This window comes from Vicugna pacos, chromosome 6 (genome assembly GCF_048564905.1).
Source record: "Vicugna pacos chromosome 6, VicPac4, whole genome shotgun sequence".
Taxonomy (NCBI): domain Eukaryota; kingdom Metazoa; phylum Chordata; class Mammalia; order Artiodactyla; family Camelidae; genus Vicugna; species Vicugna pacos.
The window spans coordinates 79,604,250-79,676,338 of record NC_132992.1 but is presented as its reverse complement, the minus strand read 5'-3'; the positions used below and the strand labels follow the sequence as shown (position 1 = coordinate 79,676,338).

At 39.2% G+C, this 72,089-nt stretch overlaps 1 long non-coding RNA gene across 1 annotated transcript; it reads left to right on the top strand.

The window, feature by feature from the left end:
* The first annotated feature begins 30,224 nt into the window (after positions 1-30,224).
* Positions 30,225-59,139, top strand: LOC140697168 (uncharacterized). The gene is made up of 3 exons (XR_012074009.1): positions 30,225-30,508; positions 55,976-56,049; positions 59,026-59,139. It is a non-coding gene; the product is annotated as an uncharacterized lncRNA (long non-coding RNA).
* Positions 59,140-72,089: the final 12,950 nt, after the last annotated feature.

Genomic DNA, 72,089 nt, shown 5'->3' with positions numbered 1-72,089 from the left:
TAGGACTGCCGTTTAGTATATGTTGCCCCTCAGTATTATTTTCTATAATTTAATTAGTATTGCTTATTGTTTTGCCTCAAAAAGATGCTATGGCTCTCATTGTTTGGGTCTACGAATATCTAATCACCTAGATGTAATATTTAATTTAAAGATGGATCATATATCTCTCAGAGGTTAAGAAAAAAAATCACATTTCTATACCATTAGTGTTGGAGGGGAAAGTTACAGCTTCCTTTCTACGCGAATTCGTTACTACTACTGTGTACACATCTGTCTGTAAAATATATGTGTCAGTCATAAAACTTTAGGTGTTCAGAACTGATCTATAGTTCAATTTACAAATGCAGCTTAAACAGCATCTTTCTATGATTTTATTTTCAATTCCCATCCTGCACCTTTTAGAGTTTCATCTTATATTTTGGTGGATGTAAGTATGTGTCAAAAAAATTGGTAAGCATGGAGCAAAGATGATCCAACCTATACCTTAACCCATATCAGTTTCAACTCAAATTCTGTTTTATTTCAGCCAAAAACTTTTAAACCTAGGATTCCTTCATAGACCCCTGGTTCTTAATTAAAATCTTTATCACATTGCTTAGAGGAAAAGTTAACTTTTTTCCATGTTTTTCTCCTTTTGTACAGAGTTCCAGAGCATTGCGATTACAGCTCTTGGCCTAAGAGTTTAGTCTTCTATAAGCAGAGGGTAATTTTCACCATATCATATCTGGCATTTATCATTTTTGGCAGTCTCCAGTTGCAAAAGAAATTTCCCAGAATATTATGAAAGGAAGACATTGGTGTATAGAACGCTCCTGATTCATCATACGAGACCTTGGTTTTAAAAATAATCTTGTGGGATAATTTGGCTTAATTCTTATTTTTCTCTTGATTTTATACTTTAACACAGTTAAAATAAATACTTTAATTTGAGCAATACATTAAGAATTAGGAGCATGTCTGTTCTGTATGAGGGCATAGTTAAGGATATAGCTAGCTCCTAAGTCCTTTTCCTTATTTTGGCTTCTTTGATTTCAGTCTAAATCAGAACACTGTGCAAAGACTAACAGAAGCCTTTTTATCATGACAATATGATATGATTATGAAATGTGAAGCTTATTCCCCAAAAATTGTAATAAAATTCAGAATTGCAACTCACCCTCAAGTGAGCTGAGATACAGACCCCTACCCCTGTCTCAGAAACCACATTCTTCTGACCTCAATGTTGTGACAGTAGAGCTGGGATTCACCTGGCAGGAGCTGGTTTATTATTTCACCCTGGGCCCCATTTTTCTTTTTCTTTTTCTCCTAGGTGAACCATTTCCTAAATTAATTTTGGATTGAGGGTTATTCTCCCTTGAATACCGTATTTATCATGTGACTAGCTTCCTGCTCAGTCCTGCTAAATCTACTCTGAACTCAGCACTCTCTGTGATCTGATCCTCAGCCATCCACCCAGTCTCTGCTTTCCACTCACACTATTTTTTCCATTCCAGCCAGGCTTGGCTATTCACAAAGTCCTAACTACACTTCACGCATTCATATCCTGTGCCTTTACATGCATCCTCTCTTTGTTTGGAAGGACCTTCCTCCACTCTCTACTCTCCACCTAAGTAGTGTGGTCAGAGCACCAGCTCTTCTGTGCGGACTTTTCTGATCATGAGCTGTTGTAACTTTTCTCATCCTTTGAATTCATCTTTCCTGTTTAGTCTGCGCTGTCATACTTTTTCTCTTCAGTCAGATTGAAAACTACTTGAGAGCAGATCAGGTGATATTTTTTCTCCTAAATTCACAAAAACACGAAACCTTATTTGTCAAGCACTTACTATGTGTCAGGTGCTCTTCAAGATATTCAGGATGCATCAAAGAGCAAAGTGTGCCCATTTGCAAGAAAAATGTAAGAACTGCTGATTTCTTTTCATAATTTGCTGAATCTTAGAAGAATTATAGGTTTTATGAAGTCTGAATGGACAACTAATTGTGATAATACCCAATGAAGTACTCAATTAGTTATTGATAAGACTTACAGGTCTGGCTTCTTACTAGAAATCCCCAGAGGGGAGGGGAGAAATAAAACTAATAGTTACTGAACAACAGCACCATATTTATATAGTCATTTTCATTTAATCTTTACAATAAATCTTGAAAGGTACTTAGCCTCCCAGAAGGTTGCCTTTTAGTAAAGTAAAAGATAAATGTATCAGAAGTTAGGTGGCCTAACAGAAAAGTCTTGGTCTTTCTGGTCCAAGATGGCAACATAGAAAGATCTTGAATGCAGCTCCTCTCACGAACATACTGAGTCTACAGCTACACATGGAACATTTCCTCTTAAAAAAACTAAAGTCTGGCTGAGTGATGACTACACATTTGATCAAATGATAAGACAACCACATCGAAGCAGGTAGGAGAATCTAGGACACAAGCTTGCCATAAACCCCATCCCTGGTACCCCACCACTGGGAGAAAACCCAAAACCCAGAGCTTCTCAAGGAGTGAAGGTTTCCAACCCCACAGTAGGCACCTCAGGTTTTAGGTCCTGCAACTGAGAGAAGAACCCCTCCAAACGTATAACTTTGGAAACCAATGAGGCTTGTGTCCCAAGACTCACCAGTTTATAACAATCTGGGAGATATCTCTTAAAACATCTACCTGCCTGGACTCACTTGCCTTAACATCTAGGTTACCACTTGGCAGCTATTTGTTTCCAGGCTTAAAGTAAAGGAGGCTCACTTGCTTATATCAAAACATTGGCCTGAGAATCAGGCATGTGATTTAACACAGACATCTAGTAGTTTACTGGAACACTCTCTGGTGATGGGAGACTGGCAGATGCCATCTTACACTCTTCTCTTGTCATGCTCCAGAGTACCAGTGTCTTCTGGACAGGAGCTTTATATGCAGCTGATGGTCCTTGATTTCAAACTATATTACAAAAGTTATAGTAATTAAAACAATGTGCTGTTAACATAAAAACAAATGCATGGATCAATGGAACTTAATGAAGAGCCCAGAAATAAACTCAGATTTACATGGTCAACTAATTTATGACAAAGGAGCCAAGAATATACAATGAGGACAGGACAGTCTCTTCAAAAGATGGTGAGGGGGAAATGGGACAGTTACATGCAGAAGAATAAAGCCGTACTACCATCTTACACTATACACAAAAATTAACTCAAGATGGAGGAAAGACTAAATGGAAGACCTGACACCATAAAACTTCTAGAAGAAAATGTAGGCAGTGAGCTCTTTGACAATAGGTCTTGGCAATGTTTTTTTGGAGGTTTGACTCCAAACACCAAAGTAACAAAAGAGAAGATAAAAAAGTGGAGCTACATCCTCCTTAAAAGCTTCCGCACAGCAGAGGAAACCATCAACACAATGAAAAGTCAATCTACTGAATGGGAAAAAATATTCATAAATTATGTATCTGATAAGGGGCTAATGTCCAAAATACATATAGACCTCAGATAACTCTATAGTAAAAAAACAAGTCTATGAACCTCAGTCATTTGCTTGGTAGTAAAATGTGACTTCTTACGGTGGGAGTGTGCCACCGAGGGGTTCCGGCACTCAGCTATGAAGTCAGAAAATATTCGATCTTCAATTCCAAGTTTTCCAATTCACAAAGACCTTCTGAGTCTATTATCATATCTATAGAATCAAACTCATTATATTTCAACTGTGAAAAAAAACCCATTTAATTTAAAAATGAGCAGAATATCTGAATAGACATTTTTTTTCAAAAGAAGACATACAGATGACCAACAGGTACATGAAAATGTACTTTACATCACTAATCATCAAAGGAATGTAAGTAAAAATCATAGTGAGATACCATCTTGTGTCTGTTAGAAGGGTTATTATTAGAAAGACAAGAAATAATAAGTTTTGGTGAAGATGTGAAGAAAAGAGAATCCTTATGCACTATTGGTGGGAATGGAAATTAGTGCAGCCTCTACTGAAAACAGTGTGAAAGTTCCTCAAAAGATTCAAAATAGAACTACGATATGAACCAGCAGTTCTATTTCTAAGTATTTATCCAAAGAAAATGAAAACATTAACTTGAAAACATGTATGCATTTCAATGTTTAGTACAGCATCATTTACAGTAGCTAAGATATGAAAGCAACCTATGTGTTCATCAATGGATGAACGGGTAAGGAAATTTATATATATATATATACACAATAGGATGTTATTCAGTCATAAAAAGGACTGAAATATTGGCATTTGTGACAACACGGCTGAACCTTGTAAGCATTAAGCTAAGTGAAATAAATCAGACAGAGAAAGACAAATACCATATGATATCACTTATATGTGGGATCTAAAACAAACAGAACAAAATAGAAAAACAAGTTCATAGATCCAGAGAACAGATGGATAGTTGCCAGAGGTGGGGCGTAGGGGGATTGGAGAAATAGGTGAAGAAGTTCAAAAGGTAAACAAGAAAACATAAAATTAAAAACAACAACAACAAATTTTAAAACCCCAAGCAACCAAAACATATATCACCAAATTCATGTATAAAAATATTCATTTTATTTTATATAACCTTCTATAACATTGGTTAGCTGATTTCCTAACCCATAATAAATTGCTAGTTAAAGTAATGGCTAGCTCCACTGCATGCTGGGGGCTGGCAATATGTACCATCCTGGGCCCCAAGCAGTTAATAGGGAGTGATTCTTCCATATCACAATTTTTATTCATCCTCAAGGACAGTAGAATTGCATTTCAAATTGATACATAAGGTCAATGGTTAATTAGGAACCATTCTTAGAAAAGAAGCTTTAAACCAGCAACTAATATCAAAAGCAAAGCTATTGATCTGTCTCTAGCCATGTCAAACGACCCAGGGTACTCAGTAGTCCTCGGCCCTATTAACCTCAGTGCCACGTTGCTTAAAGCATTTTATTCTGTCTCCCATTGATTAATCCCAATCTCCCACATTGTTCTTGAATCTTAGTCCAAACCACCATCTAATTTCATTTGGACCACGGCATTAGCTTCCTAAATGCCCTCTTCACTGTTCCCTGGGTCCTCCTCTAATTTGTTCTCCATAGACTAGAGATCTTGCTAAAACATAGGTTTGATCTTGTCTCTCCCCTGCTTAAAAATCCCCCAGAAGTCTCCCATTGCCCTTAGAATTCAGTTCAAAATATTTGATGTGACTTGTAAGAAACTGCATAATCTAGTTCCTGCCTTCTTCAAATTTATTTCACTCCACACTCCACTCTTTCTCTCTGACCCCAGTCTTCAAGAAGGGGGAAAAAAAAGAAAAGAAAAGAAAGTGTTGGTCTGTCTATATTATTTAAAGTGCTTTCTTTTTCACAGATCAATGACATCTGCATCTTCTGAAGCCAATTCTAGCCATCTGATATGAGGAAGGGGCTTTGACACAAGTGACACTCCTAGATTATCCTTCTGTCAGTTGACCAAATGCTTGGTTGAACATAGGTATGTTGTTTTCCAACAATTCTCCAATGCCAAGGGAGAGTCCTACAATTCAGTTCAATTCTGACACTGACTGCCCGGATTTAGACCAGACCCTACAGTCAAGGGTTCAGTCCCAACACGACTACCTGTACTTCAGATGCCAGCCACAAGCGGGGTTCCCAGCCTGGATGACTAGAAATTCAAGAGTTCTTATACCCACCCCTTGCACTTTGGTTTGATAATTTACTAGAATGACTCACAGAAGTCAGGGAAGCTCTGTTCTTACAACTTTATTTATAATGAATGAAACTCAGAAACTGCCAAGTGGAAGAAATGTGTAGTGTTAGGTGTGTGCACGTAGAGGAGTAGGGTTTCACAGAGCTTCCATGTCTGTCCTGGAACTCCTCCCTCCCAGAACATTAATGTTCCCTAAATTTCTTTGTTCAAGAGTTTTAATCAAAATTGTATTGTGTCGGCATGTTTGATTAAATCATTGGTCTTTGGTGAATGAACTCAGTCTCAAGCATCTGTCCTCCCCAAGGTCAGGGGGTCAGACTGAAAGTTCCAACACTCTAATCAGGTGGTTGGTTTCTCTGGCAACCAAACCCCATCCTTGAGACTCACTAAGGTCATCTCATTAGCATAAGCCCAGTATGGTCAAAAGGGACTCATTATGAATAAAAAAGGGTAATCCCATCACTCAGGGAATTCCAAGGGTATTAGGAGCTCCAGGCTAGGATCTCAGGACAAAGAACAAATATATATATATTTTATTCAGTACAATTGGAAATACTCAGGGAGCTTTTTTAACCAATGCCCAGGCCTCTTTGCTAAAGGTTCTGCTCTAACTGGTCTGAGTGCCCAACATGGGCACTTTTTAAAAGACCTCCAGACAATTCTGTTGTGCAGCTAGGGTTGAAAAAGTAGTCTTCAAATAAGGGAGAGGGTGGAAGCAGAAGTATTAAATATTTAATAGACAGTCAGTCTTCAAATGATTGTTGAACTATGGTCCATGCGCTATGTGGATGCTGCGGTGACAGAGTGCATAAGCCTGACATGTTCCTTTTCATGTCCTGTAGAAAGACACATACGTATGTTACATATATATGGCAAGTCTGATGAAACAGAGAAGGTGAGCTACGAAGTGCTAAGAGCAGAGAGAGGCCTTGACATAATGAGGAGGTGAGGGGTGGAGCCAGAGATGGCTTCCTTGAAGAGACGACACTGATGGGAAATCTGAAAGAGTGAGTAAGAATTAGTCAATGAAAGGCAAGAAGATTATTTCTCTTTGCCTTCTCTTCTCAAGTTGAGGTCCATAGAACAGTAGCATGAACACCAACTAGGTGTTGTTGAAAATACAGAATCCCAAGCCCTGCCCGGACCCACTGAATCAGAATCTGCATCTTACTGACGTCCCTAGGTGACACCTCTACACAATCAAGTCTGAGACTTACAGCTCTTGGCAACTGTCCAAAAAGAACTACAAGTTCCTTGGTGAGATCCCTAAGGCAGATTTGCTTCCTGTCCTTCAGAGAACTAATCATACAAATACTCCTATAATTCTATAAACTATCCTAGGAACATTCAATAAAATTGTTTTGGCTTAAACTAGAAAGACTCCCATTCTCTTGTTTCCAAGGAAAGAGTCCTAAGAAATACACGGAGTTTTTGTTTACAAAATGCTAGGAAAAACAGGACCAAAATTCAAATTATGCCTCACATTTTCAATTCTCAATTTAATAATATGTATTTGCATTTCATATATGAGCTGAAATATTGTTTCTTTCCTTTATAATGTAACACATATATAATTAAAAGATTATTAGTTTTTTTGTTTTTTTCTAATTTATTGCACAGTTTTATTGAAGTATAATTGATTTACAATGTTATGTTAGTATCTGGTGTACAGCATAGTGATTCAGTTATACATATATATTCTTTTTCATTATAGGTTATTACAAGCTATTGAATTTAGTTCCCTTTGCTATACAGTAAGATCTTGTTTATCTATTTTATATATAATAGTTTGTATCTGTTAATCGCAAACTCCTGATTTATCCTTCCTCACCCCTTTTCTCCTTTGGCAACCATAAGTTTGTCTTCTATGTCTGTGAGTTTGTTTCTATTTTGTAAATAAGTTCATCTGTGCCATTTTCTTTAATTCCACATATAAGTGATATACTATGATATAATATGATATTTGTGTTTCTCTTTCTGACTTACTTTGCTTAGTATGATAATCTCTAGGTCTAGGTCTTAGTATGATAATCTCTAGTTTGCTGCAAATGACATTATTTCATTCTTTTTTATGGCTGAATAGTATTCCATTTTATCTATATCTCTCTGTCTATCTATACACACACACACACACACACACATACACACACATATATACATACACACACACCCAACTTCTTTATCTAATCATCTGTCGATGGACATTTAAGTTGCTTCCATGTCTTGGCTATTGTGAATAGTGCTGCTAAGAATTGAAGTGCATATATCTTTTCAAATTAAAGTTTCCCAGGAGTGGGATTGCTGGATCACAGGGTGAGTCTATTTTCAGTTTTTTAAGGAATCTCCATACACTACGCATACACAATGGCTGCACCAAACTGCATTCCCACCAGCAGTGTAGGAGGGTTCCCTTCTCTCTACACCCTGTCTAGCATTTACTGTTTATGGATTTTTAATGATGGCTATTCTGACAGCTGTGAGGTGATACCTCACTGTAGTTTTGATTTGTATTTCTCTGATTATTAGCGATATTGAGCATTTTTTCATGTGCCTATTGGCCATTTGTATGTCTTCATTGGAGACAGTTTTTTGGTCTTCTGCCTGCTTTTGGATTGGGTTTTTTTTTTTTTCTGAGCTTTATGAGCTGTTTGTATATTCTGGAAATTAAGCTGTCAGTCACATCGTCTGTAAATATTGTAATACGTGGGAAAGTAGGCACAGACCATGTGACTTTGAGGGTCGTTGGGATCACTCTGGCTGTTTAGCTGAGAACATGCTAATGGAAAACAAAGGCAGAAGCGGTAAGCCTCGTTTACTCGTGTAGCAATCCAAGTAAGAGGAGACTATACGTGGTCCAGGGTATAGCAGTGGGATGGTAAGAAGTAGCAGAGTATATCACAAGATGAATTGAATACCTATTTCAAGATAGCTAACGTTACAAAAAAAAAATCATGATTGTGATGTTTGAGGGAGTAAATTAAAGGGATTAAGGGCAACAGCTGTCATGGAGTAAAGTGATGGCATCTCTATAGGAGAGTCAATGTTCATCCAAGATTTCTGTTTGATGGTTTTGGAAAGTACCCAAGCCCCATTACTTACAAAAAGAAGCTGAATTTTTATGTCCTACTGAATTACTGGCAAGAGGTTCAGAAACATAAAGATTTAAAAAAGAAAAGGGTACTGTGAAGATTCAGAAGAATGTCCTTTAAGAAACAGGGTAACTGACTGATGATCAAAGAAAGGCTTGGCAAATTCTCCTGGCAGTCAAATAAAAAGAAAAACAAAAGATCAAAGAATAGATTTGTTAAATAAGGTAAACTTATTCCTAGAATTTCTAACTAGTTATTTAGAGAGACGTATTCAAATAGTAAGCCAAAATTAAGATGGATATCAATGCTTTCTCTCTTGAACACAAACACACACAATTTATGGGTCAAAAGAATGTGTATCAATGGCACACAACCCTAGGGTAGTGAGAGGGTCAGTGCCTTACTCTGACATCTTTATCACGGTCAAAACAAAACACCTTATTAATAGAGGAAATCAGGTTCTCCCCAAATGATCATTCATTCTACAAACATTTGAGTTCCAACTGTGAACCAAATGCTAATAAATGATTTCAAAAATGCTTTAAGAGCTTTTCCTCTTCAACATATGCAATCAATAAGTCTAAAATGGAATAACATTCTAAAACTTAGGATTCTAGACCTGGAAAGACTCACAGAGATAATTTAATCTAACTTCCACCACTGCCACCCAATTGATGGAGGATATAAATGGGATGCATAGAAATGAGGCAATTTGCTTAATGTTAAATGGCTACTTAGTTTCAGTGTTGCTATTGAAAAGCAGAGAACCTCCTTCACTATTTATGTCTTTATTTCATTTGATTATAAGCACAGTCACTTTCAAAAATTAATTCATAGTATTCTTTTTTTTCACTAAACCATTGAAAATGCATGTGTTTCCTATTTGAATTCCCATTGGAGTCTATCCATAGTTCTGTGAGGACCAGCGAAAGGAAAATGTGTGAAGATAGCATTTCCCTCTCCTGCTAGGGAAGTGCAAAGCCAAGGCCTCCCCACCCTTGCAGTGCAAGAAAGAAGCTTGTCAAGTCATATACAGACACGTCTGTTTCACACACTCTCGCACCCTCCATGTCACACACTATCTGGGACATCCAAGTCACTTATGGCAATTTCACTAAATGAAGGCATAGATTTCTCTTCCCTTACTGTCAGTCGAGACCGGAAACCTAGCAGAGGGAAAAATCACATGGATTACAGAAGTTGTAGCTTTCATTGGCTCCCGGATGACACATCTATCTCTGCAGAGGTGAGAGTAGATGTTCTTCAAGACAGAAGACCTTGGAGATGGTACCTGACTCTTCCATAGCCTAGGCTAAGACACAGGTAGAGGAAGAGATAAAGAATGTGTGGTTCTTCTCCAGGTGTAAGAGGAGAGGACAGTAATGCAATGTGAGTGATGATGAGAAGAGATAAATGAAACAGTGCTGAAAGGAAATTAAACACAAGTGGCCATTTTTTTTAAACATTGCCTGCAATGTGCCTTCCTCCTAAAGGATGTAGGTTAAAAGCACCTTTTTCGTTCAAAGTCTTGAAATTCTGGTTCTTATGAAATTCTACCCACTAAACCATATTCCTAATCCTAAAAGTAGATATAAGACTCTAAACCATCAATTGTCAGAGGGGAAAAGGAAGTATGATAAATGTGGCTCCAATATGTGATCACAAAACATGGATGCACAGTTTTGTTTAGGTTTTTTTTTTTTTCCCACACAGTTAGGTACGTAACAGTGATTTCCGTTTTTGCTGAAACTTGTTTCTCAAAACGAAATTTGGCAAGCAGTCAGTTGTAGGACTTTGAAACCCCATCACTATGCAAGAACATTCGCTTTAAAATTGATACAAAGGGACTCCACTCCAGAGCTGCATGACTGCCTTTCAGTGCATCGCCAGAAAGCAGCTGACCACTACATGTTTAATGATCATGTGTGTCCTTTTGTCCCACGATGGACGGGTAATAATTTACAGCCAACCAAGTGACTATAATGGTGTCCTCCGTTAAAGATGACATTTTTAAAAGTCAAAGTCATATTTTATGCATCATGCAAGCTCAGCTCACTCTCAATCAAAAGGGAAATGGTTGCGATTGTGAAGAAAATATTACTAACCTGAATCTCTTGCACATACAGGAGGCTGTGTGCACAGATATATCCACACACATGCGTACCCGTGTTCCCAGACTGTTTCCTTAGGATTCTGATCTTCTCAACCCTGGCTGGTCATCAGAGATCTGTCTCCTGAGATCTGGGCTGGATCCCAGGCATGCTTGTTCTTTAAAAGCTCGCCTGGGAGATTTGAATGCTCAGGCAGGGTTGAAAACCATGGCAGTCTTACTTCTCAGATAAACAGGAGCATCCATTTAACCCTCAGTTTCCTCCAAGTCAGGCAAGAAAAACCACAGGTTTAAACACTTCATTTACTTCATAAAGTATGAAGTACTTTCTCTGTATTTAAGTTTCTCCTGGAAAAGCAATAATTGTTTTATTGTTGAAAAGACACTGTATAGTGATTGATTGACTATTTTTCCTGAATTGCTTGTGGGGTATCAAAATTAGGTAAATATGGTGGTCCCCTAAAGCAACCTGACAGGTGTTCTAGAGGCCAAAGAAATCTCAATGAATTTTCTGGAATTTTAACTCAGGGAAAACACTTAATTATCCTGTAAAACACTATAATTCAAAATAAAAATAATACTACTCTATATCAAAAATTTTGTGCCTACGATGTTATCTGTCTTGAGGACTCGTGAAAATTCCATGAGGGAAAAGAATTATATCAGTATATCTACTTACGTCAGTGACACAATTGGTCACAATTCTAGTGCCAAATAGAAAAAGCGGGCATTCTAAGGTTAACGTTACTTAATTTAGTAAAAGTTACCATAATCATAACATCAGGCTCTATGAAATATACTATAAAGTATTTTACTGGTTTAAGAAAAAAACTATTAATTCAAAATAGGAGAGTTTAAAAAATACTACAATTTAACCAGGTTTACATGATCTAATATTTCTGTTGGACTTTCAATTTGGCTAAAAGATAAGACTTTTTCTAATTATTATTTAAAAATAAACATCCATGGGTTTAATGAAATTTTTCCGCACCTGATTAACAGACACAAAAGCTGAGTCCTGCAATAAAGAAAGAAAAGCATGTGTGGTCTTGCTGGCTGTTTACTTGGGCAGAATCAGAAGCACTTTTAAGTCTGGCCGTATTCCCTATTTTTAAACTATTTTCCATTTATAAGTGCATAACAGCCACAAGGAAATATCTTCAGGTTTTGCATACTTCTCTGAATTGGCTCTTTCATGAGAGAATATACCTTAGAATCGAAATGCATCTCTTTAATTGAGAGTAACTTCAATTCTAGGATCCATCATACTTGTAGCAAGGGTCGAGTGCCAAACACTGCTAGGAAGGTAGGAACTCTAGACTCAGAGACAGATCAGATACAATACTTATTCTCCTGTCTCCCTTCTAAGTCTCAAAGAGATGAGAGCTGGGATTCTATTTTGAATCCAGGGTGACTCCTGAGTGCAGCTTGGATTCTCACACAATTCACTCACAGTTCCTCCAATCCTATAGAGTCACTGAAGTTAGAGAATTACAGTGTCCAAAAGAGAATCATAATTCTTGAGCTTGGACCACTTACAATATTTCAAGCCTATGTATATTAGCCTATCTCGTGGTGTTGGTTTGGTTTTGAGTTCATAAGAATGAATACAATGAATAGCCATTAAAGAGAAGTATCTAGATTTTAGACAAGGAGTACTGCCAGCATGCATCTTAAATATCAAATTGATCTAATGATGTGAAGCCATCATTTGTCAAATAGCTTCAAGAGCCTTATGCACAAGAGTTAATCAAAGTAAGACACATTTTTTATATTCAGAACTAATATTTTTTAAAAGTCTCTCACTAGATTAACTAGAAACTGGCTAGATTCTGTTAAGCAAGTTACTGATTTGAGCCCTTTGGGTCCTAGTGGAATTTCATCTTAAATGCAGGTTACCCTTAATCATTCCCCTTGGGTTAGAAAGAGGCACATTTTTGACTTAATCTACAAAATTATCTGCAAAGAGAGCAAACAAGAGATAAAATGTGAGCAATTTTCACAGAAACCCACCGTGCATAGTTGTCCAGCACATCACGTTGGATTCATCTCGACGGAAACGGCTTTCACAGAATGCCCACCAGACGGGTTCCTACAGGCTGTTTTGCCATCTGTAGTATTAAAAGCGTGTCCACTGTAGGTGCCTTGGGCTAGTCTTTTAGAATTGATTACAAAGTGCTCATGATGCATTACTCAAAGTGGAATTATTCACTTCAATTTTCTAAAAAAAATCTAACCACTAGCCTTATTAAATCAGAAACAAAGACTAAGTTATGCTTTGGACTTTATATCTAGATTGAAAGGACACACACATATTTATTTATGATAGATCTCTATTAATACAATCTCTCTGAGTAGCTAATGGTCATAGAAAGTGTATGCATAATGTAATCTTCTCTAGACACCATTTTCTCCTTGCTTTATTTATACCAAATGGCACATCTCAAAATCCACAAGCATCCAGCTCATAAAAAGGAACGATGAGGTCTCGTCTTCCTTAAGTTTGTCTTTCAGATGCAGTTGAAAATACATGGAAAGCAGTAAACATGGTCTGAAAACCTGTACTGTGAATATATTGATTTCTTCCAATGTAGGAAAGAGAAAGTGAAGATCATATGGCTGTTTTAAGTCACTTCCCTGAAGTTGTAACATGTTTCCCTTAGATAGTCTGACCAGTAGTTATTTAAGCAAATTTTTATTTTTATAAATTGAGAATTTTTTTAATAACCCCTAGAGAGTTGGAGATACCAATGTGGTTGTACAGCCAGTGTTTGCATTGTAGTTTTGATACTCACAAGCACAAAGAAATCCTTTAAGTGGCTTCCAAGGTAATTAGTCTGGTTCCTTACTTTCTCTTTCATGCAGTGTCTTTGAACTCCTCAAAAAACATGATTCTGAAAACATACCCTCAAATGACAAATTATGTTCCAATACGTTATCAAGAGAAAATGGAATAACCATTATGCAAATTGGATGCTTAATTGCTGTCCTCTATTACTCATAAAAGCTTGATTTAGAACTAGTCCCAGAGGTCATTCATTCATTGGGTTGTCTTCCACTCCAAGAGGCCATAATGTATATCCTATAAGTTAAGGCTTATCAAGAGTATGCATACACACACACACACACACACACACACACACACACACACTTCGTGTTCAGTTGAACTAAATACCTTTGACAAAAGCCTGAATGACCATTGACTACATTCTCGGCAGGTCCTTCTACTTTGGGACATTCCTAACCGTAGGGCATTTCTTCACTTGGAGGTGGGCATCTGTTGTTTCTCTGACCACCTGATATTTATTATCTTTTTCTAACAGAGAATAATAACATAGAATAATTTTTCTCTCCCACTGTCTGCAGTCTTGGTGCCAACTTAGGCTAATTTCTCTTCACTCCCGTTTCAGGGTCTGCAGAAGGTTCCTTTCCCAGCCCAGGGGACAAGCATGTGATGTCACCATAGGATTCTCGGTCTCAGTACTTTTAATCTTGAGAAGGGTGAAACAAGGATGAGATAATAAGGCAAATAATTGAGAGTTTTAGCGTCAGTCTAGTGCTGGTATGCTAATCAGATGGTTCCTACAGTTTATGGCTGCTGGCCCCCGGATTTCCTTTCATGCAGCTTTTTGCTAAGACCAAGTCTGTAACCTCCAGTTCAGTTTTTGTGACGCCTGATAGCTTTCCAATCTGTCCTGTTTTCTTAAGTCAACCAGAGACCGTCTATATTGTCTGCAAGCAAAGAACTCTCTCATCAAAGTTCCCCTTAGTTTCCCTCTCTGTTCCTAAATTTACTTTCCAGGATTTGTCCATTTTCACAAATCCCTTTTTTAAATATAAAATCTCACCTTCTATTTAATTCCCTTATTCTAGCAAAACAAATAAGTCTCCTACAACTGCTACTTAGATTATTTGAATTCTAGACCTTAGACAACTCTGATCACATTTCTTCTCTGGAGATTAGATCTGGAGATTAAACTCATATGGAAATATGGAACTCTTAGTTAATAAAACCCATGATTTTGTTTTGAGAGGAATGAATGGGTTTCAGTCCCATTACTTTCATAGCCATGTGCCTATGTTTAGTTAATTTCCAAATAAAATTTAAGACTCTAATTTTGCATAGTTATATTTTTTACACTGTATTACATTTATTAATTTGGCTCCTTCCTGTTAAGATTTAGATGATATATGATATCATCCTGTTTAAATCTTCATGAAACTCACTAATAGAAATGTTGAGAAGACCAGATATCTATGGTAGGTTACCAGCAACTTGCTTGTGGTTGACAGCAATTTAATAACTAATGGCTTTTTTAAGACAGTTGTTTTTAAACTTTGATTTCTTTAACATACCTGATCAGTTAATCATATCTAAATATCTGTCTATAAACCCATTGAATTTTAATTCAGTCCTTATTTCTCTGTAATTCCTCAATATGATACAATGTGTTTCTATTGAGCTAATAAGTAGCATCATTATTAAGGGGGAAATGCAGTGTAGGAACTTAATCACAGATAAAACATGCACAAGTTTCAGAAGCAAGATGTATCTTTGCTGTGTGCAATGAATTGTGTTACTTTTTATTCTGTTCTATAGTATTCTTTTTTTTTTTTTTCCTAGTTAGCCAAATGAGGTTGGTGGTCTAGATCAGTATCAATGTTGATTTCTTGGTGGTGATATTGTGCTGCTGTATACAAGATATTACCATTGAGAGAAATGTGGTGGAAGGTATCAGACATCTTTTTGTATTATTTTTTACAACTTAATTTGAATCTACAATTATCTCAAAAACTTAGCAAGAGTTATTTATGAACTACTAAATTTAGATTGTGATCCACTTTCTAATTTCCACTAAATCTCTGATTCATCAACAGAAACTTATAAGATTCTAACCTAGAGTCATTAACAAAATAGTAAAGAGTAAAACAAGGGTGACTGTTATCAAGATTATTTTCAATATTGTTGTGAAAGTTCTAGTCACTAAAATCCAACTAGAAGTAAAAAATATTATTGGAAAGAAGACACAACTAGAGGCACTTCCAAATGACAGAAATATTTATGGGAAAAAGTGTTAAAAGTATAATTGGAAAACTGATGAGAGAAAAGATGACCCGGAAAGGAAAACATTTTAATAACTGAAAACGTAAAGTTACTTAATCTTGTCATAAATAAAGTAAGATATTGGTCTTCACTCTTCAATGCATTTTAAGAAAATTTGTAACATTTAATATATCTGTGATCATGGCGGGTATTATCGTAGGTGCTGCTGTGAGCAGAAATTGGTACGAGTCTTTCAGAAAGCAAAAGTAAAATTGTTCACCTGTATAATATTATTTCATATTCTTTTTCTCAGCAAATTTCTGCTTTGGACTCTATTCTAAGTATATAAAGGACTTGGGTAAGGATTTGTATGATAAATTGTGTTTTGGAGCTAAAGTTTTAATAGTAACATAATAAACATATAAATAAAATTTGACTTAAATATCCAATACTAGGATTTCCTTTAAATACATTTATGGATGGATTATTTATAGCCTTAATTATACTTTTTGCTAAGAATATTTAATAACAAAACATACTAAAATGTATTGTTAAATGACCAGAGGGAAATTTATTAAAGTATTAATAGCTGTTATTTCTGGGCAAAAGCTTATTGCTAATTTTCTTATTCCTTTTGCAGCAAAATAATTTACACTACCTGAAGTTGCTGGTGGTTCAAACTCTGTTCAACAAAGGTACTTACATTCATCCGCTAGGTTTACCACAGCAAAATATCACAGACTGACTAGATATCTTAAGCAACAGAGATTGATTTTCTCACAGTTCTGGACACTAGAAATCCAAGATCAAGGTGCCAGCAGGGTTGGTTTCAGTCTGAGGAGTCTCAGAGCCCTTGGCTTGCAGAAAAGTACTTCCCTTCTTTGTCTTCAAAAGGTCTTTCCTTTCTACGTGTCTGCATCCTCTCCTAATAAGGACACCAGTCACACGGGATTAGGACCTATCCCAATGACCTCTTTTAACCTTAATTACCTCTTTAAAGACCCTATGTCCAAATACAGTTACATTCTGAGGACTTCAATGTATGAATATTGGGAAAACATCATTCAGTCCGTAACAGCGCTCTAGACAGATCAAATGGTGTCATAAACACCCAAGCCGGTCTACTCCTCTGGAAATAAATTGCCATGGTTAATAATGAGAGGAGGGAGATTATTCAACTCTGCTTGATTTAAAAGGGCCAAAGCTGCTGTGGCCCATTAAGTTGGGATATACGCTCTCTAAAGTCTGTCATTGTACAGCTCTGGAATGGACCATCGATCATATTCCATATATCTGATTGGATGAGCTGATGGGGAAGATAGCTGATATATGTCCTCCTAGGAAAGACCCATCAACGCGTATCATTCACGTATGTTTCTCTTTGTGATCTCAAGGAGCCTGCTTAGCTGGACCAATTCAGCATTTACTAGATTTATCATGAGAAAAACAATAACCTCAACAAATAGTTATGACTGTTAGAGGCAAGTCACTCTCAGTAGAAAACTAGTACCATGCTTACAGGATAAAGACATAGCACTTAGGTGAAAGAAAATTCTGTCAACAAAACAATAAAATAAGAGTCTCCACACCTGAATGGTTAGCCTGACTGTATAAACCTCAGCTGTGCACAAGGACTCATCGTTGAGTGCTCTGGAAAACAGCTATTCTATAGACCACTTGAATATTTTGGCTCTGAAGAGAAAAGATGGAATTTAAGTGAAGATTTATTGGAGGAGTTGGTATCTTTCTTCTAAAACTATAGCAAGTATAGAAGAAAATAAAAACCATTCGTAGTTTGTAGAATATGACTGGTAAGCAAAATAGAGGGAACAGCCACGGAAAACTAAGGAATCTCATTTGAAAGATGACGTGACATCTGAGTGAAAAACACAGTGCTGTCTGAAGCCATGAATGGGAATGAGAGGACCCGCTGGCTCTCAACTGCTAGGGGACTGAGGACAAGGTCAACTTAGGCATTTGAACATTTGAAAACAAAACAAAACAAAACAAAAACACCCTCACTCTGCAAAAGCAGCATTCTCCTTAAAATGTTGACAAATTTCTCCTAAAGCAAATGGCGAGGTGGTTACATAGAAATAAAGGTTATTGAGTATGAACTAGAAAAGGGTAAAACAATTTCAGTAGTTGTTAATATTTCTAACTACCCTCCTCTTCAGGAATACATCTTTAATACACAGATGTATATTTATTGTAAAAGCTATACAAATATTCGTGTTTGAATAGGTGATACATATTATAATGTATATGAAAATAGGAATTAAGAATGCTAAAAGATTGTGGTCAAATAAATACAAATAAAACCTGAATACTTAATTACTCAAATTCTGTGATTAACTAACATGTCCCTTGGGGTGTATACAATCCGCTTTAGGGATTTCTGTTTCATATTATGAATGTTTAGTGTTTAAAATCATCTTTTCCCACCTATGACAACCTACACAGAAATATCAAGAAAGGACTTAATCATAAATGGTACATGTGGTTTCTTTTATCTTTGTTTATTTCTTCACCAATCAAAGTAATATTCAGCTGTGTCATCAAAATATAAGGCAGTATATAACATTGCTGTCATATTGGTCTTCTTTTTTAATAACGTTTATTGTTAGCTTAAATAGAAAAATTGTACAAGAATTATGGGATATTTTCTTGACTCTTCTAATTAGTGAAACAATTTCCACAGTTCTCATTACAAAAGGCATTGACTAGCCCTTTTTAAAAGTGCATTTCGCAATAATCCCATTTCCAAATCATACAAGTATGCTCATCTGTCCTAATCAATTCATTTATTTTCAGAAGAGGCAAACATAGGCAGTTTGCAATCTTTAAGCCTAGGAAAGCATTGGGCTTCCCCTTGGATTTTGTATTTAATTTTATTTGGGTTTTGGCATGTGAAGTTTTATGATTGATTTTCATTGCAGAATTTTGGTTGTTTTTCAAATACAAAACACTAGTGATAATCTGACCACATCCATTTTTCTGAAGGACTATCTGCCTCATCCCAGAGGGTGAGTCACATCTCTGGATGCTGAACAACAATTCTGACAAATCTGCGGTTGCTGCACATTTTGCCTGAGAAGAGAAAACAGAACCCACGTGGGATGCGCAAAGATTCTCCTGAAACCCAGCCTATTCCAGGCAATTAGAGAACATTTCCAATTTGCATCTCCACCAGAAGAATACACTAGCACTCCCGTGCCCGTGGAAGGGGACGTTTTTAGCTTCCAGACGGTGAAACATGTTCAGGGAAACCAGAATGCAAGAAACTTCAGGATATTTGGCATAACAAACAATGTGGTCACAGATGTCCCGCCAAGCCACTAGCTTTGGATATTGACAATCCTATGAAAGGCCGTTTCTACCTTCTATTTGCATGACTAATTTAATTGGTTAAGTCAGGCTGGAGGTCTATTTCACGTGAAATAAACGCAATTCTTTGCAATAACGTTTCACTGCAGTGTACTCACGTAACTTAGCATTTATTTCTAACTCAATTTACCAAGGCAGCACACATACAAAAATTAATGCCATGCATATACTTTATAGCCACCACCGAATAAGTGCCTTTGACAGATATATGCCACACTCATCTTTTTAACATCAACGCTGACAGTTTATAAAATAATGAAGGTAATATAACAGTGAGTAACACCTTCATGCTCATACTGACATCAGTGAAAGTAAATATATAAAAAGTTTAACTTTGGTTCCAAATATTCTACCCAGATTTTTCCATCAGGTTGGTAAAACGCTAGTCTTTAAAATAGGCATATCTATCTGCAAAATCAGGGACATACTCAACTTACCACAAGCCACAAAGGTTATTATTAGACCACAGGCAGGTGCCTCCTAGGAGAGGCTAGACAACTGGGCTTGAGAAAGCTGGGGAAGGCCGGATCTGTGGATCCCACCATAGAATTTTCGCTTTGGAACTTGGCCTTTCATTTGACTCAGCAACCTGTCGGCTCCACACTGTCAGTTTCTAGTCATCAAAATCAGTTTTTCCTTCCGGTCTGCACTCCACACAGAGGCAATCTGACTGACTTAGTTCATATTTTCGCAGCCTCCTGGCAAGTGCCCATTGCACCTCGGGTCGTTAAGTAAATGGAGCTGCACAAAGCAGAGGGCATCAGGTGAAGTGCAGGTGAAGCTTAGTTAGAGGGGAAGTGAGGGGTTGCCCACCCAGAGATCGGTGTCTCTTGTGTACCTTGTTTTCTGAATCAACCACCAAATTGGTTGGATCCAACCAAAACTTCAATTCCACCAGCATCCAAAGAATTTAGATTCTAACTTCCTTGGGGAGAAACATACCAACACTGCTCACCCCCATGACTTTCCTGGTGCATCCAATTGCCTGCTCCCAATTCTAAACTCTCTCTCCACACACACATCCTTCATATTGACACACTTGATGTCCACAATGCCATTGTCTGCTTCTCCTCTACATCTTCTCCTAAAGCAACTGATTTCGGCTCAGCCCCTGTCACCAGGTCATTGACATATGGATGTTTACAGCTCATCAACTTAGAGATGTGGTTCTCAGAGGGAGGGGGTGGGTGGTTTCCCAGGCGGCAGGTCGTGATGTCTATAAAGGCATTTTTGTTGTCACAACTGAGTGGGTCCTACTGACATCCAGTGAGTAGAGCCTGGAATGCTGCGCATCATCCCGCCATGCACGGGACCGCCTCCGCAAGAGAATTTTCTGGCCCAAACCATCAAGAGTGCAGAGGTTGAGAAACCCTAGTGTAGAAACATCCTGAGACTCACATTCCGGGAAAACACACATGCAGGCTACTTTTGAACAGCCAAGTCTCTGACTTAGATCTTTCTGTGCAAATCCACTTGCACAGGGCGGACCACCCAACGTGACTGTCACCTTATGTTGCATTCCCTGCCAGTCTGTGAAGGTTCTGGCACATTATACATGCAGAGGTGCTGGTGGAGCTAAGGAAACACGTCTCTTGCCTTTTATTTTTGCAAAGATCGGTGTGCAAAGACCGGTACCCAGTTCTACGTCTCCCCAAACACTGTCCCTGTTGCATTCACAAAAGGAGAAATGCCTAAATGCCAGTCGGACTCCTGGTGCTCAATTAAGAGCTTGTAGATCAAGCCCTCCTTAATCCTCTGCGGCCTTAGGGAATTTGGGGCGACCTACTCAACTTGATCTTTATATGTGCTTGGAATTCAAACGAAGGGACTGAGCAATCCAGGGAGGAACTAATTTTTTTTTTTCTTGGTGTTTTTATATGCCAGACCCTGTGCTGGCTTGGAGTAAATTGTAAAATTGAAACACGTCCCCTTTCACTGATTAGATAATTGTGTTCGGAAAATGAAATTTGTCTTCTTTTATGAATGTAATCCTCCCTTTATGCCAACGGTGGTGCACAATGCCAGGCCCATCCCTGGTGCTCACCAAGTATTTTCTGAAAATGTGAATTTTTCTCAAATGTTTACTCTTTCCTGATGTTTATGAGGAACACATTAATACTCTTCTCCCATCAGTAACAGCAGAGTGGCTATTCTCAAGCAGATGTGCAGTGGGTTACATCTAAGTAAGCAGGGGGTGAGAGGGAGGAAAAAGAGACAGGTGTGAGAATTTGACAAATTCTGTCTAAAGTGTACCCGATTCCCCCAACTTCCGGTTGAAAGTGACTGCTTTATATTTTCTTGCCAACCTTTCAACCCCAGTGAAGCATTTACTGATTTCCAGAATATCTTGAACTTTGTTCCTGCCACAGTACCTAGTGCATCTTTTGCTCATAAGTTTTCATAAAACCAGAATTACAATGACAAAAGAAAGGCCAATGTTTCTGAGTCCAGGTAGCAAGGTATTGTATCAGGCGTTAGGTAGCAAGCACTGCTGAACTTTTTATGTGTCTATTAACTCATTAAGTTCTAAGAAGTAGCCACTAGTGTACTCCCCAGAAGGCAGAGGAAAGAACAGAGACAAGGAAAGGTCTTGTAAGGCTGGGCGCTCACAGACCGCCTCTAGACCCTGAGCTGCCCCCACACTTCTAATTACCTACCCCAAACTTCTCTTTTTCATTTGATCCTCCTTTGTGAACCCAGGCAGCTTTACATCTCAAGGCTCTTCTCAGTTCATAGCACTATTTCATACACTTCTTTGGAAATTCATTGAGCACTTTATTACAATTTCCCTGGTGTGATTGTATTGCATATAGGAATTTATTATGTGTGCATATTGGATGTTTGTGATCTTGAAGGGTAAACCCTCCTGTGCCCATATGACTTATTTTTTTTTAATCTTCCTAGTCATTCTGCTGTTCTCCTGACAGACAGCACATGCTTGATATCTAGTTGCTTGTATTTAATATTTTCAAATCATCAAATGGAGTTCAGAAGGGCAAGAAATCATTTCAACCCAATTACAGATGAAATAATTTTTTGAAAAATGCTCAGTTGTGTTAACACTAAAGACCTGAAACACTGTCCTCTATCATCACCAGAGTCCACCGTCAGGAGTGGGGAGCTTGGCCAGCTGAGCTGACGTGGGGAGGGGGCACTGGTCATGCGAGCACCCAAGAAGCCACTCCTATGGTGGCTCCAACTCAGACCCCTGACCCTTCACCTGTCGCTCTGCTAACCCTGATCTGTCTTCCCTTATCATAGTCACAACCACCATTGGAAGGGAAGGATTTTGGAGAATTTCTCAAGGAAAGTAGGACCAATCCCCATTTATCACCCGCTCCACATCGCTCCTCTGCTCCTGTAACATTGGATGGTAATCGTTTTTCATGATCATATTTATGTTCCAAAATTATCTGTTGCAATTTCTTCCCAGGGTTCCTTGTATCTGAAAATTGTGTACATACGTCATTGACTTCCTTCAAAGAAAATGAATATATTTGTTAAAGCTTAAATGCTTTTCTAAGACATCTTTAAGAGGAGTATGTTGGCTTGGTGTGTGTTCACCTGTGTTTGTGGATATATCGTTAAACAGGTGTTTAGTTACAAATAACTATAAACGTGCCTCATGAATGCTAGTGACAGTCAGGAACCAAAGTTGGAACCCCGTGAATTGCACATGTGGTCTGCTACACACGCACTCAATGTGGCCTTATTCAATTGGCATTTTATATAGTTTCTTCTGGAAGCTGAGTTTGCATTTCTAAGCAAGGCAAGTTAAAACCTTCCATAATGTACCTAAGAAGCCATCTACGCATCATAATGACAAGATCAACTTGGACAAGGTGGGACGCCGAAGTAACATATGATTTACTTAGTCAATAACAGAGTGTAAAGGTAACCCAACCAATGCAATGCTTGGTAACAATAACAAAATTGCAAAGATAATCAAATGTCTAGAGGATGGAACAGTGGTATAACCAAGGTGGAGGAAAGCCAAACACAGGACTTTGGGTTTCAATGTTGGACACCACATGCAAATTTTATAACACACTCTTCCTGAGTAAGAAATCTTGCGCATGATTTAAATGTCATAAACATTTTACAAGTCTTTCCTGGCAGCAGATTTCCTGTCCTGGGAGTTAAAGGGCAAGTGTAAACCTGAGAACATGCACTACATATGTATGACAGATATAAAAACACACAGACTGACCTTTACAAACAGAGCAGGCTGGCTGCTTTTATGCTGAAGAGAAACTGCCAGATTGAATCCACATTTTGATGGAGCCAGTCGGCAATATTTAAAAATCCATTGCTCTGAAAATATAGCGGTCTCCTTTACCATTATAAGGACAATCATCTCATGCTCTGGGAGTTACATCAACCTCTTCTCATTCAAAATCTGTTCTCTTTTTTTAATACTTAACCCAGAAATACGGTAAGACACATCCCTTAGCCAGATAGGACAAACTATTCTCTAATGAGTCCCTAATGCGGTCCATTAATATGGTTGGTTTTAAAAGTTGATTACAGCTTGCACGGCATCATTGCAGAACATGAGGCTTAAAAGAAGCTCCCTTTCTTCAAATGACTTGACTAAATTTATGTTACATGACAACAGGTTTGGGAAAAAGGGAAGAGAGAGGGTACAAGTAGGAAGAGGTGTTTCACCTTGAAGGGTGTGGCAATAAGAGGAGACTGAATGATGGATGGACAGCAGACGCTGTTTGCCTCTTCGTTTCGTCCAGGGGCAGTTGAGGCATAAATACCAAATAAATGCATTCTCATTTTCACCTTCCCTTTTGTCTGCCACCCTGAAAGAAACTTCCCCAATGTTTTATTTATCTACAGAGTAAAAGACAGCCTCTACAAGCCCTAAACATAGAAACCAAAGTTGAAACCCTGAGAAAGGAAGGAGAATTTTTTTAAAAATTCGGATTGTCACCTAGATTGGTTTATTAGCAACATTAGTTTGATCCACTTGGGAAAATTAAAAGTTGCGTGTGAACAAATCTTGATACGTTAGGACAAGATCCAACCTTGAAGCGGCATTCTTGTCTTTTCTGGGGCTTTTTCTGATGCCATGGGAGCACTGCTCTTGAACTGGAACTGGAGGAAGCAGCAGAAAACCTATAACCGGAAAATAGGAACCATGGCTTCCAATCGGCACCATTTCAAATATCTGGACATCATGTTTACAGATGTCCTTCACTTTATTGTGCTTCCCTATTGCGTTTCACAGAAAATGTTTTATTTTTATTTTTATTTTTTTACAAGTGGAAGTTTGTGGCAACCCTGTGTCATGCCGGTGTGTCAGCACCGCTTTTCCAACAGCATCTGCTCACTTCGTGTCTCTTGTGTCACATTGGTAACTCTTGTGTTGTTTCAGACTTTTTCATTATTATTGTATTTGTTATATGTTGATCTGTGATCAGTGATCTTTGATGTCACCGTTGTAATTTTGGGGGGTGCCACAAACCACACCCGTACAAGATGGTCAACTTCATCAATAATCGTGGTGTGTGTTCTGACTGCTCCACCAGCCACCCCCTCTCCCCCATCACTCTTCCTCTCCTCAGGCTTCCCTGTACCCTGAGATGGACAGTATTGAAAACAGGTCAATTAACAACTCAAAGATGATCTCTAATTGTTCAAGCAAAAAGAAGAGTCTCGTGTCTCTCACTTTAAAATCAAAAGCTAGAAATGGTTCCGCTGAGTGGGGAAGGGCTATCAAAAGTCAAAATAGGCTTTCATTAGGCTTCTTGCACCAAACCATTAGCTCAGTTGTGAGTGTGAAGGAGAACTTCTTGAAAGGAATTAAAAGCACTACTCCAGTGAACACAGAAAAGATAAGGTAAAACAGCCTTATTGCTCACGTGGAAAAAGTCTTCATGGTCAGGACAGAAGACCAAACCAGCCACAACACTCTCTTAAGCCAAAGCCTAATCCAGAGCAAGGCTCTAACTCTCTTCAGTTCTGTGAAGGCTGAGAGAGGGGAGGGAGCTGCAGAAGAGAAGTCTGAGGCTCGTGCAGTTTGGTTCATGAGGTTTAAGGAAAGAAGTGGTCTCTATAACATGAAAGTACAAGAGGAATGCAGTAAGCAGTGGAGCAACTTATCCAGTAGGTCTAGCCAAGACAGCTAATGAAGGTGGCTGCACTAAACAACAGGTTGTCAAAGTAGACGAAACAGCCTTGGAGGAAGATGCCATCTAGGACTTTCATAGCTAGAGAGGAGAAGTCAATGCTAGGCTTCAGGGCTTCAAAGTAAAGGCCAACTCTCTTGTTAAGGGCTTAATTAATGCAGCTGGTGACTTTAAGTGGAAGCCAGTGCTCATTTACCATTCTGAAAATCCTAGGGCTCTTAAGAATAACACTCAATCTACTGTGCCTCTGCTCTATAAACGGAAAGCCTGGATCACAGCACATCTGTTTACATCATGGCTGACTGAATATTTTAAACCCACTGTTGACACCCACTGCTCAGAAGAAAAGGTCTCTTTTTACTGCTCATTGACAATGCGCTTGGTCACTCAAGAGCTCTGATGGAGATGGACAATGAAACTAATGTTTTTCATGCTTTCAAACACAATATCCATTCTGTAGCCCATGGATCAAGGAGTTATGTCGACCTTCAAGTCTTACTTTAAAAAAATTTTGTTTTGTAAGCCTATAGCTGCCATAATAGTGATTCCTCTGATGAATCTGGACAAAATAAATAGAAAATCTTCTGGAAATGATTCATCATTTAGATGTCATTAAGAGCATTCATGATTCATGGGAAGAGGTCAAAAGTATCAAGATTAAATGGAATTTGGAAAAAGTTGATTCCAACCTTCATGGGTGACTTTGAGGGGATCAGGACTTCATTGTCGGAAGTAACTGCAGATGTGGTGAAAGAACAAGAGAACTAGAATTAGAAGTGGAGCCTGAAGACGTGACTGAACTGCTGCAGTCTCATAAAACTTTAATGGACGAGGGGTTAATTCCTATGGATGAGCAAAGAAAATGGATTCTTGAGATTAAATCTGCTCCTGCTCAAGATGCTGTAAAGATTGTTGAAAGGACAACAAAGAATTTAGAATTGTTACTTGGACTTAGCTGAAGCAGCAGTTTGAGATGACTGAGTCCAATTTTGAAAGTTCTTCTCGGGGTAAAATGCTACCCAACAGCATCGCCTGCTGTAGAGAAACCATTTGTGAAAGGACAAGTCAATCAGTGCTGCAAACTACACTGTTGTCTTATTTTAAGAAATTGCCCACAGTCATCCCAACCTTCCGCAACCACCACCTTCATCAGTCAGCAGCCATCCACATCAAGGCAAGACCCTCCACCAGCAAAAAGATTACAACTCACTGAGGGCTCAAATGATAGCCTTCTTTTAGCAACAAAGCTAAGCTATGTACATTTTTTTTAAGACATAATGCTATTTATGCTTAATAGACCACAGTATAGTGTACACATAACTTTTATATGCTCTGGGAATCCAAAACTTTTGCATGACTCATTTTCTCGCGATATTCACCTTATTGTGGCGATCCGGAACTAACCCCGTAATATTTCCGAACGGGTACTTATAATTGGACTCGCTGTTGTTTCGAGCGATCTTGTTGCCTTGCACTAATTCTAAACGACGTGGTCAGCAGGCAAAGGAAAGCTGTTAGGCACTACTCATTGGTTATATATTCAGAAATCTCTTCCTGCTTCAGACTGAAAGTCCAAGGAATGTGAATCTTAAACATGCCGGATCTTGAGAATTAAGCTTCTACATATATCGATACTCAAGTTATTTATTTTTGTAAGAAACATTTTACAAGGCTACTTTTTAATGTCTGAGCCAGTAGCACAGCCTTGTGCACACTGAGATGTTAAGCCTACGAGAAGGGTAATTCCAGCACACTAAATGAATTAAGATCATTAGACATGCCCCGAGACCACTGTGCAATCTAATACATAACATCAGGAGAGTTTATTTTTCCACGTATCCTTCTTCCAATTACTGTATACTCCAGCGCTGCCACTTCATGTAACATTATGTAAAGAATTCTCTATTAAAGTCATAGCAGTAAATTCCAGTGCTTCTGGTCCACTTTGTACGGGATAAACACACTACACGTGTTATTCATTTCAAGTGCATTTCGTCTGGGATTGCTGTCACTGGAACTAGATAACAAATAGAACAGCACGGAAAGAAATGCAATGCAGAAGATATTATTAGTGCTATTATTTTATCTGGATTTTTAGTCCAGCTTGCAAGAATGTTTTTCATGTCTGGTGGAAAAGGATACTGCAGTCCTATCACTGGACAATCTGTTAACGGCAAACATCAAGGAAATGTAATTCATCTGCTTTGATGACTTTGTTGAGGGGGTTTTAGAAACTACTCTGAAAATTAGCTGTAATCCAGTTGGATTACATGAGAGAAAGGAATTTTCCCCCTGGATATGGCTCCTTGCTGAAGTGCAGTCATATAACATTTTGAAATTACATTCCCCCCAAAGTTTACGTGAAATATTAGATATGTGGCTTTATCAGAATCCTGAAACTTACTGTTTATGTCCTGGGCCAAATTTTTATTCCATTCTCTGCACCTAATCAGATACTTTTTGAGATCTTATTAGTATGCCACTCAGTTGGAATATACTTTTTACCTTGTTACCTAATTTTTTTAAACAATATGTCTTATTTTATCCACTAAATGAGAAGACTGCAAGAAAAGCTATCTTATTATAGATTTCTATAAAACTTAAAATATTATTAGGCATCCAGAAGACATGAGACCAAGTGTATATCAGCCTATTTTTCACCTTGATGACCCAGATTTCTTTCTCTTTCTTGATTGTGTTGTATCTATTGATTTCCTGTGTTGTCCCTGGACCTGGCATGTAGCCAGGTCAATAAATGCTTATTGGTCAATAAATGTTTACTGGATTCAATTATTGTCTAGTTTTTACTTATTTAGTGATACACCCATCAGTAGAAGAACCAGTAGTCCCATGAATTTTTAATTTCCATCTAGTTACTATATCTAGGTAAGTAACTTACTTTAGTTAGATCTGGTCCAGTCTTAACCATCTTCTGAACTCTTCACAGCATTTGTTTCTCAAGATAGCTGAAGGTTCATTACTTTATTTAAATGTTAATCTTCATCCCCTCTATTACTTTTGTTAAAAAAGAGAAGGAAGTAGAGTCAATGTTGAGCTACTGGAAAACAAATTTTGGACAAAGAAGGATTACTTCTCATATCGCACAAGGACTCTTCTGAAAAACACTTTACACTAAATTCAATCTTCATATCAAGAAATACAAGGATACACTAAGTTGCTTGTCAGTCACATGGTCCACTTTTCCTCAATTCTGCTTAATTATGTTTTTTATTACACTTTTTCTTTAGTTCTTGGAAATGACATATATATATTTTTATATATATATATATATATGTTGACACAACAGGCAATAAAACATTAAAAAAAAGAAATGGGCTTAATATGCCTTAGTTTATAAAGTGAGAAAAAAAAGTCTGTGTTGATAGTGTCTATTCAATTATCTATTCAACTGAATATTATAAATTATTATTTGATGAGACTTTTTATATCAGAAAGAAAAGAATCTCTTCCTCTGGACATGTAAATAAGAAATCAATAATTCATTGTGATTCATGATAATATTAGTAGAAGTAATTGTCTCCTAAGAAGGTAAAGAAGGTAAAATCTCTGGCTTTAAATGTGTATATGTATTTATACCATATGTATATATTTATCTATGTCTATAGATGTAAAATGTGATATATAAAACGCATGCCATTGAATTTTTATGTCTTTGCCTTCATATTTCATTGTGCTTTTCTTAGGTACCGGTGGTTCCCCTCACTCAGATTCTGGGAGCCGACGGTTGTAGTGATGCCATAAATGTGATACTTTATGAGTTCGACATGATGCATGCAGTAAGCCTTAGGTGTACTGGGATCAAGCTAAGTTCATTATTTTTTCACTACTGCACTGTAAAATGCATTTTAGTTCCTGTCCAAGTTATTTATGTCTTAAAATTAGCCGTAATCTTTTCAAAGAAGTCGGGTGAGGTACTGGGGGGGAAAAGGACCAGATGTAACATTCGCAGCTTTCCATTTGCGAGCTGTGCCCGTGGAGCCCAGGGACCCCAGCAACACGATTAAGGCTGCATCGATCTGCTCCCGTCATTTCACGGGAGATGGACGGACTGGTTTCGAAGCTTACACATTTGTGAGACTTCTGGTTTTCGGTTGTTTCTAAGTGAATCTAGAGTTTCAAAAAGGTATAAAATTGACACTCTCTGAGGTCCTTCAAGCTTTTGTGAAAAGAGCAGTAAAGGAGGAGAGACTGGAGCTTCGCACACAGCAGGTATGCCCTGTGATCTTCCCTCACAAAAGAGGAAACTGAGGCAAAGATAAATAACTACTTTCATGTCACAAAGCTACCCAGGGACAGAGCTGGCATTTAAATCTAGCTCTGAGCCTGAAGCTAGTCCTTTTACCTACTACCCCAAGTTCACTGTTCCCCGAAAACCCACCCGATTCATCTTGGATCTCCAGAATTTCAAGCTGTTTTATGCCTTTAATAAATAGACTGCTTAACCAACACAGCCTTAGTCTGAACATGTTTGATAGGCCTCCTCTCGAAAGTCAGTTTTCATATTTGTAATTTCACTTGGCTGTAGGCGAGTGGGGCCCAAGCCAAATATATGACTCAGTCTTTCCTCCACTGTGGCCCCTGGAGTTTGATTTTCACCCATCACAAGCCCCAAACATGAAGTTTGAACTCCTTGTCACCGCAAAAAAATTCTTTTTAAACATTTATAGGATTTCATAGAAGGCTATAGTATAATTAGAATACAAAGACAGGTCAGCAGAAGGCAGTGCTGTTCCAGCCATCCAGAGAGTTCTGCGGGGCGTCCTTCAAACACCTCTCCCCCAGCCATTGCTCTCAGCATCTAAGTCCAGTTTCTTCTCCAGTCAGTGCCACAGAGACGGAAATTACAGGGACTGGGCTATTGGACTTCACTCAGGAATCAGACCAGTTGGAGCCCGAGCCTTGACTTACCACTCGGAAGCTCTGGGTTTTCCGACGATGGGCTGAACGGCTGTGAGCCTCAGTTTCGTTGACTTTAAACAAGGATGATCCCTGCATTGGAGTGTTTATTTCAGATGGACCCTGTTCTCTCTACGTTTCCAATGTAAGTGTGTGAAGCAGTGGCTTCTCCAGCCACTGTTGGTGTGGACGAGGTGGGGAGGTCTGCAGGTGGCTAGACTGCAAGACGTGGGAAAGTTCTGGGGTTGTTTGACTTCATGGTTGTTGGCAAAAGTGGCTGTTGGGGGAACTGTGCGAGGAACTGCGCTCACGGGAACAGAGAGGACTTCTACCCTACCGTCTGTCCTCGGCCCTACAGACCATTTCCATCAGCAATGAGAGATGCTCAAAGCCAAGCAGAGGTCTGACGTTTGTCAGGTTTGTGCTGAATCAGATCATGAGGGCTCTTTAGTGATTCATTCTTCTTGTTTTTTGTTTGTTTAATTTTATTTTTTATTGAAGTGCAGTTGATTTACAATGCTAGTTTCAGGTGTACAGCAAAGTGATTCAGTTATACATAGACATACATATTTTTTTTTCTTTTCAGAGTCTTTTCCATCATAGCTTATTACAAGAAATTAAATATAATTCCATGTGCTATACATTAGGTCCTTGTTGTTTATCTAGTTTGTATATAGCAGTATATATCTGTTAATCCCAAACTCCTAACTTATCCCTCCTCCACCTTTTCCTCTTTGGTAACCATAGTTTGTTTTCTATGTTCATGAGTCTATTTCTAGTCTGTAAATAAAATTTGCATTTTTTTAGGGTTCACATGTAAGTGATATCATATATTTGTCTTTCTCTGTCTGACTTACGTCATTTAATATGATAATCACTAGATCCATCCATGTTCCTGCAAATGGCATTATTTCAATCTTTTTTTATGGAAATGGGATTTTTTTTAATGCAGGTACTAAGGATTGAAACTAGGGCCTCCTGTATGCTAAGCACATGTTCTACCACTGAGCTATACCCCCACCCCTTCGGTGACTCATTCTAAAGACACATCCAGGTGCAAGATTTGTCCTCACGGTGAAAAACCTTTCTTGAAGGATGCTTTCCAGGTAACATTTTCAATTTGGTTAGCTATCCTGCCAGCCAGTCACATACCAGATCTTGCTGGTAGAGGGTAGAACCCAGTTATCAAAAACCTGCAAATTGTATCTTGCTCAAAAGCAGACCTGCTACCAGCTGAGTGAAGTTTTTCTGTAAATTCCCTTCTGTCATTCACAGCAAATCTCCTTCCCTGAGGCTTCCCCTGTCAAGCCAATCTCTGAAGAATTGCCCCCCAATCCACACCCACAGTTATCCTAGCACCTTTGTTCTCCAAATGAACACTCTCTTTGAAGACTATAAAGACTCACATTCAAATATCATCATAAAATTTTAAGGAAGTAAGTCCACGTGAAAATAAACCAGCTATCAAGAAGGCAAGATACAACAACACATATTACTTTCCAGGCCAAAAAACAGTGAGTAAAGAAAAAAATGTGAGCGAGCAGCTCTCCTTGCAGGGAGCTGGGCCAGAAGATGCGTGAGAGGAAACTCCTACCCACAAAGAGCTGAGATGAGTGATCCTTCACTCATCTTCATGTGATGTCTGAAGTCTAGGGAGAGGGTAGAGCTCAGTGGCAGAGTGTGTGCTTCCTGGTTGAACCCCCAGTACCTCCATTAAGAAAATAAACAAACCTAGTTACTGCCTCCCCCCACCAAAAAATCCAATTGTACTAGTCTCCTATTGCTGCTGCAACAAATTACCATGAACTGCGTGGCTTAAAACAACACAAATTTATTCCTGTATAAGTCTGGAGGTCCGAAATTCTAAAATCAACATGTTGGCAGGACAGTATTCCTTCTGGAAGTTCTAGGGAAGAATCCTCCTTCTTGCCTTTTTCAGCATCTAGAGGTTGCCCGCATTCCTTGGTTCTTGGAGACCTGCCTTCGTCTCCAAAGCTCATTATTCCAGCCTCTGATTCTGTCATTGCATCTCTCCTCTTTGTCATCCTCCTGCCTCCCTCTTATAAAGGCCCTTGTAATTACACCAGGTCCACCTGAATAATCCAAGATGCTCCCACCTCAAGTTTCTTAACCTATTCGTATCTACAAAGTCCCTTTTGCCATGTAAGGTGACATATTCACAGGTTCCAGGAATTAGAATACAGACATCATTGGAAGGCTGTTATTCAGCCTAACACAATAATCAGCTGTTATCTAATGAGCACTTAGAAGTTATGCCTTCCTTCCATTTAAAAGCATTGAGCATCTCATAATGTAAGGAAATCGGGGAGGTTTTAGAGATACGAAAATGAATAAGACTTCGCCCCTGCCCATAACAATAAGAAAATTACCTGGTACTTATTAAGCTCTTGATATGTGCTAAACAATTTAGGTGTTTAATTCTTCTTTTAACCTCACATTAAGACTAGGATGTAGGCTCCATTCTTCCTTCCATTGTACGGCTGAGAAAACTGAGTCACTGAGAAGTTAAGTCATTCCCCAATTTTAACTGGAAGTAAGAGGTAAGACCAGGATCTAAGCAGGGTAGCATGTCCTTGAGCCTGTCTCTTACCTGGTTTGCTCTCAGATGGTCCTCTTTCCAGTTCAATATGTACTTCTTGTCAGTATAAATCATTCAAACATCAGCTAAAACAGGTCCTGGCACATGATAAGGACTTCGTAAATCACAGTGACGGTGATGATGATGATGGTAGTTATGATAATGACAACTTGAAAAATAACTGGCCACATTTTTTAGGGGAAGGTTTGGCTAAGAAAAAGCTGAACCTTAATGTTCACTTACTCATTAGCACCACTGGGATATTAGATCCAAATAAAGAAGGATCAAATAAAGGGGAATTCCAGAACACAAGTCCTGGTGAGGAAGAGGAGGAGCCATTTCTCGGTTGCCATTTTTATCTCCGCTATCTGCTCCTGGGATGAACAACGTGTTTATCCTATGGTTTCCCTAATTATCAACTCATTAAGGAAATGATGGATAACTACTGCCTTTTCCCAGCAGTACAACAAGGTAGGTGGGCCAGTGCCCCAAGCAAAGGGGTGTGATGAATACACAGCATGGCATCTGCCATTAACAGCATCATCTCAACTCCCAGAACAGTAAACCTAGCCAATCTTTTTAACTGTCCTGTGATTCAATTTACTCTAAATTATGCCTCCTCTCAGATGTCCGAATCCAGGAAATTCTACATCATCTCACACTTAAGCTAAATATATTAAAGCACACAAATTAACATCTCAGTTTATTAGCAGCAACAAAAGGAAATGTCTACAAATTCAAACTCAGTCATGATAATTAAATTTTCATTAAGCATTCTGGGGGGTATAGTTTTACTTACAGGGAGGGAAAGAAAGTCATTTTAGTTGCTACTATGACAAAATGGGCCCCCACAGAGATCAATCCCAATGCTTTACTTACTTTAATTATTTAGTTCATTTTCTCAACCACCATCACCCCCACCATTGTCACCATAATGGCTCTGGAATTTAATCCTGAATTTTATTTCAAGCATAGCATTAAACTGGCTTTCTTTTCATGATATTAATTTTTATTTGTGAGTCTATTCAAGTGAATAATGTTTAAGCCTTTACACTAAAGTATTGAATCAAACCTAAATCTTAGCACCTACGGAAGAGATGATGCTGAGAATCACTTCGTCTTATAAGATTTCCAGATCAAATACAAGCTGGAAAAGCCCATGAGCAATCATTATGATAGTTGAGCCAGGCTTATAGCAGAAAGCCTTAAAGCTTGGAACATCTAATTTGAAAGATTTGGAAATGCAACACTGAAACATTTTCAAGCAAATTTGGCATTCATTCATTCAATGCTTATTTAATGAGTGGTTATTATATTAGTAGGAGTATGCTATGGGAGTGGATACATCTATTTGAGAAGTGAGGGAGAGGATGGGGAAAATCAGGAAAGCTTCACATAAGAGCTGGGTTTTAATATGTAATTTTAAAGAGAGAAGAATGAGTGAGTGCAACAAGGAAAGGGAAAAGAAATTCCAGGCATATAAAACATCAGGAACAAGGATGGAAGAAAGCATGATGGGCAAGAATCTTGAGAGTTGTGAATATGAGCCAAGAGATTTTGGAACTTTCTCTGGTAGGTAATGTAATGTTATACTCAGGAAACTCACTAGAAATGACAGGAGAAACAAGAGTTATGAATATTCTCTCCTTGTCATATTATCTTCTCCTGACGTCCTAGAGATGTAATGAGCAGCAATAGGAAGCCAAGGTATTAGTTTCATCTTGCTGCTGTAACAAATGATCACAAAAGTGGCACCTTTAAACAGTACCAATTTATCCCACAGCTCTGGAGATCACAAGTCTGACCTGCTCCTGCTGGGCTGAAACCAAGTGTCAGAAGAGCTGTGATCCTATCTGAAGGCACAGGGGAAGAATGCTTTCCTAGCCTTCTGAAGTTTCTAGAGGCTGCCTGCTTTCCTTGGCCCGAGGCCCCCTTCCAGCATCTTCAAATTGAGCAAGGTCTGATGGAGTCCTTTTCACAGTCTCACTTCTCTGGTTCTTTTTTTCTTCCCCCCTCTTCTACTTTTGAGAGTCTGCTTGGTTGTATGGGTCCACTCAGGTCATCCAGGATTGCCTCACTGTTGGAAGGTCAGCTGATTAGCAGCCCTATTTCATCTGCCACCTTAATTCCCCTTTTGCCATGTACCACGACATATTCACACATTCCATGGACTAGGATGTGGGCATCTGGGGAGAGCAGAGAGGCCGGGTCACCATTCTGCTTACCAGTCAGGAAAGGCATTGATTTGGGGGAATGATAGTGAGACAGACTTTGTACACTCTGAGGTTGTACTCCTTGGTGTACTTTTAGTGAGGGAAACACTACAGGCTTTGGGAGTGACTTTGGCCGCATCCTACCAGTATACCCACTGTGCAGTAGACATTGGACTAAGTCATTTTCATAAATTAATCTTATGAAAAATTTACAAGAAACAATTATTTTTAATGGATGGGGACTCCTAAGGCTGAGTAGTCAGGCTTATCTAGTTCCCTCTTTACTGGATCATTTTTGTTAACAAAAACATTTGCTATATGTTCTCCCATTTCAACAAACAAGCAAATGCCTCCTTCAATGCCACTGCTCCCTCCAACTTACTTGGTTCCACGTGAAAAACTCTTTTAAAGAATTGCCTTTACTCTCTGTGTTCAGTTCCTCTCCTCTGACCCCTCCCTCTCAATTCCCCTCACCCCAACCAGACACGGCCCGTCCTATGCGACCTCACCATTCTTGCGAAGGTCACCTATGACTATGGTGACCACATAGTTTAGCACTCAAACAGAGGCTCATTTGAGAGTGAAAAGGATGCCATTCATAATTCTACCAGGATGATAGACAACAGCCCAGGTGGTCCATGGGTGAATCTTGTGTCTTAGACAGGATTCCACAGAGTTAGCTACTGAACTGGAGAGCTCGGTGCAGAAGGTTCATGAAGAATTACTCTAGGGGGTACAACTGTCAGGAAGTGAGGAAGGCAGCATCAGGTAGAGGGGGATGCTGACTTACCGTGTGGGTACCAGTGAGGCTCAGTCGCTCCTATGGGCTGGGTTCAGGCTGGGTTGGACCTTCATGTGGTGGATCCCCAGTGGAGGCAAGGGGCTAGACCTTGTGTTGCCACATGAGCCATGGGCTGCCATTGGGAGGCCTGGGGCATAAGTTTGGATGTGAAGAGATGAGGGCAATATCCAGGCAGCGTTGCATTCCACGAGCAGCTGGTACTCCCTGTGGCTGGAAGACACCCCTGTCAACCTTGAAGAGGGGGTCTGGATGGCATGCCTTATTATTTTCTTCACTAGGATGTAGGGTCATCCTGCCAACGTTGTCCATGTTGCTAAATCCAATGATGAAGGGTCAGTTCTCATTTTTCTTGACCTATCAGCCAGCTTTGATGTAGGTGATCATCTCCTGTTTCTTGAAATTCATTATGGTCTTCTCTTCCAAATGTTACTTTCTCTTGATTTTCCAATTGTCTCACCAGTCTCTTCTCCTGTATCTCCTAGTCTCATGCCTTCTAATTTCTTTGATTATTGATTTCTGGCCGTGGCAAAGATCTCTGTCCTCTTTCACTATATTAATTCCCTAGGTCTGATTCTCCAAATGATTCTTGGCAGGACAAATTTTGCCCATTGCTGGTTGCAGCAAATAAAGTTTAATTGGAACACAGTCATGCTCATTCATTTTGTCTGCGGCCACTTTTGTGCTACAACCACAAAGTGCATAGATATGATAGAATGCCTGCTGCTGTGGGTGCCTGAGGCCATGCCCTGCCTGGACGTCTCCCAGACCATGACTGAGCTTGGCCATTTCTGTCTAAGGTCACCTCCTCTGCCGGTGAGCCTTGTACCAGAGCTCCCTTGGGGCTGGCTGGGACTTTGTCAAGTGCACTGCAGTCAGAGGCCACTTCTAACCAACCCTCCCTCCTTCCCCTTCTTTGTTCACATGTGTCAGACCTGCAATGGTCTCGAGGTCTTGCCTACTCCTGCCCTCTCTCCCCCTTTATCTTTTAAAGGCATTGCCTTGTGCTCCTCTGCCTTGGCACCTGCTTCCTGCAGGACCCGACTCTCAGAGGGGCATGATCTGGGATACTTTGCCTGGCTTATAAAGTCATCAGAAACTAGATCGATACTGTGAATTCAAACCAGTTCCCCCATCTCTCCTATTCGACCCTCCTTGGCAGGCAGACTCCAACAGCTACTGCTCATGAAGACTCTAATATGTGCATTTAGTTAGGCGTTGGCTTTTATCCTATTTTCTGTCCTCCAGGATTCCATGCATTCAAATCCAGCTATTCTCAAATTCAGTCTGATCCCATAGACTTTGTGAATCCCAACAAATTTATAAAATCTCCAAAATTCTATTGCCGTTAGAGGAAAAAAAAGTTGCATAGTTTAGCCCTTAAGTATTTCATTTGTTTATCTATTTAATTTTAATGTCCTTGAGGTCAGTTAATAAATCTTTTATATCCCATTCCTCTCTCTTCATCTAGAGGATTCCTAAAAACAGTCGATTCATAACAATCTTTTGTTTTTGTTTTTGTTTTTGGGGGGGTGGGGAAGCATAGTAAATTCTTGACTTTGCTGTTTTTGATGGATTCAGACCTAGGCATCAACAACTGAAATGCTTGAAAATAATTAAAATAAGCTACTGTCTAGTCGCAGCTGCTATCAGACATAAAAGAAAAGAGCAGGACCTTCAAGCTCACAAGGAAGTAGTCGTGTTTCTAATTACATTTCAGACTTGTTAGGAGGTTGCACTGATTCAATGATAATGAGAAGTCTGAACTCCAGGAGGAAGTGTAATACAAAAGCGGCTTTATCACATAAATCACCTAAGATATAGTTTCTAACAATCACATACAATCTTGACCAGTTTTATTAACCAAACCACTTTCTGGAGGAGTAGAGGAACAAAAATACTCATCTTTCTGTCTTCACAGTTTTTCAAAGTCACGATTTATTTAATGAGTTCGAAATGGGATCTTTTTCAGGAAGTAATCTGGACAACCATATGCTTATCGCCTTTTGACAACAACAATAAACTGAGAGTCAAGAAAGCAAAGGTCAGAGAGAAAAGACATTTGTGAGTTAGGTGTGGGCGTGGCCATGCAAGTCTGGGTCTGACAGCTTCCGCCCGTGAACCAGAACTGACTAAGTTGGGGAAAGTAGACGGTGTCACCGCTACAGAGAATGGAGGTTCTTTTGTGAGTCCTATTCGCCTTCTGGAGGGCATATGACTTAACAAGACAGCACTTACTGGACTCCTGGGAAAGGAAACAGTGTTTGAAGAACTGGCACCCGACATTCCGAGAGCCAGCTCCCCTCCCGGAGGCTGACAAGGCAGGGGTCGGGCAACTTGGAGCCCTGAGCTCCCTCAAGTAAAGAGAGATCATGACACAGGGAGAACACAGATAAATTTTAGGACACTGCTTTAGATGTTTCACTTCTGGATGGGGGGTTGTTCCTTCTTCTGTTGAATTGGGAACAGTGCACCAGGGGAAAACTCTTTATGAAACAGAAAGTTCTGACCACTCTTATTATTGTAACGATGTACTGATTCATTAAAAAAAAATAGTATATAATTTCTTTTAAGAGTCCTATTAAGACCGCTATAAACTTTCTGCACTGCAAAGCCAGCTCTGTGGCAATGAGGATACACGGCACTCCCCACAATTTTTTTTCATAGGATCTTCCTGTTTCATATTTTCCAAACCTGTTCACAACAAGGATCTGCTTCCCAGACAGAATGTTTTACTTCAGTGTGGATCTCTGTCAAAGAGAAATGACAGAAGTCCTTTTTAGGATGATCTTATGTACAAAAAATGTATATAAAATCTCATCATCCGAATAACTTATTTTTGTGATCTCAAAAAGAGATAGAACTTTTTGAATCTTGACTATAATCCCTCGTTGCGTTCAGTTCACAGTAATAACACAGTAGTACTCATTCAAATCTCTTTCCTTTACCCGCTTAGCATTCATTAATTCAAGGATTAGGTTCAGGTGGAGGTAGGAAAACTCAGGGTACGTCTTTAGGATCTCTGCAATGACTGATGCTGTTCATTACAAATCATTTCCATGGTTTGTATGAAACCTAATGGTGAGAAGTAGAGACTTTTCTATGATCTCCAAGGAAGAGTTCCAAGGTCAAATTCAACAAACAAGAGTCCACACCCCTTTATTTGTTGAAAGTAGAAATGAAAGCATTCTTATCATTTATAGAAGATTTGCTTTTAGGAACTACAAAGCAGTTTCCTTTTGTTCTACAGAAGTAGTTAAAGATCCCTTAAGCAAACCTTCTTGCCTCATTTTCTAAAAGAAACTGGTTACGTTGCTTTTCTTTCGCTTTATTAGAACTTACACTGTCAATCTCATGAGTTACAGATTTTTGCCACTTTGTAATAGCCTTACACTTACTGTGTCACATTAAGTTTCTAAGTATTTAAAACCTAAATTTGAACCAATGTCATTCATGCTACCTAGTTTGAACTAATATTCCAGAAGCAATAATCAATAAGGTATCTGAAAATATGACAGGAAATCAAAAAAGAGTGTGTTTAAAACCAAGTGTGTTTAAAGCCTTCTTACAGAATGTCCTACTTGTGTAACAAATCCAAGATAATGAGAACTATGGGTAATCTTTAAGAAACACATCCTGGGTAATGCTTGAGAAATAATTTCATTTTCCTGGAGTAGCTGAAGAGCAGTTCTTTTACATGCTTGACTCTAAAATAAACCACAAACACCACTGCTCAAATGACATCTCTCAAAATATGAGCCTTTTGGGAAATGTGACAGACAAAGTAAGTTTTACTAAGCAAGTATTATGCTTGTAATAAAGACGTGACATAAATTTCAATTGGAGCCAAAATAAAAAGAAATCATTTTCTAGAATATTCAGATTGTAGAGGCAGGGATAGTTAGCGCCTAGTACAAAGCTTCTGGAAATGGAAATCAGTTGTTGGTTTGGGGCACGTTCCCTGAGGGTCATGGCGCCCTTCTGCTCTGGGCAACCTAGACAGCTCCCAAAACCTTAGCCATCAGCCGAGCCATGCGACAGGCTGACTCAGATAGCGCTCTCAGAATCTTGGATTATCTGCCAAAGTGAGCTGTCCATGAGCATTAATGAGAATCACACAAGTATTATCACTCCTGCATCCCACTCCCCTGAAAGGTGTTAACCCACTCAGACTATTACATAGGACAATTCAGCTACTCTCCAGTCAGTGAGATCAACCTTTTAATTCTGTCTAAATGACTCTCTAACTTGGCTTTGATAATTTCAGTTTAATAGACATACTGGCTTCACCATCATTTCTGTTAATGCTACCCTTCAACATATGCCTTAAACATGACTGTGAAGTCACCTCCTTGCCCCAAGGGCAAGTCTGGGAGATGAAGGACGACTCAGAAGAGTGTGTATAGGGAGAATGGGGTGAGAAAAAGATGTTTCTCTTTTTTTGGGGGGGGGTTGGTGTGAATCAGAATCTCCCAGGGGTGCTTAAGAGTGTAGACTCTGGGGTCTGACACTCAGTAATTCTCGTTCAGAAGATCAAGGGTAGGATTCAGTTGAGGAATCTGAATATCTAACAGGGACTTTTGGTGATTCTGGTGCCAGGGTTCCAAAGGCCCTTGAAGAGTTCAGCTCTAAGTAAACGAAGGCTTTGATCTCTCACCTAACCCCAACTTCCTTTGAAAAATAACCTTTGAGTTAGAGAAGCTATAAAGTAATCACCATGTTCTTAAAGACAGTAGGTGGCTGACTCATCTTCTGTCCCGTGGGTACTAATTGACATTTACCCTTGGCAGAGTCCCTTCCACAGCACAGACATTTTAATGATAGCACAACCCTGTGGTTATAAGCTTCATAAATGGAAAGACACACAGCAGTGGTGGCCTTTTATTTATGCAGTCATATCAAAGAGAAGTCAGAGCAGTTAGCTGTGTGCCGTCTGTTTACTAAACAGAGTTCAAGCCATGGGCGTAGACAGAGACCCTTTCAAGCTTAATGTCTACCAGATGATTAAAAACGTTTTCAGTTAGCTTCCTGTTGCACAATCTACCCAGTGAAGCAGTGATACCTGTGAAATAATTAGGGTATGGCATGGGCTTAATTTCTTCCAAACATTGCAAGATTTTCACATTAGCATTCATGGCTTGCTTATAGTGGAACCCTAGGGGCCACATAAAATAATAGGAGGCTCAAAAGTGGTAGCCCAAAAAGGAAATGTTCAAAAAAATTGCACACGCTGTTTGCGGCGCGCTCCACCGAAAGATGGAGGTTCAATGTGAGCATTGTTCTCTCCAGACAGCACTAATTTGTTTCCAATTAAAAGAAAATGGATTGCAAACGACTTCACAGAGCTGCCTGGTCAAAGGAGTCAGGCCTGGCTTATAACGGTGCCTCAGGAGCTCGGCTATGGCCACAGGGCACAAATCCAGGCCTTGCTGAACAAAATACCTGGGTCGAGAGAAGCCGTGGACTACTTTCGTGCTGGAATTGATCGCGCTGTTGAAGCTGATTAGTATCTATGACTTCAGTGGTTTGCAGAAGCTTACAAAGTCTTCGTGGAGGCTAGAGATGAATAAACTAGCACTGCAACTCATTTTGAGTAGTTCTTAATGTTTACCCTCATTTTTAATAGTGTAAACTCTCCCCACCCACACCCCCACTCCCGCTGTCATGAGAGGGTAATTGTTTCCTTATGATTGTCATCTCTGTGATATCTGGACGATGAGCTGTGAGGCAGGCATCTTATGAAGTAAGGGTGACCGGGTAAAAAGAAGTATTCTCATCAATATGGTAAAAGACACTGAAGACTTGCGACCTCCTTCAGTCTCTGACAGAACTTGAGAAATGCTTCTCATTCCTGTGTTTGGATTAAAGTCCAGGAAGCTACAGAAATGTGAATGTTACCTTAAGGAAAAGGGCAACGCTCTTGCAATTCAAAAATTAAGATGTGTACAAAAGCTTAGCTCACAGGGGCTCTCTTCACCTCTCTTGCACAACTGGGAGGACCTGGGACAATGACAATTGATAATTAGAAACAGAATTCCTACACGCATTCTCCAGAGAGACTCTGGATCGCCAAGGTGCCGTTATGTCTATGTGGACGTAATTAGCCCTGTGCACCATGAGCTGCTGCTGAAAGTAATGTCTGAAATGAAAAGCGATTTGTTTCTAATAAGAACAATCCACTGAACAGGATCAAATACTAGAGGGCAATGAACTCAAACGGCTGTTCCCCTGAGCTCTGATTTGCTGCAAGTGAGGACTCTGCTGGTAGCAAAACAAATAAATCTCAACTTCAGCTTGTTTGAACAAAACAAAAGAAATTATTGGAACAAAAGGGATTACCGGGGGAGAGAGGGAACTCCACTTGACTTGTCTAAGTTAAAATGAATGAGGATCTTCATGTCCTGAATTTTTAAAGATGGTAGAAACTAACATATATTGAGCAACTCCACATATATCTCATTATTCTTTCTTTGGCTTGTTTTTGGTTTTCTTTTTTGTTGTATCTCATTATATCTTTGAAAAGCATTTCTCTAAAAGTTAAATTGTGTTAAGAAAAATTATCTGAAACTTGGAAATAAGGCAAAAGGTAGGTGACATATCTTTTCGATGTTATGTAGAAAGACGGACCCAACCAAGGTCTTGTTTACTACTGATTAAAATCTCAATTTAATGAAGTTAATATTAACAGGCAGGTTTTTACCCAGGAGAGGTGTGAAAAACAAAAAAAAAAAAAAAAAAAAGAAAGAAAAAGTCTGGTAAAAAGATAATCCCAAAGTTATGGCTTACTATCCTTTAGAACAATAACCAATTTTGTACCTAATTCAATAATGTTATGCTAAACTTTCCTTTATTAAATTGACTATTAATGCCTAGCTCCACAAATATTTTTTGAACGGATCTTAGTATCTCCCTGGTTCCCTCATTAACTAAAGAGTTGAATAAAATCTTTGACAAGAGTTGATGGTTCATTTTATATTTGCATAGGATTTTACCTTCTGGATAGTGACGCTTTAGCAGTAACTAAAACTTTTAATACCATCACTGGTAAACCATGAAGCAAAACTAGTGTGCAAATGCTCTTTAGAAATTAGTTTCACACTCAGATTTCCCTAATTAGGGAAAATGGACTTACTTTTGCTCTTTGAAAAAAATCGACTTCTTACTGTTGTCCAGCAACCTCAGTTCTTTAGTCCCTGTGAGGTCTTTGAAGTCGCTGTTCCCATTTCCTGGACTGGTCTGGTCCCAGACGCACACCTGGCTTCCTCCCTGCTGCCTTTCAGGTCTCTGTTGTACCACTGTCTTATTGGAGAGGTCTTCTTGGCCATTCGATCGGAAGTAAAAGTTTTGTCACTTAACTTAATTTGTTTTTCTTCATAGCAATATTCCTTGACATGTCGTGGTCTATGGTCTGGTTTCCTCCATTCAAATATAAGTTTTATGAAACCAGGACATAATTGATCTGTTGCAGATTTACGCTGTGGTCTGTGTTGGTTTCCAGGTAAAATTTATTCGGCATCATGCGTACACATAGCTAGCAGGAAGCCGGATAGAGGACCTTATCGGCGGCATGAGGACATCAGATGTATAACAAATATAAAATAAAATGAATGACAGGAATAGATCAAATTGAGCAGTGACTATGTCCCAGGCAGCATTCTCAGTTCTGTGTTAACTGACTTTATCCTTACTGAAGCCAGTGAGGTAAGAATCATCACCCTTATTTTATAGATAAAGCGGTGGGTCATGGGATGGTGAAGTCACGTGCCTAAAGGTCACACAGGAGGACTTGGAAGAATCAGGTCTCGACGTGATGTAAGCAGGAGCAGACTTTGACATCCACGCCCCGCGCTCTTGCTAACAGGAATCCAAGCCCAGGAGGGGAAGGATTTTGATCCTTTTTTGGTTTGTTTTGTTTTACTACTGTATCCTGGGGCCCAGGAGAATATTGTCACATGGTAGATATTCAATCATTAAGTGATGTACAAATGAATGAATTTTTTGAACAGTCTACTGTGTTTCATACACTGTCCTTGGAATTGGAGAGATGAGAGCAACAAGAGGTCACTGCTGGAAAGAAATATAAAAAGGAAAGCCCCTAATTCACAGTGTAAAATTTAAGACATTTGAAGTGGGACACAAAAAAAAGTGCCTTCAGGTAGCTCTTACTTTTTCTACAAACTCAGATCAGGAATACAAACATCTTCCCTAGCTGGGGAAATATTTTGTCAGCCAAGTCAAAACGAAGCGATCAGCTTCAACAAATTAAGACTACTTCTCTGGTTAGGAAATCAGGTCTCTTGGGATGTTTGAACTACATTTTCGAACTCAGCTGCCCCACTGCCTGTATCTCCACCTGCCACACAAAGAGAGAATCTGCTGGTCCTAGTGGGCCAAGCACGATGGCGATTTAAAATAAGGTGCTGCTCCCTCACCTTCCACATTTTCCCTGGCCTCAGTCAGTCTACCACTGAATCAATATACTGAATAATTTTATGTGTGACAGAGGTGGCTATAATAATTGCAGTTTCAAAATAGGTCTGTAGGAGTGAATTAACTTCCCTAGGACCGCCACCTCTGTACCAAAAGCCAAATCAAAATTAGAGCTCAGCAGTGCTTAGCTTTAAGCCTGTTTTCTGTAGAGAAATTACCGTGACAGTGCCTCAGACCCAGAGGGCTACCAGCAGTCTGGCAAAAGGCTAAGCACTGGTGGATTTCTTATTTTCAAAACTTGTGCCAGGAACCTAATCTTCTGGGTTCCAGGGAAGTAACAGACAGTTCTTGTAACAGGTGGCCCCGAGAAGAGGTAAACAAAGGAAACAGAATGAAAAAGTGGAGGAGATACTGGAAAAGATTTGTAAAGAATGATGCTGTTTTGGAAACGTAAAATGTTCCATGCGCAGCTGAGACAGAACTCGTGAAGAGGCTGTCATATGGGTAATTTGTTTAGAACTCACAGTATTAGACTTTGCTGTCTTCTCCTCATGCATCCTGTAGGAAAGCTGGTGGAATAATTAACACCTGGATTTCTGGGTTAAAGAAAAAAAAAAACAACAAACAAAAAACTTTCAGTCATCTGATTGATCACCTGGTTTATTTTCTCTTCCTTTTTTCTGATGCCTCTTTATCCTTCCACGCACAGTAGGGGATCAAAACAAAGCCAAAGGAGAGGAAACAAACCATTTTGGTCTCCTTTGACTTCTTCAGGAAGAGCTTTACAAATTCACAAATGTTGGCCTGAAGACAGTAGTGGTTTTCTTTTTATTTTGGGGGGCTGCTTTTTAAATATCCATATCAAACAATTTAATATTTTGAACTTTCTCAAGAGCACGTTCATCAAAGGTAGCATCATTTGTCAATCTGAGAAACAGCATTCAAATTGAGGGCAGAATGGATTAAAAGCTTTCTGTTTGAGAGAAAGATGGACAACTTCTACTTTCTCCTTCATTTAATTGAATGGGAGGCTGAGGTCCAGAAAAGTTCACAACTGAACTGATTCTTTTGCCTTCTTGGTGGCAGAAGGGATGCTGAAAACCAGCTTCTCTCCCCACCACACCGCAGCCCCTGAATCCTCCACTGTTGGCTGAAAATAAACAAGGACTGTCTATGAATTGGGTACCTCCAAGTAGAATTATAGACATTTAGGAACATTTTTCTTTTTTCGTTATGATGAAATATGTCATTACTCTTTGTGTTGTAATAGATCTTCAAAACTTTATCTGAGTATGTCTCATGCCAAAGATCAGGGTCAAATAGTGTCCAAGATAAACTGAACGTGTTGCTTTTCGTAGGTGATGTCATGAACCAATACCGTGGAATCCCGATTGTCCATGTCTTTAACTCTCCAGGTGATAAAATCAATCATATCCTGTTCAAAATAGTGCACCTCTTTTTGCTTTTTTTGAAGGGTGATGTGCATGCCAGGGCCAGTCTCAGTGTGGGTGGCGTGCGTCTCCACTGATACGTCCTCTCTGTGCATGGGGTAGGGCTTTTTCTTGTCCCTTCTTGTAGCTCTGCTGCCATGTGCCTCACAGGATACCTATACTGTTCGATGTGGCCCCAAGGACCCGTTGGTCCAACCCTCTCTCTATATACACTTGCAATACTGACACAGCAGCTTCAGACCCCAGTGAGTGGTACAGACCGGGAAATGCTACCCTCACACTTTGGCTTGCGGTCTCACTTGTACCATCTAGCTCTGAAGTTACTTCTTCCAAATGCAATACTCAAGTTTCCTTCCACCCCTTTCTCTTTTTTATCACTTAAACATTTACCTTTTTAAAAAATGACAGAAAATATAAACTTTCTTTACTAAAGAAACTTAAAGAATTAGGATACAGACATTGCCATAGTGTGTTTTCTAGGGGGACAATACTCTATTCAAGTCATGAGAATAATCTTGTTTGTTATTTAAGAGGCAAAGAAATTCTGGGCTCCATAATTAAATTATAATTAAATTAAATTAAAACAAGAAAGCAGCGTTGTTCAGAGGGGTGATGACAACTGTGGACTCTGGGCTTAAACAGCTTGAATTTGAACCACAGATCACCACTTACTCGCTGTTTAACATTGGGTCCTTTACTGTATCTCTCTAAGACGGGCATCTAGCGAATGGGGTGCTCATCCTGGTGCTTTGTGACATAATATCATTGGTGAGAACTACATGAGCCCTGGGCACAGCGCCTCAGAGGTAGTAAGTGCTCTGTGAGTTTAGCAGTTCTCATTCAGAATTTCAGGTTTGTAGTATAACTGAAATACAAACTTCAAGATAAGAATTTACAGACACTTCTCTGAAAATTTAGCAACTGTGACACTGGGAAATGGGTTTCATTCCTGTCTTTGAATATAGAGAGCACACTTTGTGCTCAAAAATTCTAAGCCTCACTCTGAACGTTATCATTGTATTATTTCCCATCTAAAATGCAAGCATGCTGAGAAGAATCATATCAATCTCGGATGAAGGCTCTGACCCAAGCATTTCTAATATTTCCCGATGCCACTGCATCCACATGGAGCCTGTGAATCATGTAACTGCATTTACCCTGAGCAGATTCTGCCAAGGATAGGGCATAAATGGAAATAAAGTGTAATACTTCCTTCTCCATTTATTCTAAATCCGACCAGTGTCAGTGAGAATTATGCATTATATAAAGGAAAGAAAATATAGATCATTATTTCAGTCTACTGCTCTGTAAGTTTTTGTGCCTTGCAATATTAGATGTGCTTTAAAAATATATCATTCCTTAAGCACAAAGTAGGTGTTCAATGCATGCTCATTAAATGAATGTATGAATACTTCATGCTGCTTCTGTGTCCTTCCGATTCTCACTATCACTATTTGTACGCGATCAGTTTTGCGAAGATGGGAATGAAATAAAACCATTGTTCTTGTCTCCTGTATTCTGTTTTTTTTGGTGTCTGGCCTAATCTGTAGTTCATTACCCCAATCTCCCCACACATGAGTACATTTTAATACAGCAAAAACGTAAGCTTGGCACATGGAAATGATCCTAAACTTTAATCTTGAAAAAATTATTCTAAATTGATGTTCCTAGCTCTGTCCTGTGTCCACAGCATTAACTTTAGCATGAATCATATGTGGCTAGGGTATAATGTATAATATTGATTTTTTTTTCCCTCCAGGCTGTGTCTTAGTTCCTGGCCTTGATCTTAAAAGTAAGATAGATGTTAAGTATTATTATCCAGCAGAAGGAGGAAAAGATCAATTTTATCTCCTGACACTTCACCCTCTTTCCCTGCAGTGGCCAGGCAGTGACACTGGAACCGCTGTAGGCTCGTGTTCACTTATCATAAGGCGTGATGCTGATCTTTGCTGAGAATCCACGAGTGCAGGCACTTTGTTGTTACACTCACTGCATGTTTTCAGATGATTAATATGCAAGGAGAATGGAAACCAACTAACTTGCTTTTCACAGTTGATAGTAACTTCAAAAGAGCATGTCTATAAGAATGACATAATATATTTTAAAAACTTTTTATTTGGAAATAGGTTTTGCTTTACAGAAGAGTTGCAAAGATAATATGGAGAATTGCCACATGCCCTTCACCCAGTGTCCCCTATGGTTAGCCTCTTGAGTAACCAAGGTACGTTTCTCAAAACTAAGAAATTACCATCGGTGTAATGGGCTGTCTAACCCACACGCTTTATTCAGACGTCCACAGTTTTTCTACCTTTGTACTTTTGTTTTTCTTCTGTTCGGGATCCAGTTCATAATATCACATTGCATTATAAGACTGGTTTTTGAGAAATACATTTTTGAGAAATGTATGCTTGCTAATGGCAAGAATGCCAAGGTAACTGAGCACTAAATCTCAGAGATCCTTGTTCGATTCTTTACATTTTTGAAGGTTGCCAGCAAAGGAAAGACGTTTGGTGAGCCAATCAATAGTCTAATGGGATGGTTTCCAACTTTACTGTCAAGACACACAGGTGCATTTTAACCAGTGGAGGGAGTATAGTCACAAGCAAAGTGCTGCTAACAATATCGCGCTGAAGTCTGTGAATAGTTTATGTATTCATAAATTGGATTGAATGAAAGGTTATTCCAATAGTAACCCTATTCTCACTTGCCTTGTGAAATGCTTTTTGCAATAAGAGGGAAAGAGGAAATGTTACAACTGCAAACCCAAAATTGCTGGTAGGCTTAACTGTACTCAGTAATTGCTTCGTCCCACACTTTCTCCATCTTTGAAATGGGGCACGCAAGCCCCACGCCGTCTCTCATTTAATGGAATACGGATCCTCAGGAAAGGATAGTGGCTGTGTCCGTGTCCAACATCTTGAGGAAATAATTTGAAAAGCATTTACTCAGCTCTTTTAATCATTTTATTGCTTAAGGTTTGATGGTTTTACCCACTCGGATTCTATCTACAGCTTTGGGACTCCGGACACATATAAGAACAAGTTCTGCAGAAAATTTGCTGTAAAATCTCATCTTCTCTTCACTTGCTTTTTGTGTTAAGGACCATGTTAGGTGCTGCAGCCCTTTTTGGGACGTGAAAATGAGTTTATATTTGCTACTCATTCATTTCTTCATTCAAGAGTGTCTGATATGGCTCAGACATTGGGCTAGGCACTGGAGAGAAGAGGGTTAATGAAACATAGCTTCTTCTCTCACTTAACACAGCTCAGTGGAGGTGATAGCATGAGATCAATAAGACATTCAAGATCGCCATACATTAAAGTTATTGCTCACAGTACAGGTGCCTGATTCAGCCCAGGAGACAAAAGAAGCCTTCAGCAAGGAGGTGATGTTTTAGATGAGCCTAGAAGGATAACCAAGTAACTCCCAGCAGTGGAGAAGAATGGGAAGTGGGTTCCTGGCAGACAGCACAGGGGAGAAGGCATATGAGAACATGATCATTACCCTGGCAGGGCTGATATGTGGGCAATGGTGTGAGAGAATAGCCCTGAGATGAGACATTTCACATCAGACCTCGAGCACTGTCTGTTGAATCTAAGCAGGAGATGATGGGGTTTGAACTAAAGTCAGTGGCGGGGTAGATGAGAAGGTGAGATGGATTCCAGAAACAGGGTTGGGCCCTGATTGGGAATGAGAGCAGGGTCAAATCATTGAAGGAGATGCCCAGACTTCTGACACGGTGTACCCTGCTTGTGGGTAACACAGGGGTAAAGGCGGAGGAACAATTTAGTGCCTGGGGTACCTACTGGAAGGAGGCGGGTGGTGATGTGTTCCACTTGGATATGATGATATTGAGGTTTCTTTACCAGATTCACTCTAAGCTGGCCTCCCAGGAGAAAGATGTGAGGGGGAGATATTTACTTGGAGCCCGGCAACCTCAGGTGGGCATGGAAACCGTGGGCTTGGTGGGATCATGAACTCAAGGGAAGATACAAGAGGAACAAATGGGGTAAGACTACATTTAATAAGTGGACAGAGAAAAAAGAAGCTCAGGCAAGAGGGTGAGATGGAGAGACCAGAGTGGCAGGTGTAGTGTCCAGAAGGTGATATGAGCAGGTCAGACACCAAGATGGGAGAGAATCTCACAATGAACAAGGTTAATAGTATCTAGTGGAGCAGACAGGTTGAGGGAGACGAGACTGAAAAGCGTGGTGTGGAGCTGAGAATGGTTAATTTGTTGGCCATGTTAACGTGAGTAGTTTGAATGGAATAACGGGAAACGTAGGACACAAATCAGTTTACAAGAGGTTGAGGGCTGGACGAAGAGGCAAGCAACCAGATGAAGACAGGAAGCCTTCCAGAAGCCTGGATGTGAAAAGGAAGCTGGAGAAAGGACTGGAAAACACACAAAACCTGGACCAGTTTTCTTTATTCTTTTACTTTTACTTTATTCTTTTATTTTCGCTTTTGTTTGTTTGCTAATAGAACAGGCAGTTATTCTGGCTATGGGATAAGGGGGTTCTTCCTGTTGAGAAGGAAAGATTGAAGACACAGAGAAGAGGGAGTCGATGATGGAGGGGGTCCCAGGAGAGCCTGAAGATGGTGTACATCTGGATCAGAAGTGAAGGGATTAGAAGAGCAATGTGATCCCCACCCTCAGGTACAAGTACAGCAGGGAAGGCAGTGAGATGAGCATAGATACAGTACCTTTGTAAGAGGTCCAGAGCAGCAGTGTGAAGGCGGATTTCATTAAAGACATGGATTTGGTCTGTGATTTAGGAGGCATGTTGCACTGGGGAGAACGGTGGTTTTGATAAGCATGATGCAGGTTCAGAATACATGCTGGGGAAAATAAAAAAAGGAAAAGGTTGCCAAGAAATGGTATTGAGGTAGATTTTTTTGCAGAGATGGCCACAGCAATTCCTCCCATCTATGTTGGTGCATTCCTTTGCACCGTCACTTTGTTGCTTCTCCCATCAAGAGGTGGGTTTCTTATCCCCCTTGAATCTAGTCTGGACTTGTGACTTGCTGTGACCTATAGAATGCTGCAGATATGTTGTCACCTCTAAGCCTCCTCTTGTGAAACGTTGCAGCTTCCTGTCTCACTGTCTTGCCGCCCCCTTCCCCTGTGTAGAAGCCAAGGCTGATCTTCCCTAGGATGGGGAATGAAGTGGAGACAGAGGCCCGCTGATGCCCTGCACCAACACCAGGCGTGTAAGCGAGGCCATCTCTTACCACCGTAAACCAGGAGAATTTCTTGAAGGTCGACCCGACAACAGGGACCCTGGGTCAGGCCAGCAGGAGGTCTGACGAGCTGAGCACAGCCCCGATTGCCAATCCACAGCATCCTGAGCAAATGAATGTGCGATGCTTTGGGCCACTGCATTTGGGATGCTTTGCCAGGCAGCGTCACACAGCTGAAACATGGGGGCCCATCTGATTGCAGAATAAGCCCAGATCCTCTCCAGGTAAGAAACTGTGTCCTAAACAGACGCTCTGAGCTAGTGCTCTGGCTTTATGCCCGATGCGTCAGGCTCTAGCCTGCTTGTCAGTGAGTTTCCTCTGGTTCAGACATTTTTCCTTAAAGAAACTTACCTGTTTGTTTTTTTGTTTAGGAATCCAAGCACACACACACCTATTTAAGTGATTACATTTATTTGGGGACTAAGCCTTGAAGTGGTCTTTTTTTTTTAACTTTTTGTATGGTTTGAAATTTTAATCAATAATTTAAGAATCTATTACTTTCAAAAGCTATTCTTCAAGTGATGGTATAGGGACTTCATTTTTATATCTAAATAGAGGAACTCAATATCCTGTGAATTTTAGGCCTTTAATAACAATTATTTTACGAAACCTTAAGATCTTAACATGAAAGGAAAATAGAAAACATATTTCTAAATAATTTCCCCATATTTGGTAAGAGACACTGAGAAGGGGCAGCAAGAGTTAGGGATCTTGGGGGACAAGACAAGGAAATATTTTTTTAAAAGTATTTTTTCAAAGCTACTGAGAAATCAAATTAGATGAAAACGTTAAAGTATCCACTGAATGGAGAACATCGAAGGTCACTAGCAATCTGAAGAATTCAGTCGCGTGTTGGAGTGGAATACAGCGAGGAGTTCAGCGAGGTGCAAAAGAGGTGCAAGGACACGGAGACAGCAGGGATACTCCGCCATTTCCGGAATCTGGCTATAAATAACAATTATAAATAATATTTAAGGCATTTGCAAGTCTCAGGCGGTCGGCTTGGTGCTTTAAGCGTGCTGATTTATTTAACCCCTGTAACACCCCGATGAAGCAGGAACCACGTGTGTATTCTCTTAGAGGTGAAAAAACTGAGGCTCAGAGAAGTTATTACTGCAGGTCACTCATACAGTAATAGGCAAAATCAGAATTCCGATTCCAGAGCTCATGCTTACAGCACAAACTGTCTCTACTGCACTGCAAAGGGAACCACAGAGAAAGTGGTGGAGAGGGAGAGGGTCCAAGGTTGAAGGAAGAGTGTTCGTTTTTCCATTTTCTACAGAAGGGAGGGATTCGCACCTGCCTCGGTGCAGAGGAGGAGGAGTGATCGTCGAGCGCACAGAGGACGTCATCATACGTTTGCTGTGGGGCTACTCGTGAGTTAGGCTGAGTGTCCTGAGAGGTGGGGTGGAGGTGACGCAGAGCATCTGCAAGAGGGGCTGACCTTGGAGGGTGGGGGCAACCCCCCACTGAAGAACAGATGAAGGTAGAATGAGCTCAGAGCTAGGCAGGCTTGGACGGTTTAGCACAGAAGTCAAAGCAGTTGCCTTTTTTAAAAAGTCTATATTTTTTTCAAAGTGAGTTGCAAAGTCATCTGATGACAGTTGGGAGGTAGATGAGATGTTTAAAGAGTGGGGGGCAAGTTTAAAGTCATCGTCGTTAAGAGAGGGAGAGGGAGCTGATGGGGAATATGGTAGAACTGTAAGCGGTGGGGAGGCCCGTTTGAGGTTGGACCCTGATTTGATATTCAAGATTGGCAGATACTAACTACTATATATAAAATAGATAAACAAGTTCCTTCTGTATAACACAGGGAACTGTGTTCAATATCTTGTAGTAACCTATAAGGGAAAAGAATATGAAAAGGAATATATGTATATATATATGGATGACTGAGACATTATGCTACACACCAGAAATTGATGCAATATTGTAAACTGACTCTACTTCAATTAAAAAAATAAATATTAAAAAAAGAAGTATCCAGATGCTGCCTTGTGAGGTTCCTCTGCCCCAAGTCCACAGTCTGGAATTGACCTGAAGAAGTCAAAGTTTGATTCATCCCGGTTGGGAGTCTTTTCATATAAGGAAGGGCCAAAGATTCGGGGAATTGGTGAGAAAAGGACTGGAATGAAGCTGGGTGTAGAGAGAAGTGCCCCAAGAGAGGCCAATGGACAGGAGAATGTGGAGACATCTGCAGACGAAAGGTACAAAGAACATGGTCTGTAGAAATGCAGCACCAGCCAGAATGCTGGGATTGTGGAGTTGGAGCCATTTCAAGTCATGGTGAGTTTCAGTGGGCAACTTGAAAAAAGGAAGGGGCCATGGGAGAGGGGATGGGTCTTTGAGAAACAAGAGTATTGATAGGTTTCTCATGTGACTCTGAAGCCAGAGTTGAGGTAGAGAGGAAGACAGACAGGTAACAGAGACGACAATGCACGGGGCGCCATTTGCAAGAGCCAGAAGATGAGAACAGTGAGGAGGGACAGAGGGGCGTGTAACAAGGACCAAGGATTTCCCTGTCGGGAGCAAGGATAAGTGCCTACACTGGAAAAAGAGGACCATGACCCACCGACAGCCTTTCAATCAGGATGCATAAGATTCCACTGGGTAAAACCCAGGAGAAACAGTGTAGATTCAGGGAGTCAGTTTTCTCTGAAGTGTGAAGATTGGAGATACAGGGGAATCTTCTGGTTATGTGTTGAGTGTTCCGTAGACCCGATGAAAGGATTTGGAAGAAAAAGGGCGTGTGGAAGGGTGAGTCAACGTAGAGGTTGCTCATTGCCTTGCTGGGCTAAAAGTCAGGTGAGTACAAACTATGGGATGGCTTACAGTTTGGACAAGGACTGTGAGGAAGAATTTGATCTCAGTCATCTCTAGAAGCCTTGTCTCACTGAATTTGGCTGTGACCTGAATGAGAAGGAATCCTGATGGCTGTATTGTGGGACTGGACACTTCTTTTCCTCCTGCTCTGTAAGAGAGAGGAGCCGCTGTGAGATGGCGTGTGTGGTGGCCATGGTGTCCATGGGCAGTTGGAAGGAGGCGAGCCCCGCTCACCTGCCCCTCTGTGTCGGGCAGGGCCTCAGAGCAGCAACGCAGGCATCCTCTGTGGCATAGGTCAGGCTGTGTCTCGCGTTGGTGCTCGGTGTCAGTGTTCTAAGAGGCCTGGGGGGCCCACAGCTGTGCGAAAATGGATTCCCACAAGCATCCTTCCCGTTCACTACTTGCGTGCATTGATAATTCATTTACTTAGGATATATTTCCAGAAATGAAATTCGAAAATTAAAGGAAACAGATCATTTTAGAGTCTGGGGTTTGTGTTACAAATTCCCCAGCATGAAGTTTTTGCTACTTCTCATTCCTACTTGCAAAGAAAGAGAACAGCCTTTCCACGCTCTCTTCCTGACGTGGAGTTTTAGGTTGAAAAATCACTGCCAGTGTAAGAAGTAAACCCTGGAATCCTATTAATTTACATTGCCTTTACTAGCGAGGCTCTGAAAAAGGACAGTTTGTGTTGCTTTTGTCTGTGCGAACGGTTCATTCATGTGCTCTCTGCCTACCCTCCTACTGAGATTTGGTCTTCTTTTTCCTTCCAAGACCTCTTTATACAAACATTACCACTCTGCCTTTATATTTTGCTTATCCAATGTGTTGTTTACCTATATATGTATTTTTATTTTTCATCATTTTGGCTAACAGCTATTTTATATTTGTAATATGAAAAAAAATTACCTATTTGCTCTCCCATCTTCACTCTCAGGCTCTGTTTGGTCTGTAGGGATGGGAGTGTTGGTTTAGAATTTGATCCCAAATACATTAATGCTGCCGCGCCCACTGGCTACTTGTAGAGCAGGGAATCCGACAGGGGGCAGGAGGCTTTTTTCTCAGCATCTCAATTTTGCGACATGTTCAAAGTTAAGGCCTGGATATGGCTTGAGATCGTTGGCATTTGCCTTGAAGGTAACAGATACTTGGCAAATGTAAACAGTTGATAGAAGCCGTTTTCAGTGGAATAGTGACAGAAGCTTATTTGAGTGTGTTAAGGAGACAGTGGAAGCAGGCAAGTTTAAGTCACCTAACCATCCAGGCAGAATGAGGCTTCCGTGCCAGCCAGGAAAGAGGCAGGAATAAGACACAGCTCTTAAGGGGCTTTCCAGGGAAAAGAAACTGAAAAATCGCCAGTCACGAGAGGAGGATGTGTGAATAAAGGAGGATCCAGAATTGGCCCCTTCCACACTCTCAAACCCACATTGTTACGTGATTGATAGTCATTCCCTAATTTCTTTTAAAAATATGAATTAATAAGCTCTGACCAAACTAAAATATAGGTGAAGTGTTATTCTACCAATGACTACTGGTGACTCTAATAATTTTAAGCATATACTTCCCTATATTTCAACTATCTTAATGCCAAGCAAGTTTGAGTTTTTTCGTCATCTCTGTGTTCCCCCAAATTAGCTGAAAATAATGTTCATAGTTCACTGGAAGGGTTTTTTGTTTGTGTGTATTTTTTTTTTTTTTAGCCACAAACCGCTGTCCTAAAAATTCTAATGAAATGCAGAAGGTGTGATGCTCATTCTAGATGATGGCCAAGAGTGCTGAGTAAATTTGCTCCGTGGCCTCAGGAATTTGTATTATAAGAGGAAGAATGCAGCGATGCCCGCCAGGAAGACAGTCTGGCTGATGCTACCTCTTCATCGATGCGACCACAGCGTTTGTGGACAATAAATATTTTCTGAATTAATGCGGCTGGGTTTTATGAAAGACAGCATTTGGAACGCTTCACCCCTTTGCAACTTTGTTTCCTTGACTTGATCTTACACTGTCCAGGTCACTTAGCTTTATTAATGGCTCAGGGTTTGTAAATCTCTTCCAGATGACCGGCTTGCTGCACTAAACGTCACTTCAGGAAACCCGCTGTGGACTCTACTGGAAGCTACAGACAGAGAGGTAAAAATTTTTTTCCCCTAGAGCTCACATTATGACTGAAGTGTCAGATGAATGAGAAAAACAGAGGGAAAAAAAAGATAGTAAGTGAGATCATCACCACGGTAGAGGGATCCTCAGTGCCTGTGTGAACACGGGAGGTGAGCGAACTTCATGCAGTGTGTCCATGTTGAACCATATGTTCTTATTGTGTTTTGTGTTTAGATGTTGTGTCTGTAGGGAAGTCTGGGACTATTCTGGTTTTTCAGTCTTTTTTTTTAACGGAGGTACTGGGGATTGAACCCAGGACGTCGTGCTTGCTAAGCATGTGCTCCACTAGTGAGCTGTACCCTCCCCCTATTCTGTTTTTATATCAAAAGAGATTCCACAAAGCTCCATATGAGTGGCACCCAACACAAAGAATTTCAGCTCTGGCCACGTCAGACGTCCTACATCCGTCCCTTTCCTGTTCTCCAGTGCCTCACTTTCATTTCTGACCTCTTGGCTTTTTTTTTTTTTTCTTCCCCTAGATGTATACTTGCCTCTTCTTCCTAAAGAAGTTTTTGATGTAATGGCTTCATCCTTGGCAAACTATTTAAAAAGATATTTTTGACCCTCTGCTTCTCTTTGTTTCTGACCATTCTGGGTCCTCTCTGCAAAGACCCCAGGCACAAGTCTGGATCTAACATGTTTATTTGACTAGTTCTCCTAATGTACTCATATGCCCAAACTGAAAAGAAGTTTGAACAGGTACTTGATCTTGATAGTATTTCAAAATGATGAGATGCCAGTCAGACGAGATTTGATAAGTAGACGTAAGTGAAAGACACATTTTATTTTATTTTTTTTCTTTAACTTATTTTTTGGGGGAGGGAGGAGAGGTAATTAGGTTTGTTTATTGATCAATTGATTGATTGACGGAAGTTCTGGACATTGAACCCAGGACTTCATGCATGCCAGGCAGGCACTCTACCACTGAGCTATCCCCTCCCCCCGAAAGGTCATTTTAAAACCGTGTGTGATGTGCAGAAAGAGGGGTGTGTGTGTGTGTGTGTGTGTATGGTGTGTGTGTGTGTGTGTATGGTGTGTGTATAGTATTGCAAGGAAATGGGCTGCCAAGGATCTCTGAATCAGCTCTCTGCTCAGTCTGAGAGCCTGGAACCCAGACAGGGTCAGACACTATGCTTGTCAGTTGCCTGAGCTGAAAGATGAAATATTTGCAACAAGCAATGCAGCTTGAACTCTCTTTAACTACCAGTAACACGTTCTCTTGCTTCATCTTCACCAGAACGGAATGAGGGAATTGAGCCATTGATAAGTTCAGTCAAATGTCCCTGGTTCCTTTGTTGTGAGTGATTTTGCAGAAGCATGATGTTGATCGGGCCATGCGCAACATCAAGATGTGCTTCAGAGGGGAATTGAAAGAATATAATGAAAGTGGAGGTGATTTTTTTTTTCCAGAAGGAAAGATTGCTTTCAGTGAAAAGAATGGATAACATTCTTTCTGAACAACGTTTCACTCGTGTTAAAGTTCTCCAAATCGAAAATAAAATACGTACTTTCACACAAAATCTTATGCAACTACTCTTTAGTAACCCATTCTTTGCTAATAAGTGTTCATTCCTGGATTCTCTCACACAAAATGAGACAGATCGATTTCCTTTCCAACATGCACACGCACATTAATTTTTTTTCTGGGCTAGGATTCCCTCTGCTCTGTCTTTATAAAGCAACAAGGAGAGAATCTGAGTTCCCACAGTTGTGTGATAAATCCAGCACACACCTTGTATTCAGGAAGAACAAATGGCTCTCTCTCCACGTGAGCGCCATGTGGCATTGTTTTTCAACTCTTAGAGGAACTGTGAATTTTGAAAGAATCCCTGTAACAGGGTAACAACTTATAGTTTAATAGACTAAACCAAATGTTCACCTCTTTACACTTAGCTATTTGGCCATTTAACTAAAAAGAATAAGAAATAACTACTAATTTAGCTTTCACTGTGGTAAACCCATAAGAAACAGATTTTCCAAATAACTGAAAAAGTAGAAATTAATTAATTAACATCTTCTGTGCTACTCCAGATACTGATATGTCTATAATTATTATCTTATTTACCACTTACCACAACCCCACCAAATAAGTATTACTATGAGATGTTATAGTTTTAAGGAATCTGGCTCCAAAAGCTTAAGCAACCAACAACTATCCAACTTTTCAACACTAAGTCTTCGTAAGAAATGGTAATTATTTTAATGGCATTACTCAACAATGCATTTTACAGTTTAATTTCATTTAAAGAGATGGGAAACATAATTTAACTTGTTTTTGATGCTAAATCCATCACTTCAAAGAGCAGTTGTGATGTTATTTGTAATATGCTGCTGCAGAAAGATACAGAGGGGTATGTCAGAGGTAACGGCTCTTCATTGACACCCCCCCACCAGCTGCTTTCGTTTTGAAATGTTTATCGTTGATTTTATGGATTTCCTCTTTCTTCCTCCTCTATCAGATCATTAGCTGTCCCTCTGCTTTGCTCTCAAAATACTGGCCACCAGCAAAAAATCTATCTCACCTGAAAATTTTAGTTCTGATTTCTCCTGTATGAGGAAAGTAGGCAAAATGCATTGAATTGTGTGTCAGTGACAAGGGTAGATAAACCCCCAAGTGAGGGGTCTCCTTTGCCACAGATGCACGAAGACTTTGCATTGCTTTACGTGAGCCCAGAGGACCCTTTCTTTAGTTCTTAGCTTTTGCCAAATGTTACCTCCAGATAAGTTACGTTTTATAGCCCAGCTCAGATCTTGACCATTCAGTCTCCCTCTCTCCCTCTCGTTTTCCCGTTATATTTGGTACGTGCGTTTCAGTGAGCATCACACCTTGCTTCGTCTTTCAGCCCCAGTGCAGAAGATTGTTTTGTTCATTTTTGTATTTGTCGTGTAACTAAAGCAACAGATGTGAATTCTATTAAATTTCCGGTGTCTTTTATCTCTGAACTTCAGTGAGAACATAATCGAAGTCAAAGAAGGCAACTGTGTCTCCCACAACAAAGGAGTAACACTGTCTATGTAAGCCAGTGATTTACATGTAACACCTCACTTAATCCACCAAACGAAAGGACAAGGCAAGTACTCTTACTACCCTTTTAGAGCTTAGGAGGGTAGACTCAAATAGGTTAATTAAGTTGTCATTTTTTTTATATAGTTTATAGGGGTTGGAATTGGCATTAAGATGTAGAGCTGTTGAACTCCAGAGCTCTTGACTGTTTTCCTGTGACAGCCTAAACACACACACACACCCACACTTTTGTACACAGACATACATACATATGATGAAACATTACATATGTATATATACATATTGTGCATTTATAATATGTCTATGTACAGGAATATATATGCATATGAGTTTAGACAGGTAGTTAGTGATTACAGCTCTGCACATAGTCCGAAGACAGGCAGAGGTCAAACTTCTCTTGGACTAGATTCAGTTTCCAGGATGGCAGAGACCAGACTGTCGGGCAAGCGTTTTCAAAGGATAACGGATCTCTCTGAAGTGTCTGAAGGGTACCTCCTCTGAAAAGAGCAAGTCAGCTCAGCTTGGAAAACTGTTCTGGGCTTCATCCCTAAAGGAGAAATGACTGATGACCAGGTGAGAGGCAATATAAAGACAATGACATTGCAAATTGGACTTTGAGTTTATTAAAAGAAATTCTCTGTCAGAAGACAGTTGTCTTCCTCTCCCCACTCCCCTCACTACACCTCCCTCATCCTTCTCCTCCTCCTCCTCTTTCTTCATTTCCTGATAATTGTCTCTGTGACCTGATCTAGTGACCACTGTGGAGATATAGAGGGGAATAATGCATAGAAAAACCCCTAGGCTTGCTGTCATCTTACAGAGAAATGTGATTTCCCAACCAAAGTCCCAAGAGTTAGACAAAACTCAGAGATCAAAAAATCCGTCTTTGTCTGGAACCCATAGACTCAAGTCTGCTGTGTGCAGGTAACAAATTAGACACAAAATTGATCTCTGCCAGACAGAAAGTACACCTGCTGAATGTCAACCAAGTCAGGCCTCTCCACTCCATCCTTGTTGCTCCTGCCTCAGTGGAGGCCCTCAGCATCCTTCACCTGAGTTACCGCACTAGTGTCTTATCTGATTTTCCTGTCTCTGCTCTTAGCGCCTCTTCAGACCATTCTCTACACACTTCTGGTCTACAGTTCTCTGCCTTACCAGCTGAGCCATTAAAAGCCATCCTCAACATTGATGGTTTCCAAACCCTTTGGGGACACTCAGTCCATCAGTTTAAAAACAAAATGCATGTGTACTCACTCATGTTTGTTTAAGTTAAATACAGACTACTGTATTTATAATGAAAAACAGACAATTAAAATGAGCAGGTATGAGTAAGTATACATGGAAGTTCTAAGATGTACTCCCGCTCCAATGCGCACGGCCCACTTTGAAGGCCCTTCGTCTACATTCTTGCACGTGGCCCTCCCAGTGGGTTGAAAACCCTTTACTGGCATCTCATCAACTTTGAAACACCTCAGTCTTTAATTGCTCAGCGTGTCCTTTCATGATATGACACTTAGCATCTGTCAGACCTCATCCTGGTTATTTTCTCCTATATTGTAACTTGGCATTTTACTAATCTCATAATTATTGTGATTTGGAGGAACAGATCACGAAATTACATGTATCTATGTATTTTAAAGCATTCCCTGTGCATTGAATGTTCTTCCTTCCTCTTCTTCATTAAAAAAATAATAATTGCAATATTTAAATCTTAGATTATAAGTTAATCTCTGCAAAAAGCCTTCCCTTAGCAACTCCACTTCTCCTTACTGGCTCCATCCTTTGTGCCATTGGTCTCCAAAGTGAGAAAGATACTCACCAGGTTAAAAAACATAGTTAATTTAGGTGTGAAAAAAAGTAGAATTTTATGTTGATTGTTCTCTTATCTTTTTTAGTTTTGTAATTTATTTCAATACAGAAGTAAGTATGCATATATGTATACAGTATATATACTTTATATGTAAATACTGTATACATATGTAAATAATTTTATATATATTAAGGACATGCTCAACTTATATACTTCTATTGTTGTTCTTATAATACAGAAGAATAATTTATTGATTTATAGGAACTTTTTCTACAGTTTTTAATCTTTAAACCCCTGTAGCCCCAGAGGCCAAAGCTCTACTTGGCAGAGTACATATTAAATCTATTTGTGTTAACTTGAATAAAGAAGACATAATTTAATATTTCACGTCTCCTCAGTGTTGTCTGTCATATATTTATTGTGCCAACAGCTTTAGTCCAACAAGTGTAGTGTCTTTGGAGAGTCAAATGATGTAGATTATCAATACGACTTTTTTTCCCCCTAGAATCACTAGAGAATTGGAGGTACAAAGAAATTAATTCTATGTCTCAGTTGCTACAGAGTGACCCAGTGACTGGGATAAATACAACCTAATCTCTAAAATATTACTTTTTCTGTGTTCTCTTCTCCTTCTATATTTCTGTGTTCTTGTTAAATAATTAGATAGATGTTAGGGAAGCATTTATATGAAAGAACCCATCTGGATTATTGGAAGTGAAAGTTTTAGAGCAGTTTTCTCTAGAACTTTAATTTGGTTAAAAAAGTAATATAATAATACAAGATGCTACTGCCTCAGGAACTGAGTTCTTAAAACTTTCTTATCTCTGAAATCATTTCTGATCCTTAAATTTATTAGTGGAGGGCGGTTCATGATTTGGATTTTACTTGTAAGGACTATTATGAAGCACTTGAAAAGTTGTCAAAATTTTCTCAGCATCTTAGAAAAAAATAATTCTTTTATTTTTAATTCTAGGGAGAATCCACTGTAGTAAAATGCGATTTAAAATTTGGGTAGCGGTATCCCTCGACAATTATCCCCTTTTTGTTTCTTTGAATTTATCCCATATTCCTTTCATTTTACATTATTAAAGCACTTCTCTCTCAAGTGAGGAATAAAATGAACAAATTAAAGTAATCTAGTACTATGGATTAATTATGTTTCTTTTCAAAGAAATTATACCTAGAAGTGAAAAATCACAGATTCTTTTACAAATATATTCCATTTTCCAATGCTGCAAAATTAAAAGTTTTGAAGTTCTAGAGTCCTTGATTTGGTTAGAACAAAATGCCTCTATTCCTAATTCTAATCATGTGTTGTTCATTTGCATTTGATTGTCCCTTCCAGTCTACACACAATGAGCATAAGCACCTGACATAATTTTTTCCAAGTATAGGTAGTGAGAACAATCATTTTTCTCGTCACTGGAAAATGATACCTGGTTCGTTAACCATCTTCTCCTTGTGGCTCCATTTTACTCTTTCATGTGGGAAGACTGTATGATTTTCATTGTCTGATCATTAATTTAAAATAATGAATCTTCTCTCCCTTATTCCAGTATTTCTCAGTACAAGAAAAATAATAAAATATTTATGCTGTGTTCTTAGATTAGATCTAATTTTCAGATAAATTATAGAAAATCATCAAATACATACATAAAATAGAAAAAGTCGATTTGTAAAACATAGCTGAAGTGGTCTGTTGTCCAGGGAATTAATTGGACCACTAAGAAAACTCAGTTTATCATTACACTGGAAATTTATATTACACTAAGTAGGATAGGATATGGAACATCAGGAAAAGACATCTTGAAATTTATCTGTAAAGTTTCGTTTACTGAAGTTCTCTCAAGACTTTAGCAAGATTTAAGGGAAAAAAATTTAGGACTCCTTGTAAAATTTGAATAACAAATAAACAACAAATACGTTTTAGTACAAATATTTCTATGCAATATTTGAGAAATACTTATGTCAAAATATTTATTGTTTGCTATAAATTGTTATAAATTCAAATCAAATTGAATGTCTTATTTGTTTTTTCTACATTAGCATCAGAGTATGAAAAAACATGGAATAGACTCCTGTGGTGGCATCCTCCATCACCCGCTACAAGGATTATACAGACACCTGAATTCTGAAAATGTGTTTCATTTTGGCCTCTGCTCTCAGGCTGCTCAGAATAACACTTTGCATTCTGTCTTTCCACCACAACCATCCTTTTCTGTACCAGTTGCTTGAAATTCAGAGCCAAGTTTTGGGCCTATAACAAGCAAAGTGTTCAAGAAATTACACATGTCCTTTGAACAAAAATTTTAACCCTGCTTTAATTGCTTTTACTTATCTTTATTTTTGCCTTTGTTCTAATTTCCTCACTTATTTTTTCTCTTGTTCCCAGGACAGAATGGTATAAAGAAACAGGCAAATGTTTAACAATATATAAGTAAAGACTTTCATTAACATATGTGTTTCCTTCTCTTTTCTGTGGCTCTGACTTTCCATTTGTATTTTATTTTTCGAGTTAAAGCATGCATTTTATTCTATGTATTTCAAATTATTTTGGGAGAGAGACATGGTAAGTATAAAGTATTTACCTGAGTTTGTTAAATGTGGGTGTGATGTTCAACATTGAAAAAACTAGGAAAGTTGGGTATATCCAAAAGTAAGATACTAAGTAAGGAGTCTGAATGCACTTTAAAATAATGGGGCTTCAGACTTCCAGGGGGAAAGTTTTTTTTAACAACTTTATTGTGGTATAATTCCTGTGCAGCAAGCTACACATATTTCAGATGTACAATTTGATGAATTTTGATAGATGTATTCACCTATGAAACCATCGCCATAATCTCTTCATTTCTAAATAATATACTTATGCTGTCCTTTTTTGCCTTTTCAATCAATTTTGGAAATTACCTATTGATTTCCTATTAGTGTAGATAAGAAATTAGCTTATCCCCTCATCTTCTTATCCTTCCAACAAAGTTAGATCATAATTCATAATTTTTGGTTCAGACAGTATATATTATTTGCATTTCTTATGGCTGCGTAAATACTTCTGTTGTTGATTCAAACAATGAACTATGATTATACTTCTTTTTTGTTGTCATTGATCATTCTAAGAAAACTATAAACGGTGCTCAAAGTTTGAAAATTCCTGAGACTTTTGACATGGACTTGCCATAATGAATCATCAAACAAGTAGAGTAAAGCGTATATTCACGACTGCAATAAGAAAAGTGCACATAGATTCCATGGTCCCCCTGGTGAAACAGCACCCAAGGTTAAGTACTCACTCCCGGGCCACAGGGAGGCGCTTCCACAGGTCAGAGGAGTTTGGTCGTGGCTTTCCACATTTCCACCCAATCATCTTAGATTCCCTGGAGCAAACAATTCTTTTCTTTTCTTTTTCTTTTGTGATTAGTTTCCCATGTACCTGTTTTTTGTATTTTTCACACGCTCCACTAATTGCATAAGTTGTATTAAAAATTTCCGACAGCTGAATATGTTGGATGCTGTGCCAGTTACCTGTCTTTTCTCTGGAGTTCCTGCTCTTCTGTTGTAAGTTGTAACTTACCTCCTCATTCAGTTTCCATCCAGGTACTTCGACATGATGCTCTCAAAAATCCCTATTTTGTGGACCCCCATATCTTCATTTGTTATTGTTTTGCATTCTCATTTTGCTCAAAAACCTACTCTCCATGGTCCCCATAAGAAACATTGAAAGGTAAATATTTTCACTTTTTGCATATCTGAATGTGTCATTCGTCTTTTTAATTAGTCACACACATTTAATCGTTTGTTAGATTGAGATTTCTAGGTTGGAAGTCATTTTCTTTTAGACTTTTTACCCACTGTCTTCTTGATCCCAAAGTGGCTGCTGTTTAAAGCTGTTTTGATTCTGGCATTGGGTGAAACACCTGTGTGTAAATATCTCACCAACACTTAAAGGTGGAAAAAGTTGGACATACAAATTTCACTGTCTACCATTTGGAGAAGGCAGTTAAAACAGTGAGAGTATGAAATGATTAGAGTGTAAAGATGAGAAGTAATTTTAGTGGGATTCTCATCGATATAATCAGGGGTATTTGATGAAGAAAGAAGAAAAGGAACAGAGGAAGAACCAGATTATTGGGTGTTAAAAAGACAAAGAAGGGAAACTTTCCAAAAGAAAGTTGTGGTCAGCATCATTACTAGACGGGTGCATTGTCTATTATCCCACTAAGATACTTACAACAACACTGATGGTAATAAGAATAATATTGTGAATCAAGGATCAGTATAAAGAATCTGAAGCATCTCTAGGCTGGGGTCCAAAACAAAACTTGAACTCTAGTTGCTATATTTCTGGTTGTCCTCAAGACAATCAGCAGTCTTGAATCTTCTGCTGTGTATCCACTGCTCGAGAAGACTGGACTTCATAACTTCAGAGATTGCTCTGACTTTCAGTGTTGTATGGTATGTTCTTTACACGTTCCGATGTGCATTCACTTGCAGGATCACATTTGCATCTTAAAGCAGTCCTGTGCGTGAGGACGGTGAAACAGGAACTGCCTTATATTCTTCTGTCTTCCCTTTTGTATTCATTTTGTAGATGATAAAACAGAGAAAGTGAGTCAAAACCTTTTGAAACAGAGCCAGATTTAGAACCCAGGGGTCTCACCCAGGTTGGTCACAGTTCTTTCCAATATATTACGAAGTACCTGAAACACAGCAAATTAATATTCCTTTGAAGCAGAAGCATTAATGTTTCTACAACAGTCTAAATCTGGGTGCAGTGATTCTCAAAGGATTGTTCATGGTTTCATAGGACCAGGAAGGACTTCTTAATGGATCATAAACTGATGGGAACTTTAAAGCCTTGTCTTCTGGTTTCACAGTCGAATGATGAACTAGATCGAAAGACTGCTTAATTGAAAGTCACGGTTTGTATCAAGCTGCTCATTTTCCCATTGTCATTCCTTCTTTTCAGTGATAAATTACTAGTTTAGCCTCATCATTATCAGCTGAGTGTGCTGTGGTTTGGGTTAACCCTAGAGAACACAGAACACAATGATGCACGCTCCTTGCATCCAAAGAAAGGTTGCCTATAATTTTCCAATCACTTAAATGTTAAGATGTGTATACGCTGTGGCTCAAATGTGAATCATGCTGTAGGGTTACTGCAAAAGCAGATGGACACAGAAAGCATGATGCCCTTTGTTTTCTTTTCAGATAACACGGTGGCCAATTGTTTTCATCACTCTGTTGCATTTCCCCCGTATTCTACTTTGAATATTTTTTAGATGAGGCAAAACACATATCAAAATGTTTTGTTCTTTACGACCCCCTTTCAGCTTTCCTGGTAGGAACCTCAACTGGCCTTAGCTTTTACTCATTGCTCAGTGCAGCTACGCCTCAGGAAACATAATGTCGTACAGCATGAAGTTGCTCTGTACTTTAAGTGAAAGACGGCCTTGTTTTTCTAGTGAGATGAAGCTAGCAGCACTGAGAATAGTAAAAAAAAACTACAATGAGTATTTTGTTTTAAATATGAAACTCATTCAAATGTATTTCTTTGTGTAGGGTTTTGATCTACTAGTATCTAATGTGGGCTTATAAGATAAATGCATGATAGCACCAGGCGGTGGAGTGGAGTCAATTATTCTGGGCAGCTCTCTCGATTGTCATATCCCAGTGCTCATTACACCCAAAAGTAAAATGTCGCCCACTGACGTCCACGTATGCTCCAACAGTCAGATCTTTCTCTGGCTCGAAGCAGATAACTCCATTTGTTTATAGGCTCAACTAACCAATGTATTTATTGGATTCTTTCCCAAACTGACTTATTGGGAAATGGGAAAAATTGAGCCCTTCTACTAGGACAATATTCAGAATATGAGGAGATAAAATTAAAAAAACAAAAAACAAGAAAACCCAGTTTCTCCGTCTAGCGCAGAAGGACCTAGGGATGTCTTTGTCCTGCGCTCAGATCCTTTTATTATAATTAACAGCTTATTTTACTCACTTCATCCCTACTTCCAAAATAGGAAATAAAGCATCGTGACCATCTAGCATTAATCTAATCCTACTTTATAGGCGGACATATTATGTCATGAGAGTTTACGGAAGAATGAGAGTTTTTCATTTCCCTGTAAGAAGACATTTGGTTTACTGTATTCCAGTAACCAGGTGGTGGGCTAGATGGCATCACCAGTCATCCCATCAGGTTTAGGAGATGCAAGCATCACGTCGTCTTGAACAGTACACATACCAAAGCATGCTCATGGCATTGGCCATCAACACGCTGTTGATTTCTACATCAGAGAGAAGTTCAGCTGGCAGATCAATTCCAAATTTTACATCCATCACCATAGAGGCTGAGCAAATAAGGAATTCATTCATCTTCTTGGAAGTAATAGCTACCAGACATTTCCATATCTTTGGGGTGCAACTGAAATGAAAGGGCCTTTGTATTGAACATGTTTTGGTTTTGTTTTATTTTCTTTTCATTTATCAGGATCTTTGTTTGGAACTCAAGAATCATATCTCATTTCTCTGTTTATCTCAGAGAAAAGTGAACGGATACATTTATTTCCAAGCTCTTTAACATCCTGAGAATGTCCAACTTTATACATAATAAAAGCGGTCACTGTATAAAATAAACCGTGTAAATGATGGGGTTATTCCCTCTGATCATTTTCCTGGCTTTATTTGAACACATCCCACATCTTAATTTAAAATAATTAGTAGATTTGTGTTGGACGTCTGTGATAACAAATTGTTATTAGTATTAATGTTTCATCACACAGAAATTTCTACTAAAGATATTTATTATAGACTGTCATTCAGTTTTCAGAAACCAAAATAACTCACTTACATGCTTTTATTGATTACATGAGGTATATGTGGCATATTTCAACATCAGTGAAGCTTTATATTTTGTAAGCATTTCATAGTTTATAAAACATTTTTATGTGAATTAATTCATCAGATTGATGTTGACATAGCCACATCTTTAGAGGATGTGAAATTCTTTTTTTTTTTTTTTAACAGGGAAGTTGAAAATGGGTGTGAAGTTGAATTTAGAAATGAAGAGGGAAAAAGGTGGCAGGAGATTTCCGAGAATAAATGCTGAGTCAGCTACCGATGAAGGGCAGACAAAGCAGGAGGGACCAAATCCAAGCAAGCAGTAACATGGGAACCGGAATTCAAGGTGTATCTGAAGGCAAAGCTGACAACATTCAAAGCTGAGGCAAGGCTGGCTCTTCCACTCATTAGCCGCATGACCCTGGGAACTGCCGATTTAAACTCCTGGAGCCTCAGTTTCCTCATTTGCAAAATGCCAATGCTAATGGTTATGTTCATCTCATAGAACTGCGGTCAGTGCCCTTGGAGTGGGGAGGAATTAAAAACATATTTTAACCAGAGCATCAAATTTTCTGCCATGGAGAGAAACTGAGCTGGGTATAGAGAAAGCCCTTAAGCTGCTTTCATGGTAGCCGATGGCGCCCCCAGGCAGCGATCTGGAATCAGACGGCCAAACAAGAGAGAGCTATGTGGCTTTGAGAATGATTTCAACAGGCATTTGGGGATGCAGGTTAGAGATAAGAAAGAGGAGCAGAGGTTAGAGAGGACAGAGGATGAGGTTCACAGCAGAGGCTGAGCCTGAAGAAAGAGGCAGCCCCTGAGATACTTCTGGGGGTAAAACAGCTAAAGGAGTTCTGAAAAATGATGTAAAATATTATATTTTAAAGCGTTTATGGGCCAGTGATTTAAAATCCTTACTTTGTCCTGATCTTGGGAATCAGATACACATATTTCTGCCTGTAGAGGTATTGTATTTGAGTTATAAAAGGGTCAGAAGGCTATTCAATATGGACCTCTGTATGTAAACATTGGGATAGTGCATTTAAAAAGTAATTGTTAGCTAGACATTGAGTTTGAGAGGTAAAATCTCCTGTAAGAATTCTATACTCACCTACCAGACGTGGGACAAGTTTTAAGATTAATGTTGTTTCTCAATGTCAGGGTAACCTCAGTAACATCTTAGTTAGATGATAATAAAGAATTTTTTTTCACTGCCTCTGGCCTATAATAAATGATAGCCATGATCATCAGCATCATTTTATAATTAAGAATTGATTTCTCTATATCTAAAGCAATTTCATTTTGTAGGAAAGGAGGATGCTAACCATTCTGAAAAGTCAGGTCCCCAACAATAGCGTGCGACCCTCACAATTCCTCTGTAATACAGGTATCATTGCCTATGCTTTACAAAGCCAAGTGCTTCTCTAGGGTGACAGATCTTAAAAAGCAGAATCAGAGCTAAAATTGAGGTCTTCAGGTTCTTGACTATGACTGATATCCTCAGAAATATTTTATAACGAATAGGAGATGTATATTCATCTCTAGAAGTTAAAGAGTCACAGTAGTAAGAGCACAGGAATTAAGCTATTTCACTGATAACAAAGGCAAGGATGTTATAGTTTTGTCTGTGTCTATATAGAGATGTAAAATAGAAGTAATGTTTAAAAACCAGGCAGTAGCTTTCACACAGTACTAGTTAACCACAGATCAGTCAACATGATGAAGCCAGGTAGGTGGAAGACATGATCTAGACAGTGATGTTTATATTGGTGATTAGTCCTGAGAATATGTTTATATGACCTCTTGTCTTAAGAAAAGAAGGGTTCTCTTTGGTTTACGAGGATTTTCTTCTTTAAAGAACATTACATTTCTTCAAATGAGGTTGAAATTGCCTCATAAGAGTAAAAGAATCTCAGATTCCTTAGGTCATTCAGTTATAACCATGTATGTATCTTTATTGTATCATCATTTTATTAAAGCAATGTCTAAGAGATGTTGGATAGCTTTTCAGTTACTCAATTTGTGAAAAATGGAAAACATTCAATTCAAACATTAATTCAAAATTTTATTTTCAGAATGACCAACTTAAAAAAAAAACATATTGTATGAGGACACATGAAAACAAAAATATCTCAGAGAGCGGCGTGGAATGCTATCCAAGCGGCTTTAATTCACGGAGTTTTATGACAGAAAATTGCCTTTCACTTCAGCCATCCTTTTGTTTGTGTAAGTGTGTTTGGTTTTGTTTGCAGCATTCATGAATCTGATCTTTCTCCCAACTGTGAGTTAGGGCATATCTGTTAAACTCATTGTCTCAGCTCAAACATGGAATGTTATTTCCATGGGTTTTTGCATTCAAGACTGTTGTAGGAGTCAAAGTGCATTAGCAGGTACATAGCAGTGTAAAACTAAGAAAGAATAATTGTTCTTATCATAAAGGCGCATGCAGTAATAGTATTAATGGTGTATGCATGCAGCATTTGTAAGCAACACTCCAGATGTGCAAAAGCAGATAGCATGACTCTTTAACCTTGCAATGATTAGCAAGTCAGAGTACAAACTCCTTTACAAGCTGCCAGCTCTGATCTTTAAATGGAGAGTCATTCATGTGGCATCAAAATGGGACAACTGTGGTTTTTGCTTTCTACTGGGAAGGATGAAAGGGTTTTGCTTAGCTTGTTGATTTAGTCAACAAAGAAACCTGCCTCTTAGAATTCAAACCACTCAAATACAAGCAACCTCACACCCTTCCCTAAATATCCAGAATCACTTCTTCGTGGAGGAAAAAAGTATATAGTTTTTTTTTTTTAATAAAGTAAAGATTAAGTGGAAGAAGGAAGCACTATATTGACAAATAATAGATCAGATGCTTAATACTTTTGGTAAAAAGCCACATTCACATTGTAATTGATGTTTTCACATTCTCCGTTAAGAGCTGGATTCTAGTGTGTTTAAATGAGGCTGATGTGGAGTAATTTCTCTGCAGGGGTTTGTGGCTTTGGCTGAATTCCCACTGGGACATACTTTATCTGGTTACATGTATTTCTCTTGCATTTAAAGGAAACATGGAATCCTCTGTTTCCTGTTTGGTTGTACTGTAATCCTCTGAGCAGCTATAACACGTCCACCCAGAGATGGCTGCTTTCAAGGCATGTGCGTTAATACCCATAATCATAGGCATTCTGAGACTTTTTAGCTTAAGACACAATTGTTGAGGCTGATTTTAAATGAAAATCATGAAGAATATTTTAAACACTGCAGGATTTCTCAGAATTGAGAATAGAGCGAGTTCAAAAGTTCCAAAGCCTAAAAAGAAAAAAAGACAGGGAAAAAAAAAAGAAAGAAAGGAGACTATACCTTTTAAATATCACCCCCAAATAATGATCATGATAACTGCAAAAATTTCCAAACCTCAGCTTTCTAGAACCCTTGGATATAAGATGTAGAGAAATTTGTAGACAAATTTCTGGCTAGATTCGAGTCTACCTGTTTTGTAGACAAAAAAAAAAAAGTTACACATTTTGAGATTTTTCTAAATTATGTACTATTCTTTCTCAGATGAAATGTGCTGGAAATAATCTAAAATGACACAATTTATATATATGAACACGGTACCCTGTTGTAACATGATGTTGCCCTAAATACTATTTCATCCATGTGCTAGTCATTGAAAAACTATCCATTAGTTCAATGCACTGTCCTTGGCACTGAGGACCTCATGGTGAACCAGGTGACATGGCTTCAGTCCTCTGATCAGTCGATTAAGGGGCTGGATATTAATTGCATATATTTAGTAATCATATTTATTTAGTAACCACAGATACATTAAAGCTAAGGAATAAAAGGTATGGTTTCTCTGCTTCTGAAGTAGCTTTTTTTTAATTGAAATATAACCAGTTTCCAATGTGTCAATTTCTGGTGTGCAGCATAATTGCTCAGTCATTTGTAAGCAAACATGTATCCATTATTCATATTTTTCTGTTTCTTCCTCTCCTGTCTATAGTGTTGTTGGTGTTTTCCCCTCAGACTTTCAAGATCGATTTTTCTATGCTTAAACATTGAAAAGTGGACAAAACGCTGAGCAGTTTTGGTATGCAACACCAGCAAAAGGCAAATCTCACCATGTTGCTCTCCTCCCTAGCACCGCTCCATGGTTTGCCATTATTCTCAGCATACATTCAAAATTCTTATTAGAGTTTATAAGGCCCTTTGGGATGTGGGCCCGGCTTCTTTTTTCCAGATTCAGTTTTCAGTATTTCTCATTCTCAGTGCTCCGGATTTACTGACTTTCCTGTTGTCTTCCAGTGTGCTCTGCAGTCTCGTCACTGAACGATCTTT